The sequence below is a fragment of the Quercus robur genome, chromosome 9 (genome assembly GCF_932294415.1).
Source record: "Quercus robur chromosome 9, dhQueRobu3.1, whole genome shotgun sequence".
Taxonomy (NCBI): Eukaryota; Viridiplantae; Streptophyta; class Magnoliopsida; order Fagales; family Fagaceae; genus Quercus; species Quercus robur.
In genome coordinates this window covers 35,277,686-35,349,774 of record NC_065542.1, presented here as the reverse complement: position 1 = coordinate 35,349,774, position 72,089 = coordinate 35,277,686, and the positions used below count along the sequence as shown (strand labels likewise).

The 72,089-nt window shown below is 36.9% G+C and overlaps 3 protein-coding genes across 4 annotated transcripts; 2 read left to right on the top strand and 1 right to left on the bottom strand.

Moving 5' to 3' along the window:
* The first annotated feature begins 37,260 nt into the window (after positions 1-37,260).
* Positions 37,261-40,531, top strand: LOC126698240 (WAT1-related protein At4g08300). The gene is made up of 7 exons (XM_050395343.1): positions 37,261-37,554; positions 37,665-37,727; positions 38,487-38,603; positions 39,088-39,325; positions 39,645-39,803; positions 39,968-40,119; positions 40,203-40,531. The coding sequence occupies exons 1-7, from the start codon at positions 37,364-37,366 to the stop codon at positions 40,408-40,410; spliced, it is 1,128 nt and encodes a 375-aa protein (XP_050251300.1). The 5' UTR covers positions 37,261-37,363; the 3' UTR covers positions 40,411-40,531.
* A 4,171-nt stretch (positions 40,532-44,702) lies between these two features.
* On the top strand, positions 44,703-50,217 carry LOC126698241 (gamma-glutamylcyclotransferase 2-3). The gene is made up of 8 exons (XM_050395344.1): positions 44,703-45,071; positions 45,158-45,234; positions 46,619-46,672; positions 48,499-48,555; positions 48,638-48,678; positions 48,774-48,845; positions 49,565-49,644; positions 49,741-50,217. The coding sequence occupies exons 1-8, from the start codon at positions 44,969-44,971 to the stop codon at positions 49,818-49,820; spliced, it is 564 nt and encodes a 187-aa protein (XP_050251301.1). The 5' UTR covers positions 44,703-44,968; the 3' UTR covers positions 49,821-50,217.
* A 1,789-nt stretch (positions 50,218-52,006) lies between these two features.
* On the bottom strand, positions 52,007-61,268 carry LOC126698239 (uncharacterized). 2 transcript variants are annotated; one of them, XM_050395342.1, is made up of 10 exons: positions 61,047-61,268; positions 60,787-60,845; positions 58,796-58,901; positions 56,636-56,919; positions 56,331-56,436; positions 55,865-56,242; positions 55,701-55,777; positions 55,499-55,623; positions 53,133-53,594; positions 52,007-52,332 (listed from the first exon to the last, which is right to left on the bottom strand). In XM_050395342.1, the coding sequence occupies exons 4-10, from the start codon at positions 56,869-56,871 to the stop codon at positions 52,313-52,315; spliced, it is 1,404 nt and encodes a 467-aa protein (XP_050251299.1). In that variant the 5' UTR covers positions 56,872-56,919; positions 58,796-58,901; positions 60,787-60,845; positions 61,047-61,268; the 3' UTR covers positions 52,007-52,312. The 2 variants fall into 2 exon arrangements, with proteins under 2 accessions (XP_050251299.1, XP_050251297.1); XM_050395340.1 differs by lacking the exon at positions 60,787-60,845.
* Positions 61,269-72,089: the final 10,821 nt, after the last annotated feature.

Below are 72,089 nucleotides of genomic sequence, written 5' to 3'. Positions count from 1 at the left end.
AATTATATACCCTTGTTTTTAGTATGATGTTTTTGTGCGGTTCTTTGTGTCTTGTATTACTTGTATAATATTTTGTTTGAATTTGCCATGTTGGTTGTTAAAAGCTTTCCCTAACTGTCATAATGTATGCCATCAAAACAACAAATATGCATGTACCCATCTCAAAATATAGTGGTAGTAACCATGGATCACCAATCTTCATTAGATTTGGGTACCCAGTGGTGAACTCACCAACTCATAGCCTAAAGTCACTAGATCATTTCTTGTTGACTAAAAATGATAGACCCTGCTGTTTGGACCAACGTAATGTTCATCACATTACAAGTTGGGAGGTGTAATGTCCTAACTATGGGAAATAATAAAACAACAAACCTACCCTACAGTGTAATGACTTAGAACATATCATTAGGCCAGTCCATGTTAAAATTGCATTGCATTCTGTGTGTGTTTTTTTGGTTGATAGATTGATATAGATGGAGACCTAGCTTTGTTTGACCCAACCAAGCCTTTTCTAGGGGAGAATTTGGTCAAGATCAGAGGGAATACTCCAAAGAGAATCCAAGAATGACAGCCAAGCTAGTAGTTCTAGTTCCAAGCCTATCACAATACTGAAACTTGTGAGTTAGGCACTCCATAGTTACAACATCTCAACCCTGTGTTCGATTTGCAAGACAACCCAAGTCACAAGAAATCTGAAGACTCTGTCACCTTGGCAAAAGGGGAAGAGCACCCAAACACTGAAGAGCCAATGAACACTTAGGAAACATTATGGTGGCAAGCCAAATTCAGTTGAGGGAAGACATGAACCTTATCGTGAAGCAGTTTCAGAACCTGAAGGGGTAGCCAAGAGGAAAACAAGACCAATCAAAATTCCCCTATCTCGGAGAGTGAGAAGAAGATTAATGAGAAGATAAGTAAGATGGAGGAGATGATCAAAAGGGCTCGCAAGATGGAAGATCTCATGGATTACCAGTCACTCTCGCTTTTCTCAGATGTGAGATTACCCCCAAAGTGCAAGATGCCAATCTTGGACAAGTTTGACAGCACAGGTTGCCCTAAATCCCACCTAAAGATGTACACGAGGGCTAGCAGCCCCTAGGAGCTACTAAAGAAATGTTGACACAAATGTTCCAAAACACCTTGATTGGAGCCGCTCTCAAATGGTTCCTCAATGTTGAAGACAATAGACCTAGAAACTGGGAAGACATTTGTAAGGAGTTTCACAACTAGTACAAGTACAATATAGAGGTCAACGTGACAAGGAGAGATTTGGAGACCACTAAACAAGAGTTGAAAGAGTCCTTCTCTACCTTCATTGCCAAGTGGAGGTCTAAAGCTACATAGATGATGAATGGGCCAAATGAAGAAGAGCAATTAACCATGGTTGTAAAAAAATTATTACCTATATACCATAAATATTTTTTTGCTCGGTACTTTCTGAATTTTAAAGTTTTAATTGCTACTGGTACTCAAATTGAGGATGCAATAAATAATGGAACCATAAAAAATGAGGATGCACCTAAGTTTAAAAAGAATTTTGGGTCTAGTTCCAAAACTGCAAAAGTTTCTAATATATATAAAAATGATCTGTACCAACTTATTACCCAAGTGCAAATATCACAAGGGCCGCCTCCAAGGCCTAGGAGGGAATTTCATGAGCTATATATGCCAATGAGTCAAGTGTTTGAAAAACTAAAAGCAAAAGGGTTACTAAAACCCTTAGACCCAAAGCCAATCCTAAACCTATTACCTGCAAGGTTTTATATGAATAAAAGATGTGCCTACCATCAAGGCGCAAGCCATGACACTCACAGGTGTTATAACCTTCGTCATGCAATCCAAGATTTAATAGACACTAAGGTGATTGCACCTACAAGGTCTAGTATCACCAGTAACCCTTTGCCCAACCATAATCTTGGGAAAGGACCAAGGGTTAATTGTTTGATGTTTGAAGAAGAAGGAGAAAAGGACTCGTCTGAGTCGATCTATGACCTACCCGAATGCTTTATGATGACTTGGGAAAAGCTAATGGGTATGACGTTCACTGCAAGGTATGATATATGGAGTGAGGATACTACAGAAATTCCAAATTACCCAACATCCACATATGGGGGGAGACACTTCAAACCCTAATCAAATGATCCAACGTCCACATATGGGGGAGACACTTCAAACCCCAATCAAATGACCCAACATCTACATATGGGGGCAGACACTTCAAACCCCAATCAAATGACCTGCACCCACATATGGGGAGAGACACTTCCAACCCCAAGACACTGAATCAAATGACCCATAAAAAATTGCTCACATCACAAGAGGGGTAGACACTTCAAACTCCCACATCTAGAGGCAGACAACCCAATCGAGGCCTTAAACAAGTCAACCCGACAAACACCCAATGAAGAGGATAAGGTCCTCAAGCAGTTGTAGAAGATGCAAGCCAATATATCTTTATAGGGTGTACTCATAGCCTCATACAAGCACCGCTAGAATTTCGTAGACCTTCTCAATCAAATTCAAGTCCCTACAACCACTACTTCTCAAGATTTGAATGCTATGATTGGATCTATAAGTAGGGAACTTACTATTTCCTACTCCAACAAAGACTTGACAAAGAAGGGGAAGCATCACAATGACCCATTGCACATCACTGTAGATGCCAAAGGTAAGAGGGTACCAATGGTCCTAATTGATGACGAAAGTGACTTGAATGTGTGTCCTCTAAAGACCACAAGTTGCCTATGCTTGAGCATTGAAGATTTTGTGCCAACTGATCAGCATGTGAGAGCATATGACAACAGTAGAAGGAAGCTTTTAGGAACTGTGACACTAGAGCTCACTATAGGGCCAATGATTAAGAAAGTAGAATTCCAAGTGCTAAACATAGCTTCGTGCGTCAATATGCTCCTTAGGCGACCATGGATCCATGATACAGAAGCCATACCTTCATCCCTATAGCAAAAGATTCGGTTTCCACATAAAAGAGCCATAGTTACCATATATGGCGATACTTTGACCATACCAAAGCCCATTTTTGATATCGACTCTAAGAAGGAGCCATTAACCCTGGATGGCTTGGAGATTAAGAAGCCTGGTTTTGAAAGAAAAGAAGAAAAGGTTGAAAAGATCCCTATGGACTTTGATCCCTATAGCAATAACAACGTGGTGGCTATGATGAGAAAGATGAGTTATTTTCCAAGGATGAACCTAAAGAAGATGGTGTAAGTGGCAGTTGCTTAAGTTCTAAAAATTCCTACTGCCACACCACCTTTTAGACTAGGTTATAAACCTACAGATGATGACTTGTTAGAAACGGAAGTGAAGAGGATGGCCCATGCAAAGACCAAAGCAAAGGGACTTCCTTATCCCTCGGAACCCCTAAAGCCTTACACTCCCACATTGAACGGAAAGTTTGTCTAAACTGGAGATAGTCAACGCTATCGGGGATTCCCTGAACCAAGATACAATCCTGAGTTAAAAAAAAATGGTGCCTAGATTTGAGCTATTCTTTGATTGTGACAACAAGCTCCCAGAATTGAAGAAGCAAGACACAAATTGGGTCCCAACTTATAGGGCTGATTACATGAATCCTGATGCAATGACTACGCTTTTGGGAGATGCTATCTGCAATATAGAAGAAGAAGAATACTGGGAGGCTTGTCAACATGCATTGAAAAGCCCATATGAAACAAGAACAAATAATGAAAACGAAGAAGGGGGGGAAGCCCCTAGTGATGATGATGAAGGTAGTGACAGCGAGAGTGATAATAGTGGCAATAGCAGCAGTAGTGACAGCGGAGATAGTGGGGACAATAACAGTAATGATAGTGAAAGTAAAAAGAACCGTAGCGAAGATTAGGATAGCCAAGATAGTGGCGATGATATGGGAGACCCCCTAGTGATAGAGAGGATGAAGATGTGGGATCTTTCTATGAAGACCAGTTTAATGATGATGTGGACTACTACGATGGGGATGTAGAGGATGATGCAGAAGCTGAGGGTGGAAACATAGAGGATGATGCAGAAGCCAAGGATGAAGATATAGAGGATGATGTAGAAGCCGAAGATGAAGATGCAAAGGAGGATGCAGAATCTGAAGGTATAAATTATGATGAATACCCCTATGGGCAACCCTCAGATTGGAGTTGCACTACTGATGCCAGTTCAAAATCAGGCTCTCGATATGACAAGCATGGTAGAGAGATTCCTAAGTTAGGGTCATTCCACAATTCATAACTTGGCTCACTGACCCCATACACTAAGGAAGAAGATGACATAAATGTTAGATTGGTGACACTGGATAGAAAGCTAATGATCCACAGTTTTAGAAACTTAACTCTAGAGGACCTTGAAGACAAAGATGAGAGAATGGAAGGGAATAAATTAGAATACTTCCCTAATACATTCGCCCAAGTAACAAAGGGAAGCATGACCTATTTGGGGAGTGGATAGACAGCATAGAACACCTAGATGCCTTTGTATCTGACAAGCCCATAGATATGGAAGTTGATGGTGAAAGCACTGATTATATGGATGAAGACCCTAAAGTACTAATGCTGAAGGAAGAAAGGACTCTCTGGGAGCCAATTCCCATTGTTAAGCCATAACCGAGTTGAAGAACTGGGCATGGGAAGGAGCTGCCCACCCCATGGAAGACTCTCTGGAGAAGATCAAGACCGTCGAACCACTTATTCTTGCCAAAAACATTATCCCTATTGAGTCTGTTTCTGCTAGTATTGTCATTCCTATTGAGTTTGTTTGTGACCTTGTTTCTATTCTTATAGAGTCCATTTTTGTTGAGTCTGTTAAGAACTCTACTTCTTATAATATGATTTTTGATTCTGCTTATTTGTGTGCTTTGAATGTTTTTATTTTGGAAATTGGTAAAGAAACTTTTAATAATGAGGAATTAAAACAAGGGCATGTAAAACCTATAACAGAAGAAACCCAACCTGTTAACCTGGGAACTGATGATGAACCTAAGATGGTACAAATGGGTAACACCTTAACCTCCTATAAGAGAGATGCATTAATCGCACTACTAAAAGAATTTAAAGAAGTATTCGCATGGTCATACGAAGACATGCCTAGAATCAATACAGATATAGTGCAACATTGCATTCCAACAGATCTAGCTATGAAGCGAGTCAAGCAAAAGCTGAGAAGAATAAAGCCAGAGTGGACTCTCAAGATCAAGGAAGAAGTTGAGAAACAATACAATGCGAAATTTTTAAGGGTGGTCAAACTACCCAGAATGGTTAGCTAGTGTGGTTCTAGTGCCAAAGAAGGAAGAGGATGTGAGAATGTGTGTATATTTCAGAGATCTTAATAAGGCTAGCCCAAAAGGTGATTTTCCCTTGCCTCATATTGATATCCTGGTTGATAATACAGCAGGACATGCCTTGCTATCATTCATGGATGGATTTTCAGGATACAATCAGATAAAGATGGCTTCAGAAGATATAGAAAAGACCTTCTTCATTACTCCATAAGAGGCATATTGCTACAAGGTCATGCCATTTGGCCTTAAGAATGCTAGTGCCACTTACCAACATGCAGCCACTACTTTGTTGCATGATTTGATACAAAAAGAAGTAGAAGTTTATGTGGATGACATGATAGTGAAGTCCAAAGAACATGAAGGGCACATACCGGCTTTACGAAAGTTCTTTGAAAGAATCCAATTCTATAAGTTGCAGTTGAATCCGAAAAAGTGTACTTTCGGCATGACATCTAGAAAAATATTGGGATTTATGGTGAGTCAGAGAGGAATTGAAGTAGATCCTAACAAGATCAAGGCAATTATGGAGATGAAGCCTCCAAAGACTGAGAAGGAGATCCGAGAGTTTTTAGGACGGATACAATACAAAAGCAAATTCATAGCCCAGCTCACCATGACATGTGAGCCACTTTTCCAACTGCTTAAGAAAGAAGTTCCCATGGTGTGGAATGAATAATGCCAAGAAGCTTTTGAGAAGATTAAGAGTTATTTGATGAAGCCACAGATACTGGTTCCATCGGTACCTAAAAAGCCATTATTGTTATATCTCACAACCATGGATACAGCAATGGGAGCTTTGCTTGCTCAGTACCTAAAAGAGTCTAGAAAAGAGAATGCAATTTATTACATTAGTATGAAAATGTTGGCTTATGAAGAGAAGTATTTGCCACTTGAGAAAACATGTGTAGCGCTTGTATGGGTAACTTGAAAACTCAAACATTACATGCTTACTTTCAAGGTCTTGTTGATTACAAAGATGGACCCTTTGAAATATCTGATGGAGAAGCCAGTGCAAGATGGGAAGACAGCTAAGTGGGTTCTGCTTTTGTCAAAAATTTGATATTAAATATGTGACTCAAAAGTTTGTAAAGGGAAGAGCAATTGCTGATCACTTAGCCCATTGTTCACTTGAAGAAGCCAAAGAAATCCAAGGAGATTTTCCAAATGAGGATATCATGAGAATAGAGTTAGAATCATGGAAGATGTATTTTGATGGAGCAACTAATCAAAATGGAAGTGGCATTGAAGTTCTTCTAATTTCTCCAAAAGGGATACACATCTCATTCTCCGGTAGGCTTAACTTTCCTACCACTAATAATGCCACTGAATATGAAGCTTGCATTATAGGGTTACAAGCGGCCCTAGGTCTTGGAATGAAAGAGTTGGAAGTATACGGTGATTCAACCTTGATAATTTCTCAGATTCAGAATAGATGGAAGATTAAGGAAGAAAAGCTAATGCCTTATCATGAATGTCTTCAAAAGTTGGCATCAAAATTCGGTAAGATTCAATACCAGTATGTGCCAAGAATGTAGAATTAGATTGCAGATGTTTTAGCAACAATGGCATCCATGATGGGTGGACCCAAGGAAGACGAAGTTCGACCGATAGTGGTGGAACAAAAAGAAAAGCTGGCTTATTGTATGACAATAAAAGGAGATGAAGGAATGAATGGGGAAGGTGAATGGTATTCAAACATCTTACAGTACCTCAAGGATGGGACAAACCCGAATTTTGCAAACAAGAATGACCAATTGACCATCAGAAGGTTGTCCACTAATTACATTATTTGTGGTGAAAGGCTATACAGAAGATCATATAATGGAATTCATCTCCTTTGTGTGATTGCCAAGAAGGCACAACAAATAATTAAGGAGGTCCATGAGTCAAGTTATGGGCCACATATGAATGCACACATGCTATCACGAAAGATAATTAAACAGGGTTATTACTGGACTACTATGGAAGCAAACAGCGCAGTTCAAGTTTGAAAATGCCATCAATGTCAAGTCCATGGAGATTTGAAGCACATGCCGCCTATGGTATTACATACCATGACTTCACCCTATCCATTTTTTACATAGGGGATAGATATTATTGGGAAGATTCACCCAACAACATCCAATGGCCATGAATTTATACTTGTTGTTATTGATTACTTCACTAAATGGGTGAAAGATGCCTCATATAAGGTTTTGAACTTGAAGAAAGTTGCTTAGATTATTCAGACTAATATCATTTGTAGATATGGGGTATCACATGAAATTATTTCAGACAATGGGCTGCATTTCAATGGAGAAACGGAGAAACTACTTCAACAATTCAATATTCAGCACCATAAATCCTCACCCTATCGTCCTCAGACCAATGAAGCAATTGAGGATGCAAACAAGAACATAGGGCAAATTTTGAAGAAGAGCATGAAGAACTACAAGGATTGGCATCTACAGTTACCCTATGCACTCTAGGGGTATAGGACATCAATTCAGTCATCCACAGGAGCCACTCTTTATTCATTGGTGTATGGGATGGAGTAGTCCTTCCCATTGAAATGGGTGTTCATTCATTGAGAACAGTATTGGAGAATGAAATCCTTGAAGTGGATTGGTTGCAAAGTAGATATGACCAGTTATGCATGATGGATGAGACTCAAGGCCTTGTATCACATTCAATGTTACCAAAGAAGACTTAGAAAAGCTTTTGACAAGAAAGTAAAAGCTAGAGATTTGAAGTTAGGAGATTTAGTGCTAAAGGAGATTCGAGCCTCGATTCAGGAAACAAATGGGAAATCCAAGAAAAATTAGGCAGGTCCATATATTATCAAACATATATACTCTAGGGGAGCGGTAAGGTTGATGGACTTAGATGCAAACCCTTTCATTGAGCCGACCAATATGGATCAATTAAAGAAATACCACGTCTGAGGTGGTAGTCTGAAAACACCAAGTCTGAAGTGATTGTAAATTATGTTATTTTCTTTCCTAAGTTCAGCAAAAAAAAAAAAAAAAGGTACGTTGAAAACCAGAAAGGGTGATCTACGCGAAAGGAGAGTTAAAAAAAAAAAAAAAAAAAAGGTGAGAAAGCCTGCTAGGTTGAAAATCCGAAAGGGCGGCCTAGGAAAAATTTAAGGCACATAAAATGAACTACGTGATGACCTGATCCTTCTACCAAGGAGGTACGTAGGAAACCATATATTGGTCCAGTCACAACTTACCCAAACCCACCATTTACCCATCAAGTACAAAAGAGGAGAAAATTTTTGGCAAAAATTTAACCATTTCATTAAACCATGTCATTACATAAACGTTAAAACCAAAACCTAAAAAAAAAAAAAAAAAAAAAAAACAAAACAAAACAAAACAAACCCTTAAACAAATCAAACCTTAAACAGAACCCTAAACCTGAAAGTCCTAAATAATTCCTAAACCTAAGAGTTCCACACCAACTTTTAAAATAAACATGTTCAAAGCCAAAAAATAAGAGAATCATTTTTTCTTCAGCCTTTTCTCCTTTGGTTGTCCATTGGTTCCATCTATGGTAGGCACTTTGTCATCTTTGTCTCTCCTCTTGAACTCATAGTTGCTATCCCCGTTCTTGTCTTGGTTATACTTAAGAAATTGTTTCCTCATGGAAGCCATGTCAACCTCCTTATCCGCAATTTTGTTCACCAACCAGTTAGAATATTCCACGGTCATCCTGTGAAAGTGAACCTTAACAAAAGATCGATCCACTCAATCAGCCATGTCCAAACCCAACAACATATTCCTTACAAAAGTAGGAGTTGTGTACACAGGAGTGAAAGGTGTTCTCCCTCTACCACTAGGAATTCCCTGCTCATACTTGAATTGTCTCAAGAGTCTATCAACCATATAGAAAGTTGCCCTCCTTAATCCAACCAAGAAGATGTGGACAGATCTAGGAGACTGCAACAAAGGAGGTGGGCACTTCCACCAATAACAGTCCCATCAAATTGAGGTACTGGATTTCTTGTTCAGAAATTTCACCCAGTTACTTTATGTCTGACACTCGATCTTGAGAATAGCCTTACTAAGGAAATTACTAGGACCATAATTAGCAACAGTGGGTGTAGCAATCATGTCCAGTCTTTCCATCAACCATATCTACAAAGTCAAGGGACTCCTAAGAAATTGTTGCAACTCTCCACCAAGAAATACAGAGTCCAGCCCTAAAAGAGTTTCTACAAAGATCAGAGAAGCAAAATTATCACCATCCTTAACTTGACTCACAATACCTATAGCTCGAGCATCCACAAAGCTAGGCCTTCCAGAGCAAAGCAAGAATTCTCCCATGAAGCAAAGAGCTAAGCCAAAAATTTTCTGCATGTTGTTAGATGCACCATGAGTACGCTTATTAATAAGCCTTGTAACAACTGCATGAAGATTCACCATCTGGCCTCCAATCATGCTATTGGTAATTGAGGTAGGAAGCCCTAGAGCATTAGATAAGATCTTCCTATGTTTGGGATCACAAGAAACTACTACAAATTTTTTGCCAAGTTCATAACCCAAAATAACTGAAAATTCTTCAATTGTGGGACAAAGTTCAGCAGTTTTAAACTGGAATAGATGGTCTTTAGTATCCTAGAACTTCACGGCGACACAGTGAAAATCCCACTTGATCTTGACATTCCTTAGAGCCTTGATCCCCTCTAGCTTGTAGGCTGTGAAATTAGTCTTGGTGACAAAATCAAAGCTACGAACCCATCTGTTGATATCATGTATGATTGAAAGAAGAAAATTTTGATTGCTGGTCATGAATAATTCTTGTATGTGGTTGCTATTTCTTGATAGCTTTGATGCAAAGATTTGTTTGCAGGTTTAATTCTAAAATTGGCTCTCCCAATCCCTAACTAGGTTTAAATAAGTTTAAAGAGTTTGCAGCTGACTAGGAAAGTGTTTCATAGTCCCTAACGAAGAAAATATTTTTCAAAAAACACAGAAAACACGTCAAAAAAACGTGAGGAGTTGGGGCAAAGTTAGGTATGCCTGTCGGCAATTGGCACCCAGCCCAGACATGACTAAATTGACTTGTTTTGTGTTTTTGGGCAATTCGTGGATCTGTTTTGGCTCTATTTTTCAATCCAAAAAAATGGTTGTGCTGTAAAGTCTCCAAAAAATTCGCATGGATTGCCAAACTAGGGCATTTGGCCATGCCTTGTCCTTTTTTTCAAAAATTATCACCTCCATCATTTGTTTTGAAAAGAGAAGAAAAGATTAACCAAATCAGGAATTTTCAAAATCATGCATCTATTTTCTAAACTAAGGGCATTCGGCTATGCCTTATTCCCTTTTTCTGAAACAAATCAAGTCAATCATCCCTTTTCAAAAAAAAAAAAAAAAAAAAAAAGAGAAAGAGAGAAACCTTTGTTTTCAAAATAAAAAATCATCATGCACAAGTTTTCAGACTAGGGGCATTTGGTTGTGCCTCATTCAGGTGAGTACAAATCACATCAGAATTGGTCAGATAAATTCAAATTGTGTACTACAAAGCTTCATTAGGTGAATTCTAAACTTGTCTCATCTAAGTTTCAGCAAGGCTAAAAGCAATCCAAGGACAAAGAGCTAAAAGTGGAAGTTAGTACAAATTGTCTTACTAAGGAATATTTTTGTCTTTGCAAGAATATAAGATACAAGTTAAGCATCATTCAGACTTCAAGTCCGCCTGCGAGAAGATCTCCTAGATCCACCCCTAGAGGAGCCACCCTCTATGTCTCCTTCTCAACTTGCATAAAACCGAGATTCTTGTTGCCGGTTCTGAAATTCAAGATTTCTGATTCTCTCCTCCAAAGATCTTGTTTGGCCTAAGAAATTACCATTCGGTTGTTCTAAAAAATCGCTAGAGATAGGTGTTAAATTTACTACCATGGAGTTCAAGAAAAAATCATTAAGGGAACATCAAACCCAATTCACTTCATTGAGCACATACTAAGAAGATTGTGTGCGTGCCACCAGCTACAAATCTCCAAATCCCCATGCTTTCTTCCACAAGATCAACACCAACCGAAAGGACAAATTCGCAAGTTTCAAAGATAACTCAATGAACAAAAATGAGAATAGAGGACTAAAGGATTTAGGATATACCAGGTCATTCCAAGGGACATTTAGGGTATACTCTGGCCGATCTAGATTCATAGAGCTAAAAGATCCATTAGGGTTTATCACTTCATATTGCCATGCCAGGATATAAGGATATGTCTGCATAAAGGAACTAGAAGAACCACCAGCATTGCTAGGAGGAGGACTCTCCTCTTCAGAGGATGAAGCCTAAAAGTGCAACATATAGATATTTCACAGAAGGCAAAATAAAGAAGATAAAAGATGATGATGCAAGCCATGATGCAATTTGATCTGGGAAAGAAAGAAAGTTACTGATGTTCCAAAGATGTTAGCTAAGTAACCCTGCAATTGAGCCTGGACAAATTCAAGATAGTCTCCTGGTGTCCCCAAAACAACGTGGCCAACTCGAGCCAATACCCGGTCACCAAGTAGCTAAAAGTTCTACCAACCGGATGGAAGGACAAAGAGGGGAAGGAATCGTCTCAGGAGGGTACACATGTTGAACTTGAGCCAATACCCGGTCACCAAGATACCAATATCTCCCATGGCCACACTTAAACAACACTTAACTACCATTCAACTCTTGAGCCCACGCACACTCTACATGCTCTTCATATCCAAACAACACAGCATAAGAACATAAAATCCCCAAACAAACAACAACAAAAAAACTCACATCATTGGCACCTAAGTTATCGATCACCATACACCAAGCTTGCAAAGAACACTTAGGAGGTGCTGACAGACAATACTTAGGTAGCCAACGAAGAAATCTTGGAAACATATCATCCACATCTTCTAAAAGTTGTGGGCCAACCCCAAAATATCTATACATCCAGACCTAAAAAAAAAAAAAAAAAAAATCAACACACATCAGTAACAGCAAAACTATACAAATAACCCTACAAAATGCATTTGACCAAGAATTTAAACCTCACCTGCCAAACAAATGGTGCACCTCCTAAGTTTGAAAGACTGCGCCAAGAAAGCTGAGTCATGATGTGCAAAAGGGTCGCATAAACCATGCCAACCCAATCATAATTTTTTATCTGGCTAATATCCCTCAAACTCCACAAGTAACGTAAACTCACAGTGCTCCCCAAGTCCGAACATAAGAAAGATCCAATAAAGAGAAACATGAACATATGAGTGCCAATTGCTATAGTCTCACATTTATCAATATTGGAGTACAGCCGCATCAAGGGTATATTCTTACTCCTGACTTTTGGAGGCATCACACCTAGGAGACCTCTAATTTCCACTGATGAGATGGAATCATTAATTGCGATTCTCTCACCACCCATTTTTAAGCCAGTAATGGCTGAGAATCATAGGGTGTCAGCATCACCTCACCAATCCTGGAAAATGAAAAGTGCAAGTGGTATCCCAAAATCGCTCTGATAATGCGAGAAGCAATTAAAGGTCCTTATACTCATTGGTATCGTGATCCAACAAAGCTCGAAAAAAGGTTTGAAAGCCGGCTTCATTAATGACATACTTAATGTCTAGGGACAATGCCTCCCTGTAGAAATCAAATCCCCTTACAACTTGAGTCCCCGTTCCCTAATGATGCCCAAATTCCAAGGCTCAAGGTTGTTTTAGGGCCCAATCAGATGTTAAATTAACTTTAGAGGTGTTAAAATGAAAAATATAACTTTTAATGAGCAAAAATCTATTTTTGAAAAATAAAAGCCAAAGAAAACCCACGGTTTGCGTATGCAGGCACAAACCTACGTACGTAGGCCACACGCTGTGTACACAGGCACAAGTCTGCATACGCAGTTAGGGTTTCAGAGACATAAAAAATGCAAGTTTTCTGCATTAAAGACTAAGGTTTGGAATGAATCCCACATCGTCTGGGAGCCATTCCAAACCCCTATTTTTCAACTATATAAAGCCTTATATGGTATCTTTTGAAAAGACAAAAAACCCTAAGGGAAAACCTAAGATTCACCAGAAATAGTGAATCAAAGAGGGAGTTTTTCAAAAAAACTTCCTTAAGTCAATTTTATTTGATTGGGGCCTTTTCTGGCCTTGATCCTTTGATTTTAAGATTACTAATCACGTTTTTATTGATTTGTGATAGATTTGGCTGAGGGGAACAGACAAAATTAAAGCTTGGGAACTCCTTTTTGAGGTATCAAGTTTTAACCTTTCTTTTTCTTTTTATCCTTTCTATTACTGTTTTAATCTTATTTCTTTGCCTTGCTTATGCTTATATGTGTTCATGTAGTTTAGTTTTATGCTTTATTTATGTTTGTGAACATGTTTGGTTGTTAGAATTAGGGTTTTAGTTCATGCTCTCTTTTCTGCTTAGTTTGTTTTTGGGATAGGGTTTTGAACAACCCTGCCTGCATGTGCCATGAGCATGTGTACTCAGATCAAATCCTACGTACGTGGGATTTGGCCTGCGTACATAAGCCTCTGTCTGCGTACGCAGGCCGTTACCCAGAAACCCTAATTCTTCTGTTTCTTTCTTGACTTCATATAACATCTTTTTGTTTTGGGTTTCTTTTCACATGTTTTATACTTTATAAGTTTCGGTTTGTTTTTTTCACATGCTTGTTTGTCTTCAACATGTTTTGATTAGGGTTTATCTTTTTGTTTCTTAGTTTTAATGCCATGCCATTCATTCACATGTCCATGCATTGATGCCATAGGTGCTGAGTTGTTGCAAGGTAAGTAAGGTAAGTCATGCATTCATATAAACATGCATTTGGTTGATTTAATCATCTCTTGATATGTGTATATAAAGTTGATCCATGATATGATTTGGTTACTGCCATGTTGATATTTATGCTTTGCTACCATGATTAGTTGTTGCCTCATTTGAGATATATGACATGATAGGATTCCACATGCTAAGGTTTATATATGTGTGGGTTTGGCTCTCTTTTGTTTAAGGGTAGATTGGTATGTGTTTTCGGATGAATAATGCCATGTTGTATGCTTAGGTTGATGGGAATATGAATGTACACAGCGGAAAATTAACGGATGTACTTCATTCGCAATTGATATCATTACTAAGTTAGTTTCAGAATTTAGAAATAAGATAGTGTACCTTGGTACGGTGAGTTTTCAAAACCAAAGATGAAAAGTACTTGGAAACACTTTCAATCTTCACTCCAATTCCACTTGTGCCCAAGAAGTGTGGTCTCTCAATCAGTTATATGCGTATGTTCTAAAGAGAATGAAAAAGTGTCTAACACTCACATACACACCATTTCATGTTCATAAAAAATTTTGTATGTTTCTCTTCACATAACTAATTATCTAATTGGGCTAGCCTTTTAGGCCTTTCCAATTGGGTTATAGTGTATAGCTTGAAGTGGGACCAAAAGGGAACAAATAAGACTCTAGCTCCAATGGGCCTTGGGCTTTTCTGTCAACTCTTGACAAGTCCAAAGGTACCATTAATTATATTCAATACTACTATATAAATATAATTGCACTCTAAACCTTACTAATAAATTATACCCCAAGACTTTATTGTACATGCAACCACTTCATAAAATATTCGTAATAATACAAAGTCATGAAAGTAGACTGCCACTTTGTAAATTACTACATCTTAATCCTTGAGTACCCAGTTTAATCCATTAAGTTGTTCATCATATATTCATGAAATCTAATTTCATAAATATATACTTTAGTAACTATTTACTAAAATAGTTAGGCCTAACATTCTGAATAACAAACCCATTAAACTTATCTCAAGGGAATCTTTTGTATCTCCGTTAAGAAACTATGAATTCCATCTTGAGAATATATGTTCTATCAACACTAAATGTGGCTGCCCAACATACTGAGGTTTTGACTGTGATCTTAGATCTCACTCCTGATATATCAAAGCAACCTATACTTCATAATCAGGTCCATTATTCTCTCAGGATTAAGAGTTCATGTAAATATAAGTCATGAAATTTATTATTCAATTGACAGTCGTTAGGAGAATAATAAATCTCACAACGGTCCAGTTCAATATGTCTTAACTCTTAAAACATATCAACACATCAACTAGAAGCCTCCACTTCCATGATTAAGACAAATCATCTTAGTTGACATGTTATAGCCTTCACAGATGAAATGCCCAATTTCATCACTGACTACAAAATAAAATTCTGAGTTTACAAATAACCTGTGATTTATATCTTCTATGACTTTTCACATAAATCACATACTATGCATCTCATGGACCATATGATAATGTCCGAATATTCATGTTACCATTATTTCAGATAATAATAAAGCAACTTTATTAATCACAACATTAAGTCATACATCATGTCATACATAATATCATACATAGCATCATACAATAGGATTTAAAAGCACTAATCCTAACATAGGTGTATGCTAGTGTGTGTGTGAGAGTTAGAATACAAGTATTCAACATGCCTAGGTTAAAATATAAGACACAATGATGGGAGGAGCGATCTTGAGTGCCTAACACCTTCCCAAGAATGTACCTAAACTCCAAACCCATACTCTGGTAGAAAGATCAATGGTCCATCCTCGAAGGATGCTATATTCATGGTTCCTAGATCATATAACTAGGTGATGACTCTGACAGTTAAGCTTGTGTCCACACTCCCACCTGCACTTCAACAACTGGAGACTACCTCGACTCTTGAGATTCTACAAAACAAAGTTTAGCCAATCATTATGATATTCACAAAACACCCTGTTCCAAAATCCCAACCAATAAAATAATGCCCCTCAAAAATTAGTCGAACCCCAAATGCGATTCCATGACATCCTAACAATATCCCAATCAACCCAAAAAATCCCTCATCTCCATAAATTCATTCAACAATGACTCAAACATATGTCCAACACCCAAAAAAAAAAAAAATCATAATAAAAATAAAAATAAAAATAAAAATCATAACTCATGAAAATAATACCCACAAAAATACCCATGAAAATAATGTCTACACATCCCAACAAAATTTCCACACTCATCAAAAATGGGTTTACTCAATCATGCCTACACATCAAATTCTCATAATTTCATACCCACACAAAAAACAAAAAAATTCAAGTCAAAATTCATCCAACAATACCAAAAGCTATATACAATGCAAAACTTCATAAACCATCAACATTGTCCAAACTTCACAATACCAAACAACTCAACAATTCAAAAATGCCCCAAAAAAAGAAAATCAACATGATCACACAATGATTCTCCACCAAATCATACAATGTCCAAAATTCCCACAAGAGCAAACAACAACAACATGACAATGCCCCACCATAAAATTCTCAACAAAACATGAAATCAACAAATTTACCAACAAAAAAGCAAAAAATAAAAATAAAATGAGCTCACCTTGAAATCTTTCTTGGATGTGTGTGGAGCATGGTTGCTTGGGTCTTGAAGGAGCCCATTCTTCATCATTCCTTTCTAGGGATGGATGATATTTCTTCCCATTGAAAGTAAGAAAGTAAGTTGGTCCATGAGGAGAAGCCATGGAGATGCAAAGATGAAGGTTTGAAAATGGGCTTAAAAAAAAAAAAAAAAAAAAAAATTGGGTTTTGCAAGGATGATAAAAAACTCAAGAATCTGAAGAGATATTTTGAGGGATGGTAGAAATCAAGTTTAGAAGACTAGAAAAGTGATTTTCCAAGCAAGAAATGGTGTGGAAATGAAGAAAATGCAAAAGGAAGTGACAATGGAGGAAGAAGAGAGAGTGAAGAAGAAGCAAAAAAAAAAAAAAAAAAAGATAATGAAGACAACCAAAAGAGGGCCAAAATTTCGGCCACCTCGTCTTTTAAGTGTCACATGAGTTGCTGAGTCAACTCATGTTTGACCGAGTTAACTCGATCACTATAGCACCAAACCAATTCCACAAACAAGAATATTTGAAATATATCTCACTTACAAACTCTCTAATCTATGTAAATGAAAACATATTCAGCGCGCAACTGATTGTACAAATCTTTTCTTCTTACTAGCCACCAGTTTTGCGAGTTAAGCTGCCAATTACAAGACCAAGTATCCCCGACCTCTCCAAAGCCTTTTGAATATTTAGGTTTTGCTCTAAGGGTTTCTAGCACCAAACAACACTCAAAGTATCTATGTGTGTAAGGTTTGAATCTCTTCTCTAAGGATTTGGCAATTTGAGAGGGTGAAATTAGAGAGAACAAATGGGTTTTTGCTCTAGGGTAAAGGGTAAGGTAAAGGGTAGCTCTCTAGCCCTACAATCTAAGAATTGGGTATTGAATCTTCTAGGATTAGAGGCTTATATGAGAGAGCTAAGTGGATGGGTGCAATAGAGAATGGATGTAACAAATTTCTCTCAAGTTCGCAATCTTTCTCAATTGAGAGAGGGGAGATACTGATAGTTAACTAACTTTCAAAAAGTGTACTTCACTAGACATACAAATCTCACTCGACCAAAATTCTCAATGTAGCAACTCTAACTTTAGCACTTTGACCTCTCAAGCACATACAATGTAACTCACAAATGTTCAAATTACAATGAAGATGAAATACATGGAAATTTGACACAAAATATGCCAATATGCTTCGTTTGTTTCAATAGAAAACTTTACATAGAGATAATTATTCGCATTTTCTTGTGTTTGGTAGTATTATAAAAAAATATCAAATGAAAATCATCTCTTAACTTTCCTTATTTAGCTTCACATTAGATAAAATTGTTTTCCTCAAAAATTATCTAGAAAACAACTCTATCTCACGTAAAAATAAATAAGGAAAACAATTCTATCTCACATGAAGTTAGATAAGATAAGAAATAATTTTCCAACTCATTTTAATTAGATCGTTACCAAACATAGGAAAATGAGATATTATTTTCTAAAAAATGTTTTTGAAAAATGATTTACTTTCCAAAAAATGTCAACAACAAAATAAATAAAGGGTAAGATCCTAACAGTTGAAATCACTTTTTATCTCATCTAAAAGCAGCAAGTTGACAAAGCGCATACTTCATGTGTCCCCAAAATAAGATGTAGTAGTCACCACCATATATGCATGCACGAAAACTCACTAAAAGTCTCAATAAAGAACAACTAAAACTTGGGCGATGGTATCTCTACGGCTCTACCCTTGTGGTGACTTAATGTTTGGGATAAATGAATTTGACACAGTTTTTTGGTTAAATTAACACATTTTTTGCACAAATTACCATATATCACTTATGATTTGGCCCTTTCATAATTTAGTCCATAAAATTTCAATTGTGATACTTAACTCCCTAAAATTTGAACTAAAAAGAAGCCATTAAGGACCATCCGATTTTTTTTTTTTTTTAAATTGTGTATTTTGTGAACAAATTTACCCATCAAATATCTCTTATTCCGATACTAACTGCACAAATTAACATGCACATTAAACGCCAAAAAATCTGAAACAACTCTCTCACTCTAAACCACAACCATTTTGTTTAATTTTTAAGTTTTCAGGACAAAAGCCAATTCTAATCAAAAGTAGCTGTCTGAATTGAAAAATGGCTGTGTTGGTGGGAGTCAAGCCTGCCAAGTCCATGGTTTCTGCTGCCTGGGCTCAAAGTGCTCAACTGGCGTTCTAGAAGCGTATCTGACCATCACAACTAGCTAGGGCGCCGGCCTAGCGTCTAAAGAAGAATTTCTTTACTTCACATCGATCCTAGCTAAACAATTCCGCATGCTAGTTAGTTTACATAAGATTTGGAATCAAATTCCTTATATCAGGAAAAAAGAAAGATGCTAGGAATGAGAAAAAGTTATATACACTCCGTTTGTTTCATATAAAATATTTTCAAATGTAAAATATTTTACATTAAAAATATTTTCATTTTATAATGTTTGGTAGTATACTGGAAATTACTCAAGTTCCAATGTTTCTACATTATAAAATGAAAAAATAAAAATAAAACTTTGATAAGAAACAACTCGATCAAACTCAAAATTCTCACCGTCTAAAACTAAAAATCTCAAATTTTAATATTAAAAAAAATAAACAATAAACAATGAATCAATCATGAATCAAACCCAAACTCAAAGTAGCTCCGAAAAAAACCAGATTTGTCCAATTAATGATTTGCAAGAGAAAAAAACCCAAATATGCCAATAAACCCAATTCTGCCAAAAAAACCCATATTACGAAAGAACCTTCAAATTGCTTCTCAAATAGTTTTTTTTTTTTTTTGGTGGCATACAATTAATTGAGTTGTTGAAGTATTAAATGTCGAAGGGTCTCTATGCTGGTAAAGCCTTAGAAGATCACGAAATGATGCCAAAGAAAAATAAGATAAGTTCTTATCCGTAGGATAGAGACTTTGGTATGAGTTTCTACCATCTTCTTCTATCCGGGAGAGACTACCCCACTGAGTGTTGCTGAAAAAGGTGGAGCCAATAATGGGTGTGACCATGGGAGAGAGGAATTAAAGGGGGCTAGGTTGTGGAGAGAAAATTGAGAGGGAGAGAGCGTGAGAGGGGTATCAGGACTGAGAGGGAGCAGTAAATGTAAAATATTTACCAAAATTTCAAGTGTAAAACATTTTACACAAATTTGCCTAGATTGATTTGGTTGACTGGAAATATTTTATTTTTGACTAAATATTTTACTACAAAACAAACATTGTAAAATGTGAAAATATTTTACGTTGAAACAAATGGAGCGTTAATGTATGAAGTCAACCTCAAATATACCAAAAAGTGAAAAAAAAAAAAAAAAAACAAAACAAAACAAACTTCTAACATCTTTGTTTCAATTGTATAATTCAACTAGTGAAAGAATGCCTAATTATTTCATCTCAATTTTAAATAATTAGTTTTGTAATTACCATTCGCGGCTTTAAAAAATTGTTTTTAGGGTGGTTACAAAGAAAAACTTAAATAATACAAAATCTAATAAAGAGATAACTTAAATATATCAACATCCCTAAAAAATATTAAAACAAACACACAAATATATGAAGTATTACAATTTCTTTTCACTAACAAAAAAAAAAAAAAAAAGATTGATAAGATTTGACTGAGAATGCTGGGATGAAAGTAATAAAGATGATAAGAAGAGATGATATTTGACTGAGAGAGAGAGATGATATTTGCTAAAATTGAAGCTGAGTTGCTAAGAAGAGAAAACTTGTTGGAACTATAAAGCTAAAGAGAGCATAATTGCTAGTATCCCTGAAGATAAACCCACGATTATAGTATTTCTCTTGGCAACATTTTTTAAGGAAAAATGAAATTAGAGATTACTTTTATGTAATAGGTTAAACGAGTTATAAATTTACATGATTATAAAAAATGATTTTGTTTTCAAAAAGGTTTTTTTGATGAATAATTTTTTCATTGTTGTTTGGTCTAGTCCTATTTTTGTTTGAGTTATTTTGTTGTTATTTGGCTAATTTTTATTGTTGCTATTTAAGCTTTTTTTGTTTTTTTATTTTATTTTTAATTTTTGTTTAAGGGTTTAAAAATTATGTTTGAGGAGCAAAAATTATTTTTGAAATAATATTATGTCTGCAACATTTTCACAACAAGTTGTCATTGATAGGTAAAAAAGTGAAGCTAATATTGAGCCCAAATTAGAATTAGTAATAAGTTACCACATAGGATTTGTTGTTAAAATATCGTGAATGTAACATTATTCTTTTTTTCTTTTTTTTTAAATCCAAATTCCTGTGGATCTCACGTCATAGTGTTCAACATTTTATTAAGGTGGTCAAAATAGATTAGTTTAATATATATGCATATTTTTGCAAGTTAGTGTGGTCTTTTGACCACCCATAACTAAAATGTGGAGCCGCCACCGGTAATTACATACAAATAAAAATATGTTTCACACTTAAGTATGTTAGCAAGCTTGCTAACGTACATATTCTCATTATTCTCTCTCTCTCTCTCTCTCTCTCTCATACATATATATAAATATGTATATATATATATATTCACAGTTGATGACACAAGAATGTTCACATTCTAAAGTATAAAAGTGAATGTAAAAAAACATTTAACAAAATGTTAAATAGTAAACGTGTGAGAATTAAAACCCTGCCTACAATGTAGGTGGCCTGGTTTTCGTGTTCGTAACTGCATTTAAGCCTATTTGCAGGATCATTCTTGCTGCTCTTGGTCTTGGGTCTATCATAATCTAGCCGAGAGACTCCACACTGGAAAGTCATATTAGTCTCTTCTTTTCATCATGTTCTTTCTTTTTTATTTTTTTTCCCAGACCCAATATTATATTGGTTTATCATTTTTGCAGCTTAACAAAAGGATAAAATAATAACAATAATAATAATAATTAAATGTCCTTTTCTGAATTTAAAAAAAAAATAAAATAAAAAGAATTTCTAGTATAAACTCATTGATCTCACATCACGTGATAGTAATGGTTAATACCATATGTATCATCATTGTAGGCGCAACACATTCATTGAATCTCTCTCTCTCTCTCTCTCTCTCTCTCTCTCTCTCTCTCTCTCTCTCTCTCTCTCTCTCTCTCTCTCTCTCTCTCTCAAATAAAATTATTTTAACGTAATGCGAAACCATTAAATTAAGGAGGTAATCAAGTTGATTGAGTCCACAACATTTTCACAACAAATTCTAAGTAGCAAGCTGTTATTGGTTCTTATTTGAGCATACTATTAACATTATTTTTAATTCACTAGTAACATTTTGCCATTTAAGATTTGTTGTAAAAATGTTATAGACGTAAAATTTCTCATCTCCATATTGTAGACAAATAGAACTCAAGATGACAAGTCATCTCCCATAAATACTATTCAATATCATAACATTTATTAATCAATTGATTTATATAAGTTTTAACATATTACTTACAAGCTTATGTGATAATAATGTGAAGGACTTGCTTTCAAAAAAAAATGTGAAGGACTTTAACAATCTAATTAATTAATACTTAAATTACTTTAATATAAAAATTTGTAATATCCCTAAACTATTTTTCGCAATATTCTGATTCCTTTTGTAACATCTCGAAACATTTTATAAAACTAAAGTAAGTAAAAGTCATAATTAGTAAATGCTTCTAATTTTATAAACCTTTGATCTAGTAAAGAGGCATATTATACAATAAATATTAATATTTGAATTACATGTCAAGATAGCATAATCATTGTAAATAAGGAAGATTACTAAATTATAAAATTGATTTAGTATTCTTAGAGACCTACCACTTCATGCGTTCTAGAATAAGATTAAGATAACCTAATTAACTCGGATTGTAGAAGCATATACCGGAGATAATTCTATGCAAGTATGTTTTTTATATATGATTCTATGGAAATATTCTTAATGGTTGATATTAAAAAAGAAACTAGACTAATAGCTTTGTAATTAACTCAATGCGGTATTGCCAAGTTTCCCATGTGAGGAGAATCAAGGTTCAACTCTCCCATCATCTCCCACTTGTTGTAATAAATAAATAAAGTTAGGCAAAGCTATTGAGTTTTATCATCTAACTGAAAGCATAAGTTGTACATTAAAAACCTTTTGGTGAATTAATCCTTAGGCAAGTTATTGAGGTTTTTTTTAATATAATTTTTATTATGATCGATAATTATCTAACTTGGAGGCATTATTATTGCAGTCTGCCTTTATTTTGTTGTGTGGGGTAAAAGCAAAAAGCAAGGATTGTTCTGGTCCATCAACCACTACAAAGGATATTGTGGCTAAGAATTACCTGTTACTGCTAGTGATAGTACTAATTAAATTGGTCATTGCCGGCAAAAATAGTGATTAATTAGCAAGCCACGATTGGAAGTGGCATCATGGTATATATGGAAGTGATAGTACTAATGCGCAAATCATCGTGCACCACATCATGGTATATATGGAAAGTGCTGTCGCTAAATCAAAATAAAAGGTGTAACTAGTGGGGATCTATTTTGTATAGACATCTCTAATCTCTATTAAGTTTGATACCCAAGTTGCCATATTGTATTGTCTATAAAAAGTTAAAATGGTCTTGAAATACGTACTTGGGACAAATTTCATGACCTCATTTGAACTGCCAAGCTTAATATTGCTATCCAACATACAATTTTTGCCGTTTATGTGCTAGCTCTATACATACACCTATATATATATAAATATATATATATATATGTGTGTGCTAGCTCTATACATGCATACATATATATATATATATATATATCAGCAACTTATGTTCATACTCAATAGTAGAAACTAGAAAGAAAGACCTTGTACAACATCCTTGTGAAGAAATTTGTGGATCTTTAACTTTTAAGATGCATCTCCCAGAAAATATGTCTGCTTAAAATAAAGCTATCTATGCAAAAACGATAGGGCATTATAATATGTTCTATCATAATTGTCATGTGTGTCACATTTTTGGTGTACTTTTGTTACATTTCCCTCTGAATATTGCATGTGACCCTTTCTTTATCTCTCAGTGGGATGGTGCCAATGTCACTCTCAGAAAGGAAGTTTTATTCTGCCTTGAAACTCACTCCCTAATTCATCATTTTGGGCATATATTGCTGATTCCATAAAAGTTTTAGTTCTATACAGTTAAAGTTTTGGTTCTATATGATATATCACTATCACTTATTCAGGCGCTTGTTATGAACCGCAAACTTTTTTTGGCTGGGAAAGTATATGATGAACATAAATTGATGATGCCAAAAATCGTTAGTAAGTCGCACAGTCCTCACGTGCTCTAAACAAAACCTACGTAACAAAGAAGAAGAAGAAGAAGACCTCACAGAGAGTACCAGTGTAGTATCGGCTAAATACCCTCTAAAGGTTAAGTTAGAGAACTTTCACAACTCTAGAGTATCAGAGCTGGGATAAATTATGCATACCTTGGTTTCTAAAGGTTTTGGGTTTTTATAGTAGCATAGAACCGACCTTTGTTGCTTGGCGAAGAAGATGTTTCCTTGTGGGAAAGATCCTCATAAATACACGTATTTTGCAGGATCCTTTCCATATAGAGACTTTGTTGATTAGGGTTAATCGTAGGGTGCAAGATATTTCTTTTTAAGGTATCTTGGAGACCGCTTAGACCACGTAGGTACCACATGGCTTCGCTACCCATTTCCCTTGTGTCTGTTTAATTGGGATCCGTCCACTATGAAGGGTCCGTCCGGCTTCCTACTTCTCCGTCCAGGACATGATCTATTCTACCTGTTGCTCGTCAAAATGTCCAACCATTCCTTTCATTGAAACGGTCGCTTATGATTGGCTCTGATGAACAGATCCGTCTACCTTAAATTCTATCCTCTTCAGTTACCCCCTCACTCTATGGGTCCGTCGACAGGCTAGCCTAGGGTCATTAACGCAAGAAGGGCATGTGGCACATTTTTATTGGTTGATTACTCAGACCAAAGCGTCTCTTCGTCTTCCATGCCATTTCCTCTATATATAGGCTACTTCTCCCTTTCATTTTTACCTTTCGTAACAAATTTCTAGTGTCAGACCTACTATCTTCTGCTAGGAATCGTCACATTGTCAACTTAGTGTGACCGTCTGCTACGCCGTTTCTGTTGCCTCTTTGCCTCATCCAATCTGTAAGTATCCTTCGCCTTATACCGAGTTTTCTTTTGTCATTTACTTTAAATATTATACCCATCGCATATGTAAACCTGTAGAGTCTTAGGAGTTTATCCGTCACATGTAGGTGTGATAGATGTCTAGTGAAGCGTCGAATGAGTAATCATGTGTCTGCAAAGGAGCGGGCTACAATGAGATATATTCGTCAGGTCAAGACGACCCCAGCACATCTTACGATGAAAAGGTCTCGTCTGCTAACTCACCTTCCGTGGAGGAGGATGAGGACTCGAATGTGGACGGATCAGAGAGTGGTTCAATCGGGGATTCAAACATGGAAGAGAATGTTGAGAGTGCTGAACCCCTCATTCAATCCTTCATTGGTCCTGACAGTCTTAGGGAGTTTCTCCTTCCCCTGATGTGGACGGTAAATGAATTTAACTCTACCATTAAGAGACCACACTTCAAGACCTTTAGGGAAAGATATCAGATTCCCGCCGGCATCCCTATCTGTCTGCCTTTCAAATTCGAAAAGTGCTACTACCGGGATGCCGAAGGCGTCGGGGTGTATGAGCAGATGTTTAAGATGGAACTTAGACTGCCTTTAAGTACTCTTCACTGTCATCTACTTCAATACCTGGGGCTAGCCATCACCCAGATCTCCCCGAATGCCTGGAGAGTTTTCCTTGATGCGGAGGTGTTGTATGGGGTCTTGACCAATAGGGAACGTAAGCTATCGGTGGAGGAATTCTTTCACTACTACCATCCTTCTGAAATAGTCCAGTCTAAGGGTATATAAAGCTTCCTACCGAGGAAGCCATCTCTTAGGCTTGTGTGCGAAACTCTTGATTCAAACAGGAATTGGAAGAGCCAATACTTCTTCATCCAAGAGGACAACTGGATGTGTCACCCTGATGATCAAGAGAATATGCCTGTTGATAAAACTTAGGGTATAATGCCCCCGTGTAGTAGGTGTTCGTCTATTTTAAGCTGCATTTTCTATTTCTTATCTTATATGTTGGCCTAACCGTCGTCCCTTATTACAGCCTAGGACCATCCAGAGGTTACCATTGAGCAGTGGAGTTTCTTGGAGAAGATCTTCAGGATTAAGTTAGCAAAGAAGACCTGGCAAAAGCTTATCACCTTGGAAACCATTCATTGGTACTGTGAAAGTCCTGAGCCAACAGCTACCGCCCATCGCTACGATAGTCAATCAAGAAAACGTAAGTTTGTCGCTTATACTTTTCTTTTTCCAGTTTTTAGTAATTCGTCTAACTCCTTTCCATCCTTCTTGACACAGAAATGGAAGATGGTAAAAAGAGAGCCTACATCCGTCGGCAGGCCATCGCGCAGAAAAAGCAAGAGGAAGGCATGGCCCCGAAGGGAACGGATCTGGTCAACCCGCTTGTTAAAAGGAAACTGTCAGGTAAGATTGACCGTCCCCCCAAGAAGTCCAAGGTGGCGACAGGGTCAACCGTCGAGGAAACTCCTGACGTAATCAAGCTGCCTCATCCGAGAAAGGGGAAAGGTCTGATGACGGTTCAGGGTCCCGTCACTGAAAAGCGCGCCCCGTCCTCTTCCATGAAGACTCACGGTATGCACTTAAGCAACTCTCGTCCATTATTAAGGACGATGATTACGAGGACTTGGGTAATCACGCAACTGAGGCCATGGGGGAGACGGGCCTTTTTAGTTTGGCACAAGTATGCATATCCATTGGCCCTCTCCCTTCTGTCTAATTGTTACCCTTTTTTCTAACCTTTGTTTTTGGTCTTTTCAGGGGGTGCTCATGATGAAGGGTCTGATGGACCATTGCCTGTACCAAGAGACGGTGGTAGGTCATCTGAGGGAGAAGGTGGAGACCACAAAGACAGAGCTGCATGAGCTTCACGCCTAAAAGGAGGTCCAACTCTAGAAGTTTGACATGACGAGGAAGTCTCTGGAGGAGTCGTAAAAGCAAGCCAAGGCGTTAGGAGACATACTCAAGGACAAGGAGGATGATATCTCCAAAGTTTATGAAGCAGCTCCGTCGGGCCAAAGAGGATGCGATAAAGGAATATCATGACTCCGACGCCCTTCTATTCGAGCTAGGTGGTTCTTTTGCCGATGGCTTTGATGACTGCCTCCGTCAAGTCAAAGCCTCCTTCCCGGATCTAGACCTGTCCAAAATTTCTATCAACGCCCAAGCCTAGACTCCAGCCTGTCCTGCCGACCCCGAAGGCACCAACGAGTTATTTGCGGACAACACCACTCCCAACTCTCAAGGTGACGGAGAGACTGCTCCTCATAATGATCAAGTCAAAACCTTCGAGGATGAAACCCATCCACTTGGGGGGAACCAAACAGTTGAAGAGATGGACGGAGAGACCCAAGTTGACCAGCAATAGATTTATCTTTTTTGTTATCTTTTTTTCTTTTTCAAATGTAAAGATCTTTTGGGAGGACAATGTTTTTGTTGTTTTCACTATTGCCTATTGTTTTTTTGGGCTTTGCATGTAGACTTTTACCCTTTATGGGCCCTTTTTTATATAATGTTTTTATACCCGTCGCTTATATTTTGCTTGTATGTCTGAAAATATTTTTTGCTATGGTTGGTCTTGAGATATATGTTTGCCCGTCCACCTTAGGATTGCTATGGTTTATGTCAGGATGCACCTGTCCCCTTGACTATTGGATTCTCTAAATCAACCTATCCATTCAGATGTTCTTGTCCACTTTGGACTTAGTATTTTGATGGTATCCTTTCTTAACTGGTTTGTCCTCTCTAAGAACTCAGTAATGAACTCGTCCTCTCAAGGATTTGGTATTTTCAAGGCATCCCTTCGGATGAACCTGTTTACTTGTGGATTTAATAATGGATTCGTCCACTTAAGGACTTGGTAATTTCAAACCTCCCTTTGGGATGAACCCATCCACTAAAGGACTTTTAATTTCAAATCACCCATTTAGATGAACCCGTCCACTTATGGACTTTATAGTTTCGAATCTCCCCTTGGGATGAACTCGTCCACTTATGGACTTCATAATTTCAAATCATCCATTCGGATGAACCCGTCCACTTATGGACTTTATAATTTCGAATCTCCCCTTAGGATGAACTCGTCCACTTATAGACTTCATAATTTCAAATCACCCATTCGGATGAACCCGTCCACTTATGGACTTTATAGTTTCGAATCTCCCCTTGGGATGAATTCGTCCACTTATGGACTTCATAATTTCAAATCACCCCTTGGTATGAACCCATCCACTTATGGACTTTATAGTTTCGAATCTCCCCTTGGGATGAACTCATCCACTTATGGACTTAATAATTTCAAATCACCCCTTGGGATGAACTCGTCTACTTATGGACTTTATAGTTTCAAATCACCTATTGGGATGAACTCGTCCACTTATGGACTTAATAATAAATGTAGTTTGTAGAGATGTAGACAACACACACATTACATATATGAATAACTCCTCTTATTGTGATAAATACGCGCATAAAAAATTGTTCTTAGAAAATGGAAAGCTTCCCTTTAGGCCTAAAAGGTACTGTAAATAGTAAAAACTAGCTAGAAAGAAGTAAACTGGAGATGAAGAGTGGTGCTCTTTGTGTCGTCGTCTATTGGAAGTATCTCTTCAGGTGCTCTGTGTTCCATAGGTGGTGCAACTTTTGCTCGTCTAGCATCTCCAGGTGGTAGGTGTCTTTCCTATGCCATGAAGCAATTCTGTAGGGTCTTTCCTAATTAAGTCCTAGCTTTCTCTGGGAGGGATCTCTCGTGGCAACTATTACTTTTCTCAAGACAAGATCTCCTACTTGGAAGTCTCTATGTCTGACTCTGGAGTTGTAGTGCTTGGCCATGAGGTCCTGGTACCATGCTAACCTTTGTTCAACCATTGCTCTAATCTCATCTACCAAGTCAAACTGCAAGTGCATAGCTTCGTCGTTCCTACTCTCATCGCGGTTCTCCACTCTGTAGCTTATGAGTCCGACCTCAACTGGGATAACGGCCTCGCTCCCGTATGCTAGCCGAAACGGTGTCTCTCCTGTAGGCATTCTTGCCGTCGTCCTGTATGCCCATAAAATGCTTGGTAACTCTTCTAGTCGTATACCCTTTACCCCCTCAAGCCGAGTCTTGGTGATTTTGAGCAAGGATCGGTTCGTGACCTCAACTTGTTTGTTGACCTGAGGGTGGGTGGGTGAGGAGTAGTGATTCTCGATCCCCAACTACGAGCAAAAATCCCTGAACAAGTCATTGTCAAATTGCTTCCCATTGTTTGAGATCAGTACTTTAGGTATACCATACCTGCAGATAATGTTCCTCCATACAAAGCTTCGCATGTTCTTCTCCGTGATGGTGGCCAAGGCTTCGGCTTCCACCCATTTGGTGAAGTAATCCATGCCGACTACTAGGAACTTCAACTGTCTAATTGCTGTTGGGAACGGGCCCATGATATCCAACCCCTATTGAGCGACAGGCCATAAGGCCATCATTGGAGTGAGCTCCTCTGTTCGTTGTCTGATGAGGTTGCCAAACCTCTGACATTTGTCGCAAGTTTTGACATATGCATGGGTATCCTTCTGCATGGTAGGCCAATAATATCCTGCCCAAATCAACTTATACACTAAAGACCGTGATCTAGAATGGTTTCCGCAGATTCCTTCGTGGATTTCTCTCATGACATAGTTTACCTCCTTAGAGCTAAGACACCTTAGGTACGGGCAAGAGAAACCTCTTTTGTACAAGACGTCCTTAATTAGCACAAACCGTGCTGCCTAAACCTTTAACTTCCTTGCAGCCTCCTTACCGTCTGGTAGCTTGCTGTCTTTCAGGTAGGAGATTATCAATGTAGTCCAGTTGCTCTCAGAACCTATCTCCTACACACTGACATTGTCTATTAACAGTGAGATTTGAACAAAAGACAGTACCTGATTGGGGATGAGCATATGCTCTACTAATTCAGCTTGGCAAGACGGTCAGCTTACTCGTTCTCTTCCCTTGGGATTTGAACAAACTTTTCTTGAAGGTCGTTCATCCATTTCTTCACTTGCTCCAGATACTTCTTCATTCGTTCACCCTTGCATTCGTAGTCTCCGTTCACTTAACTTGCGACTACCTGAGAGTTGTAATATACAACCACATTTATGGCTCCTACTACTTTGGCGAGATCCAGCCATGCTACTAAAGCTTCATACTTGGCTTCATTATTGGTTGTAGGGAATTTAAGACGGACCATGCATTCTATCTCATCTCCTTCTAGAGAATGGAGTACTACACCAACTCCACCAGCCTATCTATTGGACAATCCGTCCATGTGGATACTCCATTGAGGACACTCTCTTACCCCCTGGCCTTCCATATTGGTGAATTCTGCGATGAAGTCAGCAACTACCTCTCCCTTCATGGCCATGCGTGGGCAATATTGTATGTCGAATTTGCTCAACTCAATTGCCTATAGCACCATCTATCCGGCAACTTCAAGGCTGCTTATTACTCTCTATAGAGGCTTATCTGTCAAAACGATCACTGTGTGAGCCTGAAAGTATGGTTTGAGTTTACGAGCCGCAGTCACTAAGGCAAAGGCTAGCTTTTCCATTGGGGGGTACCTCTCCTCTGCGTCTCGAAGTGCTCGACTCGTGTAGTATACAAGTTTCTGTACCCTGTCCTCCTCTCTAACTAAGGCTGCGCTGATAGGGGCTAGGGAGACGGCCAGATAGAGAAACAATTCTTCTCCTGGTTTGGAAGGACTCAGCAATGGCGGGGAAGAGAGATATGCTTTCAAGTCTTCGAATACCCACTGACATTCAGCCGTCCACTCAAAGGACTTCTTCAATGTGTGGAAAAAAGGTAGGCATTTGTCCATTGCTCTTGAGACGAACCTATTCAGTGCAATTACCTTACTGTTGAGACTCTGTACTTTCTTGATGTTTTTTGGCGACGCCATCTCCATTATGGCCCGTACCTTATCTGGGTTGACCTCAATACCTCTCTAAGACACCATGAACCCTAGAAACTTTCTCGCCGTCACTCCAAATGCGCATTTGTTTGGATTCAGTTTCATGTTATAAGAACGAAGGGTATTAAAGGTCTCCTTGAGGTCATCAAAATGGTCGTCTTCCAGTATGCTTTTTACCAACAACGTAGACTTGAACATTCCTCCCAATCTGATGTGCGAACATCTTGTTCATTAGCCTTTGATACGTAGCTCTCACATTCTTGAGTCCGAATGGCATCACTTTATAGTAGAAAAGACCTTGGCTAGTGACGAATGAAGTCTTCTCTTGATCAGCCTCGTCCAACTTGATCTGGTTGTAACCAAAAAATGCATCCATAGAGCTCAGCAACTAGTGTCTCACTGTCGAATCTACCAAGATGTTGATCCGCAAAAATTGGTAGCTGTCCTTGGGGCATGCCTTATTTAAGTCCGTGAAATCCACGCACACTCTCCATTTCCTGTTGACCTTTTTAACCATCACTATGTTGGCCAGCCAGTCGAGATAATACACTTCTCATATGAACTCTGCTTCCTGTAATTTGCGAACCTCTTCTTCTATGGCTTTGTCTTGCTCCTACGCGAACACCCATTTCTTCTAATGGATAGAAGCAAAAAAGGGTGATACATTCAACCTGTGGACTATTACCGAAGGATCAATTCCGGGCATGTCTTCGTGGCTCCAGGCAAAGACATCATAGTTCTCCCTTAGAAATGTTGTGAGCGCCTGACGAACTGGTGGGCTAGCGAGAATGCCAATCCTAGTCATTCGCTCAGGCCTAGAGTCATCAAGGAGTTCCTCTTCCAACCCCTCTACAGGCTCTACCACCATCCGCTATTCTTCTATACTCATGGTTTGTAAATGATCGTCCATCTCCAGCATGGCAATGTAGCACTCGCGTACTGCTACTTGGTCTCCTAGTACCTCTCCCACTCCATACTTGGTGGGGAACTTGATCATCAAGTGGAAGGTTGAAGTTACGGCCTTCCATGAGTTAAGGGTAGGACGGCCTAGGTTGGCATTGTAGGCGGACGAACAGTCAATAATCAGGAATGTGACATCCTTGGTAATCTGTTGAAGGTAATCACCAACCATTACAGGCAATGTGACTGCACCGAAGAGGTATACTCTTATTCCTTCGAACCCAACGAGCGGCGCATTAGTTGGCACAAGCTGCTCTCTCTCAATCCTCATCTGCTAGAACGCCGGGTAGTAGAGAATGTCAGCAAAGCTTCCATTGTCAACTAAGACCTGGTGAGTATTGTAGTCCCCTACCTGTATGCTAACAACGAGTGCATCATCATGTGGGTGGTGGAGACGCCAAGCATCTTCCTCTGTGAACCCAATTACTAGATGTCGATCCGTGCCATCTTCGAGACAAAACCCGTCAGCTGGACATTTTGAACCATCCAGAGGTAGGTCTTGCGTGCCTTTCTAGATGAACCAGAAGCTATGGTGCCCCCTACAATCATTCTTATGTCCCCTATGGGCAACCTAGGGCACTCGTTATCTCTCCTAGTAGCCTGCTCCTATAGTAGGTCTGCCCTTTCTTTACTGAAGAATTGTTGTAATTTCCCTTATCAGATAAGGGCTTCAATCTGCTGCTTCAAGTCGTAGCATTCAAACGTGTTGTGACCGTGGTCCCAATGAAAACGGCAATATTTGTCTCTAGACCTCTTACTAGGATCTCCTTTCAATTTACCGAGCCTTGTCAAGGCCATATTGTCCTTAATCTACATTAAGACCTAATCAATCGAGGCAGTCAACGAGGGGTTTGGAGCGTCTATCCTCCCGTCAATCTCCAGTTTTGGTCGTCTTCCGTCCCCTATCTTGTCGTGAATCTTCTTGTCTTTCCCTTTTCTTGGGCTTCTCCTCTCGGGCTAGCAGTGCGTCTTCCGCGTTCATGTACTTAGTAGCTCGGTAAAGCACATCTGACATGGTTTTTGGGTCATTTTTGTATAAGGAGGTTTTTGGGTCATTTTTGTATAAGGAAAATAGAAACTTCCCCTTCCGTAACCCATTGGTGAATGCAGCCATGAGTATCTTGTCGTCAGCTTCATCAATCAAGAGGGCCTCCTTGTTAAAGTGGGTTATGTAAGATCTTAGTGTCTCATACTTTCGTTACTTGATGCTCATCAAGCATGCGGTGGACTTCTTATACCTGTGCCCCCCAATAAAGTGCGAGGCAAACTATGTGCTCAGTTCCTTGAAGGTACTAATGCAGTTGGGCGCTAGCTTGCTGAACCATACCCATGCGAGACCCTTCAACGTTGTTGGAAAATCTCGGCACATGATCTCGTCTGCCACGCCTTATAAGTGCATAAGGGTTTTGAACGACTCCAGGTGGTTTAAAGGGTCCTTAGATCTGTCGTAGGCTTCTAACTACAGCATACAGAACTTCGGCAGAAGTAGGAACAAGGTTACTGGTGCAGTGAAGGGTGAATCCATTCGATAGACCAACTCATCGAGGTCGTTTGACACCTATCCCCTAAGGACGTTCATCATGAAGTCCATTCACTCCTTCATCATCTGCATCTCTGCAACCATGGATGGCAGTGTAGTATCTGCAACGGATGGATGGCTGGTGTCTTATCGCTCTTGTCTGCTTGGGGTGTTGCTTCCTCCGGGCCCATCTTGGTCCCTCCTTTTAACACCGGTACCCTCTTGTTTGTCCCCATGATTGTTAGGTCCCGCGTTCCTTTGGCACAATTGCTGCTCTAGATCGTGGTTTTGCTTGGTGAGGTGTTCTATGGCCGCGGCAAGGGTCTACACTAGTCTTTCAAGGGCTGTAGTACATGGTTCGTCTTCTTGGTTGTTGGTGGTTACCATTGAGCGAGTGAGTATCATACAACTCTTTGTTCAGGAAGTAGTAGTACAACTTCTATCACAATGAAGGTTTTGCTACACTTACTCGTTCCCACAGACAGCGCCAACTGATGATGCCAAAAATCGTCAGTAAGTCGCACAGTCCTCATGTACTCTAGACAAAACCTGCGCAATAAAGAAGAAGAAGAAGACCTCACAGAGAGTATCGATGTCATACCAGCCAAATACCCTCTGAATATTAAGTTAGAGAACTTTCATAACTCTAGAGTGCCAGAGCTGGGGTAAATTATGTGTACCTTGGTTTCTGAGAGTTTTGGGTTTTTATAGTAGTGTAGAACCGACCTTTGTTTCTTGGCGAAGAAGATGTTTCCTTGTGGGGAAGATCCTCATAAATACACGTATTTTGCAAGATCCTTTCCATATAGAGATTTTGTTGATTAGGGTTAATTGTAGGGCGTGAGATATTTCTATTTAAGGTTTCTTGGAGACCGTTAGGCCACGTAGGTACCACATGGCTTCAATACGCGTCTCCCTTGTGTCTGTTTAATTGGGATCCGTCCACTATGAAGGGTCCATCCATCTTCCTACTTCTCCATCTGGAACACGATCTATTCTACCCGTTGCTCGTCAGAATGTCCAACCGTTCCTTTCCTTAGTACCGTCGCTTATGACTGGCTCTGAATAACGGATCCGTCTACCTTAAATTCTATCCTCTTCATAAATAAATAGAGAAACTTGGCTGATAATCAACTATACAGAGCTAGTTTGAAGTACAGTAGGACAAGCATAATTTGCTAAAAGAACCTTATCCATAAAGCATTATTCTCCAGATAAATTACAAGTATATATACAAAATGAATGGCATTATTCTCCAAGGAAAAAAAAAAGCATAAAATAACCTTCAAAGAGCATGTAAGAACTGTCAAAACAAATCTAATTTGACTGCAAATCACCCCTTGGTTTCTAGTTGAGAAATAAATCTTCTAACCGCAGTAAATGGTACTGAAACTGAAAAATTTTTGTGTCTGGATCTACAAGTGGAAATATGCTAGTTTCCTTTTTTGGATCATCACCATGATCATTCTGAGAGAGAAAAAGTCAACCCTGAGTTGACTGATATGCTAGCATTTCCAGACTGTCTTCTTGTTATTCGGAAGAATATGAATAAAGATTTGCAAGAACAAGTTATAGCTAGACAAAACTTAATGCATGCATGACAGGACTACTATTTAGAATTATAATGGTGTGACGCAAGTGATGAGAAGCTTCTTTTTGGAGACGTCAGTGTACAAAATTCTTTCAGCCTTTTAGAAATTGATCAAGGTTCATGTCACCCAGCAACCTGGCTAAAGCTAGTGCACATTGCACATAAGGTTACAAATGTGGGGTGGGGTTTGTCTGGTTGGGGATTTAAGTTGGATCAGGCCAGGTCTCTTTATTATTAGGGAGGAAGAAATAAATAGTAGAAAGTAGTGCTTTTGGACGGATGCTATGTTTTCGTTCAAAACTTATTTTCTTATTTACTAAAAGTGTGTTAAAATATAATAGTATTTATTGAAAAAAAAAATTGAAGCTTTAAAAGTTGTGTATATCAGCTAAAAAAGTTAAAAGGAAAAAGCTCTGTCTAAAAATTTTGTTTATGAAATACATGTATCGACAATGAGTAATCCAATATCTCTACTTGGGCACAACTTTATAATTGATATATATCTTATCTAGGGAAAATACTGAATAATATATTTTCTTAACTATCTTTCTAAGAATTGTAAAAGAACGGCATTGCATTGTTAATTGAGCATGGCACTAGTAGTTAGAAATATACTATACTGTAAATTGAACTCATGACCAATTATCAGTTTTGAATTGATGAATTCACATATATAAATATATAATGTACATTAAAAAGTATACGAGGTTAATGGAAAACCCACTCTAAGAAAAAAATATACAAAATTTTTTAGTTAATTTCTCTCTCTCTCTCTCTCTCATATGATAAAGGATTTTATATGCATGTATGAAATATTACAACTCGAATTACATGAGGCTCAAAGTATATATGCCTAGTCATGTTCTATGACGTGTTGGCTTGTAGGTTTAGATAAGTGTGTGTTGATTTTCGTATTTTACTTTGAGAGTTGAGTGATAATTCTTAACCACATATCTCCATTATATACAGTAAACTTTATGGCTCGCCATCTATTAGCCTCTATTTGAGATATCTCTCTCCAGTGCATCCCATTGTGTAAGGTGCGATTCCACCAACCTTATTTCTCGTTGGAGTCCAAATACGAAAGCACGAACTTTAATACCGGAACTTTGTCTGCCCATGTGTTTTTATGCTCATTTATTACAAATATATTATTGATCAAAATCACCTATCATTCGTTGTACGATGTATATATATATATATAGTTGGTAGATTTCAATTCAATTTTCCAATATTTAATTGTTATATATTGTTCATCTAGAATAATAATTACTTTAATTGTGTTATATCTATAGGGCATGGCATATCTTACAATATTGGAAGCACTCAAGGCTATATGATTCTCCGCTTCTCATATGAACATAGGCAGCAAAAATAACTAAGTTGGAGAAATTTTCGTTAGATTAATCGATTAGACATCGTAACACTTGGACCGTTTTTGATAGAATGAAGCATATTGCACGTGAAAACCAAACTTTTTAAGAACATAAAAACGTGGAGATATAATTTTTTTTTTTTTTTTAAATTAATCATCATCATAGTAACGTGGTACTAATTAACTAAACCAGTAGTTCATGGTAGTGGGATAAATTTAGCTTTTTATGGTAGCTAATTGAAAGTCAAAAAAAAACGAAAGGATGACAAACTAGACAGTTAATCTGATCATGCTTGCAATGGGTTGGACACAATTAAAGTTGGAGTTGAACATAATAAGTTCCTGTGCACACTGATTATCGATTAAAAGAAACAGAATTTTTTCTTCTAAACCCCACTATATATAAATATATTTTGGCGGCATTGGAAAAAAAAAAAAAAAAAAAAAAAAAAAAAAAAAAAACAAGTACTAGCCACGTCATGTGCACTAACTTTACTTGATTGAGGTCAAATTGCTGTTAATTAGAGAGTAAATCAAATCTCCCCCAATGGATAGTGAGTTCACTCAAAACCATCTTTTGGAAATGGTGTCCACTCTTCGTTGCACCTACCGTCAAAAAACACCACATAACCCCACATACATCACGATGGAGCACTAAACCTAATTTCTATTTGGTGGTCAATGAATCGAACCCCCACTTCACATAAATAAATTAAACAAATGAAAGGAAAAAAGCATTATTATCATAATAAAGTTCCACACAAACCTCTCTCTCTCTTTTTCTTTTTCTTTTTTGAGAGGGGGGGGGGGGGATGAGGATTATATTTGCTTGGAATATGGTGTTTTTACACCCACAAAGAAATTTTTTTTTTTTAAATAAAAATAAAACGAATAAATATATTTTAGTTAATGGATAAGGGAATCCAGGAGAGAGAAATGCCTTAGACATGTATAGGAGAGTTGTGCTAATGGGTTCTCTTTATTTTTGCTTTTTCATGCCTATAAGAAGGCCTTTTCTCATTTTAGTACTGGCAGGCAAACATAGAGAAGTAATTAAGCGTGTGTGAGAGAGAGCATCTAACACACGCATTCACAAACACAGAGAGAAAGAGAGACAGAGATGGGATTCATGGTGACGCTAAAGAAGGTGAAACCTTACTTGGCTATGATCTCCTTGCAGTTTGGTTATGCAGGAATGTACATCATCTCCTTGGTCTCTTTGAAGCGAGGTATGAGTCACTACGTACTTTCAGTGTACCGTCATGTGGTTGCCACGGTTTTGATTGCGCCCTTTGCGATTGTTCTTGAACGGTGTGTGTTGCTCTCTCTTTCACTCACACTTGTGCATGTGTTGCTATACTAAGTGAATCGTGAATCTTTTTGAGCTTCGCATGATATTGTTTTTCATTCTCTCTTTGCAGGAAAATAAGACCAAAGATGACTCTGCCGATTTTCCTAAGAATTCTCGCGCTTGGTTTCCTGGAGTAATTTTCTAAATACCTAGCTTACGTACATGCATAAATGCTTCTACATGCATGCATGAAAACACACCTATAATTATTGACCTCCATAAGTAATTACCATTCAAATTAATAAAAGAAGAAAGTCTCATGTCTACTAAATAATTACTTATGTATATGTATATATAAATACACGCATTAGTCTTTTGAGGTAGTATTTAGATGTGTCTCTAGGTATATAAACATACTTCTTTGCTAAGAGATCGTACATATATGCTTAGGCATGCATGAAAAGCTACTCTTGATAGCTGGGGAAGCCAAGTGGGATGAACAAACTCTTTTCAGGGCTCTAATGTGAGAGAAACTTAACATGGGCATCTGGAAACAGATCTTTATCCTATTCGATTAGAAGGAAGCAAATCTCCAAAGTTTTTTTCTTTTTTTCTTTTGTCCCTTTGGTCCCATGCATATTCTTTAATTTGGAATTGGATTCTTTCATTTCATGGACATGAAAAATTATGAAATCACTTAAATGGAAATCTGCATGAAATGATCTACCATGCAAAGCCGTCATATATAATGTGCAAGTGTCTATTCCACCTACACAAAAAGACTGATCTATACAAAATCAAGTTCTCAACACTAAATTGCTATAGTTACATTTCCATGCATGGGTTTGATAACATAACTCATTCTATCTTAATTTTGAAGCTGGAAGCTAAGAGCTTTTTTGTTTTTTAGTTGTAAAATAAGGGTCTAATATAGCTAGTGTGGATTTGTCAGGCCGGTACTTGATCAGAACTGCTATAACTTGGGGATGAAGTACACCTCAGCTACGTTTGCATCTGCCACTGTCAATATGCTCCCCGCCATAACCTTCATAATGGCACTCATATTCAGGTACGAGTCATCATTCACTTATGCAAAATGAAAAGTTATATGTATACGTAGGAGCCAGCAATTAGGTGACAAAGTAGGGCCACTAAATAAATATCATTTCTAGTGGCCCAGAAGGGTGACTTAATGATGGTTTTATTAACTTTGAAGTATATATTAACGACAAAACAAATAATTTTTTGCCTAGAATTTTTTTTTTTTTTTTTTTAAGGTGTATCAGCCATCAGGGTGTTCCACTTTTCCTGGAATATTCTTGTTAAATTTTGACGTGACAAATATGATTGCAAATTGCCAAATTTATAAGGGGAATTTTTTATTGTTAAGGGGAAAATAAAAAATAAAATATAAAAAGAACTTTCATATATGCACGTATCTAGAATCATATATCATCATAAAGTAAAAGTGCTATAATCTTGGAAAAACATATTGCGTCAGTTTCCACTTATTAGTGCAATTACGTGATCAATCATTATCTAATCAATATCAGGTTAGAGACCGTAAATTTCAAGAAGTTACATAGTGCAGCCAAGGTAGTGGGCACTGCAGTCACAGTCATGGGAGCTATGGTTATGACTTTGTACAAAGGTCCCATCATCGACTTCCTTAAGAAAGGAGCACATAACCAACAGCAAGCCAACAATGACTCCGCTGACCAGCATTGGGTCACTGGCACATTGTTGCTTCTAGCAAGTATCTGTGGTTGGGCCAGTTTCTTTATATTGCAAGTGAGCAACACACACCTTACTTACTACTCTCTTTTGTTCCGTTCCTCTTAATTATGGTATTGTTTAATGTTTCCTTTAAATTTCACCCAAGTAATTTCTCCTTTTAAAATAAGAATTTTGTCAAGAAAGAGGAAGGATTCAAACCAATACCTTAGACGAGTACCAAAAAAGGATGTAATTACCACTAAACAATTGTTGCAACCCTATTAAAATCTACCCTAATTTTGTAGCTTAAAGGGACTTTGTAAATAGTGAATAGAGATAAAGGAAACTGTGTTGAAATTATGTGACTAACTGTGGATGGTATTTGTGGTTTCAGTCATTTACTTTGAAGAAATACCCAGCTGAGCTCTCTCTCACAGCTTGGATATGCTTAGCGGGCATGGTAGAAGGTTCAATCGTGACACTTGTGATGGAACGTGACATGAGTGTGTGGGCTATTGGCTGGGACTCAAGGCTCCTTGCTGCTGCATACTCTGTAAGTATAGATTCATGGAATGCCATATATACATATTCTTCTTTATTTTGTGGCTATATATATATATATATATATATATGTGTGTGTGTATAACTCACGACAAAAGTGAGCAGCATGGGTAACGCATAGTCTTTAATTTTGACACCGTTAAAAACTGTTATTAGGGGATCGTTTGCTCTGGAATCGCATATTATGTACAAGGAATCGTTAGCAGGGAACGCGGTCCAGTGTTCGTCACGTCTTTCAGCCCACTGTGCATGATCATCACAGCCGCTCTGGGTGCCATTGTTCTAAATGAGATAACCCACCTTGGGAGGTACATATACAAACCATGTGTGAGTTTTTTGAGCAATGTCTTTTGTGCTGATAATCTAAATGGTTTGTTCTACTATATTTCAGTATAATTGGAGCAATCCTCATAGTCTTCGGCCTTTACACGGTTGTGTGGGGCAAAAGCAAAGATCTTCTTCCAAACGCAAAAGCCATACAAGACGATGACAAAAGTGGAACCCATGAATTGCCAATCACAGACAGCATTAGATCAATTAGCAACAACGATGTAGATGCTGGGGTGACTAAGATTCCAGTTATAGTCCCCCATCACTAGGTTCTTGAAAGATTATATACAAATCTTTCTTTCTCCCTAGTGGAATGCTTTGAATATGTATCTTTAACCTTTTTGAGATTTACATGAGCTAAATAAGTGACGAATTATATATGTTTGTCTATATGTTCTTGTGCCTTATATATAGTATAGTATATATACTACTATAGTTTGGTTCTACTCGTACAAATTATTCTTAAGAAAAGATACTAAACCCTTGAATTGACAAGAACAGTGGACACATTTAGCGTGTGTCTCAAATATTCTATAGAACGAAAATCCGCAATAGTGTAATATAAGGATAAATTAACTAAAAGGGGTATCAAATTCTGTGTAACTTGAAGGAGCTGGCCCATTTTTATGATACAATTCCTTAACATCATTCCATCTTCTCGGATGCTTTGAAGTTTTTTGGTATTATTTTCATACGTCAATCGCAACCAAATTGTTAAAAAAATGGGATATCACTAGCTAGCCTGTAAGGTTAACAACACTTACAAGAATCCTTTGAGTATGCGCTTGTTGTGGCGCGGGGCAGGCTTGCATTTTAACTTCTAAGAACCTTGATGTTTCTTTTCTTTTCTTTTTTTTACTTCAATCTTATGCATCTCAACCAAGTGCTTGATGAGGCTTGGAAAATGGGTTTAAGGTATAGGAGGAAATTGAATTAGGGCATTGATGCATGCTTATTATCAAGATATCTCTTTTCTCTTTTTTTTTTTTTTTCTTTTTTTCATTTTTCTTTTTTTTGTTCTAAATTTGAGATTCCCCCTATCAAATATATAAATAAAATAAAATAAAAACCTCTTTTATAAATATAGATTTTTAGATATTCACAATTCTTTGTAACCCGAAAGCATTCATATTGTATCCCGTCATACATCTATATTAGATAATTATATCGATTGTAATAATATCCTACTCCTACAAGATCCATTAATTATTCTCTAGAAGTTGAGGGAAGGATTCATTTGTGTTGCATCAAAGAGTAAAAGTAATTTCTCATTTACATTTTTTGGGTAAATAAGTGGGGAGGGGGGTCTGAACCATTTCTCTTTATTGGGAAAATTGGGCAATCTACCTTGCTCTATTGCCATACATCCCTAAACCCAAAGCATCCACATAGTATCCCATCTCACATGTATTGGATAATTATTATGCATGTGGATCAATGTTAAGTTATTTGTCTGGGATGAGAAGGAAATTTTAAATTCTAAGAAGAAAATATATCTGGAATTTGAGGGTCAAATTTTCATGTGCAAATTTCACCTCTATCAACATTATTTTCAAAATCCTCTTATAGGCCTAATAAATTTTGTAAAGTCCTTGTTTTTGTTGGCTTAATTTCATGTCAAATTTATTTGTAATTCTACTATCTTTTTATGTATTGCATGAAAGCATTTTCCAACTGATGGTCCCAAGTATTTTCCATCAAGTCTAAATGCTCAAGATTACCTAAATAACAAGCACAATATAGAAAAATCTCCGAATGTTTCAGGTGGGAGGGTTCACATGAGTGACACTACCCCTCTCTTCCCTTTTCTTCTCTTTATGTAGCCTATTATTGTTGTTTGACTAAAAAAGTAGTCTAAGTTTTAGCATAAGCAAAATCAGAGAAAGTATATTAATTGTTCAAATTTGTGTTACGTAGCATTCAAAATGGATGTGCGGTATATTTAGCTTTATCTAGAATTTGACCTTTCACGAGTTTCATGCTCTATATCAAATTGAAAAAATGATCGTATATCATTCTCATAACTGGAGAATTTTCATACTATGTGTCACTTCACTCTAGCATGTTATTTAATTGGTGAAAGCTACTGATACAAGAGTAAAACAATACTCCCAAGATTGCAATGACACATACACCACCATGAAAAAAGATAGTTACTTGTTATTGTCATACCATCACCAACAAGGACCACCAACCGCAACGTCCACAGCACTACCATACCCAACACCAGAAGCTCATCTTCCAAAACTGCGATGATCGCCATCACTGCCAAGCTCTCCCAACTACAACCCCTTTCTCTTCAACACCTTCACCTAGAGGCGGACCTAGGATTTCAAGTTAAGGAGGACCTAGGATTTCAAGTTAAGGAGGACCGAAGCATAAGAAAAAAAAAATCTAAATAAGTATCCATATAGTGCCAACAAAATATCAACTATGATAAATACACAAAATTATTGTTTCTTAATATATTAAGATGTCATCATCTACCAACAAAGACAAAATAATACAAAATAATATTGTTTTTTAAGAACATCAATTGTTGCAAAAAAAATTATTTTCACAAACCAAAACTTACTTTTGCTACTTTAATATAACATTTGAAATGTCTCGTACAGTCATGTTTTTGTTATTTGGTGTTCTAGTTACTAAATATTTATCATTTAGAACACCTGATGCTAGTACTCTAATATTGAATTAACTAGGATTTTTTTTTTTTAAAGTTTTTTTTAATTAAGTTTTTCAATTTGATAGTTACTAGTTAGGCTAAACTAATTAAAAGGGAGAGGCACTAAGTTTTTGGAAGAGGGAAATGCAACTCTAGAAATAAATAATATATATAAAACTAATAAAAAAATTTCTCTTTTTTTCTTTGGACCAGGGGGCCCAAAAAAATTTTTCCTTTGGGCCAGGAGAGCCCGGGCTCCCTTGGGCCCCCCTTGGATCTGTCCCTGCCTCCACCCCTTTAGATCCAAAGGGAGGAGGATTTGGTTGTTTTGCTTTGGGTGCCTCTTTTTCTCCCTTCTTCAACCCTATAAGCCTACATCTTCTTTTTTTTGTTTTTGGACTAAAGTTGAAGATAGTTTAGTTTGTTACCATAATTAAAGTTAGTTTAAGTTATAGGTTTTTTAAGAAGTTAACACATTTTAGACCTTCGAGTTATTTGAGTCGAATTTAGCCTTTAAATGAAAACTCCTTATTTATGCACATCTTTTTCTTCCTATGTCCACAACTTTTTTATCATAGCTTTAACGTAGCAAAATATGAATGGATAATCATCATTTATACATGAACCCATCATTTTTTTTCACTAATCACACTGTCACATTACAGTTGTGGCAAGAAATTGTAAAAAACTTTGTGATTCTAAACTTTTTCTTTTTCCCACGGAATTTGAGTATTAACTATTAAGGTGACTAGAGATACTAAAAACATCTAATTTTATCATGCCTTTGGGTGAAAATTTTATTGGCAGAGTTTAGGTATATCATAGAATTTAAAATTCTTTCATGAAAAGTAACTTATTTGGATTTATTATGACAAGAAATTTTAAATTTCATGTGCAAATTCCGCCTCTGTCAACATTATTTTTAAAATCCTCTTAAAGGCCTAATAAATTTGAAAGAATGCCCCTTAACCACCTTTGGCACTCTCTCCCTAGCCTTTGCCCACCTCCCTCTACATCGTCACTTTCCTCCCACACTGAAATGTTAAGTCTACACTGACAAGATCAAGCGCCTACCCAAGTTCTTGTATCACTCCAAAGAATGACAACCCAAGAAATTAGGGAGTTACATTCTGGCTAAATAAACAAAGAGGGACATGGGAAATCTAGTACCTTCTCCACTTCGTCAAAATTAAGCACTAATCTGGGCTCTGGCCTCATCAAGATGGAAAATATGGCCCAATTTCCATGCCTTTGCAAAAACAAAAAAAATTTTGAAATTTGTTCTTAAATTTTTATTTTAGGGTAAAATACAATTTTTGATTTCTAAACTTAAAAAGTACCTTTTTCATCCTTAAACTTTATAAAGAGTTTTTTTTTAATAGTTTGGACTTTAGAGACAAAATTTTGGATGAAAAAGAATCTTTTTCCAACAGTTTAGGAATAAAATAAAATAAAAACAAATTTTTTGTAAAGTTTAAGGATAGTTTTAAATGTATCCACACAAAAAAAAAAAAAGGATAGTTTCTATAATTTAAGGACAAAAAATAAACTTTTCAATAGTTTAAAGATAAAAAAAATAAACTTTTTAAAATTTAGAAATAAAAATAAACTTTTGGTAAAACTTAAGAACTAAAATAAGATTTTTATTTTTATTTTCTTAATGGAGATGCACAGTGTTACATGTATTTAGACAGTGAAAGACCACCAGGGAATAGGGATTCACAAATGATGAGCTTCACAAGGTGTTTATCAAAAAAAAAGTATGGGGTGGGTCCTTATCTTTTACCTTATACATCATATCCAAACAATGATATTAACCATACCATTCTTTTATGGTGTCATGCTTAGTTCCTATTGGAAGCCCAACAAAGCCCACAGGCCTAACTGTATTTCTTAAAAACATCTTCTCTTGTCCTCTGTTGTCTGCATTGGTAGCAAACACAAACTCCTCTTCTGACTTCTCTTCTCTTGTCCTCTGTAAAAAAAAGTCTGTACCTTTGCGCTACCAAACTCAAAACGAACTATCATCTCTCTCTCTCTCTCTCTCCTTTCATTGTCCATTATTTTTGGGAGAGAGAGAAAGGAAGCAGAGAGACGAAGAGTTTGTATTATAACTTTGAAGGACTTTTGGAAAGCAAAGGAATTAAGTGAGACTTTGAGAGATGTGGGTGTTTGGTTATGGTTCTCTTATATGGAAAGCTGGCTTTAACTACGACCAGCGCCTCGTTGGTTTCATCAAAGACTACCGCCGTGTCTTTTATCAAGGTCTCTTCTTTCACTTTCTCTCTCCCATGTATATGTAAATTCTTCCTTTTTGTTAATATTTGGTTTTGTGGGTTATTATTTTTTAGGTAGTACTGACCACAGAGGGACACTCGATTATCCAGGAAGAACTGTGACATTGGAGCCTGCTGAAGGGGAAGTTTGTGTAAGTCCACATTTTTCAATTATCATTTCCAAGTGGGTCTATTACTTGAACAATTTTAGTCATTTTTCAATTATGCAGTTATTATTTATTTCAACCTTTAAAGTGAAAGCTATATATTTTTGGGGTATCCAGTATCCTGCAATTGCATTGTAGAATATGTATGTATGAGTAATGGAAAAAGGAACCCATTATTTATTGTCTTTAATTGATGGATTGTAATTCATATTTCAATGATTTATTTGGGCAATGCAGACAGTTAGTCGAACAAATGAATGATATAAGATGGTGGAAATTAGAGTTGTATCATGGTCAAGTTCTTTGCCCCAAATTTTGTGAATAACCTTATAAGTATCGTGTAATTGGATTTAGATGTAAGTTGTGTTAAGAAGGGAGGTTGTGTCTCCTGTCCTGGATTGTCTAGGTAAACTGTTGCATGAGTGGGGATTTTGGGAGCTGCGACATGGACGAAGCAAAACTTGTTAAATTGCTGTAGGTGCTTTGGGTGTAGGGAGGTGAGAGTTAGTAACATCACATTTGGTCTAGCTCAAGTGACTCCTCCTCCCCTTGAAAGAGCGAGGTGGAAGGTGAGGTCGTGGATTTGGGAACTGTGACATGGACGAAGCAAAACTTTTTAAATTGTTGTAGGTGCTTTGGGTGTAGGGAGGTGAGAATTAGTAACATCACGTTTGGTCTAGCTCAAGTGACTCCTCTCCTTGAAAGAGCAAGGTGGAAGGTGAGGTCGTGGATTCAAGACCACCCACTAGGTGTGTGCGTAACTCTAATATAAATAAAAAAATGGTTTTGGTCTTCTTTTTTTATTTATTTTTTGTTTCCAGTCAGTTGTTTATCAAAGAAAGATTTTTTACATCTTAATAAGTTTATATATTACTGTTTAATTTGTATGCAAACTTTTTTTCATGTTAAAAAAGAATAGGTTATCTCAGTTGAATGAGTGAAAACAATTTAACAACATTCACAAAGATCATAATTCTACATTTTTGCTTCTGAAAGGTAGGCACCCAACTAGGAATAAGCTGTCTGTTGTCAGAGAAACAAAACAACTTCCAGCTGTTCATCAATGGTAAAGAGAATATAGAAGTTGCCCTATTGTTCAACTTAGTGAGTTACTTATATCCTAGTGAAAATAAAATTATTATTTTGGCAGATGGGGGAGACAAAAAATAGGGAACTACTTAATATTTTTATTATTTGGAGTTTCTTTGATAAAGGAGCAACCAATGTCCACTTAAAATTTATTCTTACATGCAATATCATAGGTTTTTTCTTGATTTCAATAAAATGTAAGTTCTTTATAATGAATTTCAAGCTATCAAACAAGACAAATATGTGAAGTAGATAAATTCATGATTTTGCGAGGTCATAGTGGGGAGCTGCCTACAAGGTCTCTAAGAAGGAAGATCAAGAAGTTGCACTAACGGTATGTTTCTTGAAGTAAACTATTCGAAGTTTCATATTGTTCGTGCTACTAATAAATCTTTAAAAAATTTCTTCATTCTATTTGTTTGTTCTATTAGTGACCATTACCTGGCTTTCTCTTTCAAATGCTTAATTAAATATAATACACAGTTGCTGCTTCATATCCAGATTACTCTTCTGATTCTTAATGTTATTTTCTAGCATTTCTTATTTTCATTGTAATTGTGCAATTTGGTTAATTGGTTAAAAATATTTTTGGGAGATTTAGTAAAGGCTTACTCTTCCATCTTCATTACTATTATTGATTTGGTAGATTACTTGCTTCATATGGGAAATCCAACACCCCCCCCCCCCCCCCCACCCCTCTTGCTCTCCTCTTCGTCTTTCTCAGCTACAACCATGTGGCACTCCGCATTGTGATAGCACCCAGGTCCTTACTCTCAGGAGCCATGGAGAATATCCACGTTCCACTCCATGCACTGCATACTATGTTGATGGAAAGTTTAGAAGAAAAGAAGGTCAATATGAATATACGATTAACTGAAGTTAGACTGGTCATAAGAGTTTTTGAGCTGTAACTATGACTAAGTTTGTATATATTTCTCCATGCCTGTTTATATGAGCAAAAAAAAATGATCTGTAAGCCATTGGCATGGAGTTGTATTAGCTCCTTGAAATGAGAGTTCTGAGTTTCTTTAGTTGACTGAGAACCTGCTTATTACTTTGAGCACTTGATCTGGAAATCAGGTCATTTTCACACACATACAGTTATTCGTTTCCGCTCCTAATTAGAGGGTTGGGCATAGTATGCTATTATGATAGTAGCCCCATATGGAACATTCTACTCCATTTACCTTTTTCCTCTAGCACATGGGCCCCAAGGGGCTGTTGTGGAAATCTGTAGCTGACTCCTTAAGTTTGCCATCTATCTCCACCCCTCCCCTCTTGCAGAGTGAACTCATCTCTCTCTAACACATTAATATTATGAGGTAATGCCCTTGCAGAGTCAAGGGTTGCATGCAATCCAACCTACCATTCAGTTCTGCTTGCACTCAATCATATCCATCACAGGATAGTTGTACAAGTCCATTTAGGTCAGCTCCTATATTTATATACAGTTGGAGATACTGAGCAATTTGACCATTCCCATAAAAGCTATTATTTAATACTGTTATTGCCTTTTCAAGCATTATCTGCTGAATGATATAGGCACATCATCTTCGATGCAAAAATGCATACATAAGTTATAAATTACGAACATTCTCATACTATCTCAATATTTACAACTTCATACATCTATTAGGCACCATCCCTTTTATTTTCATATAACTATTTCCTGGTTTATTGTCATCAACCCCCTTGGTATTTTACCTCTTTAGACCACCTTTGTAACATGCTGTATTAGCTCTCCTCACTGTAATTAGTAATTACAAGCCCCTCACTATACCGGTCCATGTTTTACACATTTAGGGTAAGGCTTCTTGCAAAAATCCTACTTATTTCTGACAGCATGCTGGTATTGTGTTGCACCATATTTGATTGCTGTCAATAAGGCATTTGAATGAATCACAATTTTTTGTGATTGACACATGCTCTGTGAAAAAATTATATTTATTTTGTAGCTCACAAAACACTTCATCACCCAAGAGAATTGAAGATGTTTCAACTACTTATCAATAGGACCTTCTGATTTGTCATGTTGCTAATCAATTGGTAGGCTTGGGAAGATATGCTTACAAGTTTTGCAAACTCAGTTTTCAGTCCAAATTTCGTCTGCAGCCCACAATTAATACTTTTTAATGGAATTCTTTTGATGTTATGACACAGTATCTTGAAGTGAGGGAGAAACAGTATGACCAGAAGGCTTATCTTGATTTCTTCACTGTAAGTTCTAAATTCTAGTATCTGGTGTCAGAATTGTAATGAACTTATTCATTATATTAATTAATCTATTGAAACGTTCTAGGAACCTACTGCTACGAGTCCAGCTGTTTCTGGAATAATGGTGTAAGTGTTGAAAACCACCAAGAACTTCATACATCTTTATACTTGTTGGATTGCAATAAGCCAACCAGTTCAAAATTGAAACTTCCATTTTCTAGGTACATTGCATCTCCAGACAAGAAGCTTAACAGGAATTACTTGGGACCTGCTTCTCTTGAAGATATTGCCAAGTATGCATGTTTTGTCTATACAATTTAGTTCTGCATTTTCTGTAAAAGAAAACTTTGCACCAACATCTTGAATCCAAGTACTGTGGCCTATCTAAATTTTATGTATGAAGCACCCTATTTTCTTTGTCTAACTGACAATTTAGAAAATTAAGCAGTGATTTATTTTTCATCCTTTAATTTCATTATTTCATACTGCATTGTTAGAAGTCCGGATGATCTGTGTATTGTTGAAGATGACTTTATTGATTGCCGTAATCATATTTGTGATGCTTTCTCATTAACCATACAAGAGGACTTTTTGGCCATATTGATATTGATTGCCCTACTCATGTTTGTGATGCTTTTTCATTGACAGTACGTCCATTGTCCCCCTTCCTATTTTTCTGAGGTCCCTTCACTAAGGGAGCGTTTGGTTCGTTGTGATGTGCCCTTGATGTGATGCACATTACAATGACGTGACATTAAGGTTTTTTGTTTATTTTATTTTTTCTAACATTACCATAATTTAAAATTACAAAATATATCACATCGTCTTAATCTCATTATCTTCCTAAACAATGTAATGTTGTATTCTTGTATTGAGATTGCATTAATGTAAGATTACGATAACGTAATATTACGGCGTAATGTAACATCAAAGCGAACTAAATATCTCCTAAAGATGTTCTGCATGCCCAGTTATTCTACTAGTCCAATGATTCCTAATTCTCATTTTGCAGACAAATCGTTCATGCTGAAGGCCCGTCGGGACCCAACAGAGAATACCTTTTTCAACTTGAAAAGGCTCTTCTGCAAATTGGTAAGGTTCTTTTAATACGCTTTAAAAATTTTGATTGTATTAGTTTTTCTCTCTTGAACTAGGAACAGTTTCTCTTTCTCAAAATTTTTGCCACAGGATGTAAAGACGAACATGTAATGGATCTTGCAAATGAAGTGAGGGGTATCCTTTCCCAGGGGGAACTAACTGCTTCATGATGTCATGATAATTGGCAAAAAGGTTTTATGAATTGGAGCAATCTTCAGGATTATCTGCTGAAGATACTAAACATTTTTTTTTTTTTGATGAGTTGAGAATCACTTCTTACATTTAGTTTAAAGGCAACTGTATTGTGAAACCATCATTCTCATTGTAAACCCTTGTTAATATTGGGTTTCTATGCCAATTTCAAGAGTTATGCCAAGTGTTAACCTCTTGAGACTCCACTGTAGCATGAGCATGAACTTCCACCAAAACCAAGGTTCCTCATGTAATGGTCATGCATACCCTGGCGCTTCTACATTCCCTTGTAGCCAATTGTTGTAAGATTCGATCTTATACTTGACTGTAATGTTTCACAGAATATGTTTGTATTGAAGTCCAATCTTTGCTGAATTTGCATTGCTAAATTCAGTATTGCTGATGATTTCACATGCTGAGAATATGCATCTTACTCAGCTTCTTCTCTAAAATTCAAGCATGCCTAGAGCACCATAGGTTTGGATTTACTTTATCCAACCATATGTTATTTGCAGGAAATTGGAGCCAATGGTTCAAAAAGTTGGATTCGATTAAGTTCGTATTTTTAAACCAATTCATATATTTAAATGAAGCAGCAAGCTTTTTCAATTTGACCAGAAAATCCCCGATTGTAACACTACAAAATCACTAAAGCAAAAGTAAATTATGCTGTTTTTTTTTTTTTTAATAAATTGGCATTAATAAAGTTTTATTATTATTATTAATTCCTCAATACCATAAGTAAATCATGCTGATCTGAATTTGGGGATCTGATCATGCAATTCTTTTTAAGCTGATACAGCTTGTCCCTTGGCATCACCGATCAGTAGTTCAGTGCACAACATGCCCAAATAACAAGATCAGCTGTTAAACAAATATACTACTTGGAGGTCAGACCTCTTCTGCACAAGTAACCAGATGTTGCCGATCTAGGGTAATTCTCCTTAAAATAATTAGGTTAATATACTTCTGATTCCAGAAATAAGAAATTATTTCTATTTTAGACCGTCTAATTTAACAAGTTCGGTTTTAGTCCTTGAAATATTTAAAAAGTAGTAACAACTTACTTATTCAGTTATTTCAACATGCCGTTGTCGGGAACCAACCAACCAAAATCACCTATCACTGACCACAGGCCAAGCCAAAACCCAAATCACACATTGCCAGGTATGCATAGCCAAGAGACGACCAATAGCCAGCCACACCCAAATCATCCATCACTATCAACCATCAAAGAGCCAACCCAAATCACTAGTCAACAAGACCACAACACAGCCAGGCCATAACAATATCCACAACCCATCAACTACCTGACTGGCAGCCAAGACCTACTTAAATCTTACGCATAAAGCAACTTCAACAGAAACTTCATAATACAAATCAAACAGAAAAACAGACTTCAAATCCAACAGTTCAAAAGTTTCTAGATAGTCACTTTTTTTTTATGAGTTTCTAGATAGTCACTTAAAACATGAATATACATCACACAAATCTAACAAGTTCATGACCAAAAAAAAAAATAAGGAAGATTGGCAGAGCTCAACTGAGGGAGGAGAGATAAAATGATTGAGAAAGGGGATTGGTTGAGAGGAAAATCAAAAGAAAACCACAAATCTATGCGCACATTTTTTTTCACATGCTTAGCACCTTAAAAGAAAAGGAGCACATTAGATAAAATATGTCACCTTAGCGTGTCAATCTTCACATAAGCAGAAAATTAGACACAAGTAAAAATACAAAAACAAAACTACAGTTTCCTCTATAAATATTTGAAGAATTAAAACTAAATATTTTAAATTTGAGGGGCCAAACCCAAACTTGCCTCAACCAAAAATATAAGTCACTCACCAAATTATTATAGGTGGAACTCACAAAAGGCCGTCAATGTTGAACTACTTTTTCCTAGCCACATCCAACTCATTCAGGAACCTTTTAAGTCTTGACCTAAAGGATAGGTTCTTCCTCCTCCAAATGCCTTATATAAAATCCAGTCCTTAAACCGGTTTTGCAGAAATTAAATTAACATAGAACCAACAGCACAAATCTCACGTCGGGTTGTCCAAATCCTACAATTGACTCAAAATGGCATAGCGTTCACCCAATCAGTATCAACAAATGATATGGAGTGAGTTTTCTGGGCGATAAGGAGAAAAAAAAAAAAGGCTCACCACATGCTTTTGCCACATATTATTCTAAATATAACATACATCAACATACAAAACTTAGGATAGATAACTACTAAGATAACTACACTACTTTCTCAGGCCAAGGATACCCCCTTATGAGTCACTGACACAGCTGTAATAGAATCCTACTTGGCAAAGCTGAATGCAAATTCTCCATTAAAGACTAACATTGCCACACCCAAATGAAATTATAGGGAAAAAAAAGAAGAGTAAATTACACTGTTGATAATCTAATTGTTCAGCCGTCGGCTGTCAGGAATCTTGCAAGTTCGCTCATTAAAAACTTAATCACTGTCATCATCATCTGCACATAAGGGTATAGATTAAGTTAGTGAATTGGAATAGCAGCTTAAAACAGTGCAACTTAACAACTACAGAAACTATTAAACATGTGACATAGCATTGAGTACTTCCACACATGCTTAGATGTTGTAGTAAACGAAGTTTTTCAAATGCAGCAATATGATGTCATCTCACATTCAGAACCAAAAATAAATAAATCTCATACTGCATTCAGTAGCTTTTCTCAGGGTAAGAACAAGAAGAGAACAAAGAAAGCATCCTGTATTTCACTGATTACCAAATCCACACCATACATATCAAATCTCCTTTTTTCTTCTTCATCTTTTTTTTTTTTTCTTGCTTAATTTTCCTCTACAGCACCTCAACCCATTAGCTGACTTAGGGCACAGATTTTTAATCATTTATCAATGGTAGCGTACTAGGGTGGCACCCCTTTATTGTGCATTTTAATGAATTACTAAATAAAATAAAATAAAAACCAATGGTAAAGGTCATGTAAAAATTTGCCAACACAACTTTTCTTTGAGGACCAAAAACAACAAATTCAGTATAGTAATATATAATACTTATAAAAAAACATTTGTTATATAATCAAATGGGTTTGTCACAGATACAATTAGTTCTTATCAGATGCTGCAAGTTATACCGCTTTGTATGCAACCATAAATAACAAACTGACTAGAATTTTAGCAGAAGCAATGTCAATCACAGAACCCACATTACCATAACCCTTCGGGCCATTTATATTTCGTTGCATCTGATGTAACCAAACATCAAGAAAAAGGGAGCTTAATAACTTACCTTCATTAAACTCTTCACTCTCACTGTCATCGTCGTCGTCGTCATCATCTTCTTCTTCTTCTTCTTCTTCCTCTTCTTCTTCCTGCTCTTCTTCTTCCTTGTTGTCTTCTACCTTCTCTTTGTCAGCATCTTCTACTACCTTCTCTTTGTCAGCATCTTCTACTTTCTTTTCTTTGTCAGCGTCTTCTACTACCTTCTCTTTGTCAGCATCTTCTACATTCTCTTTGTCAGTATCTTCTACCTTCTCTTCGTCAGCATCTTTCACGTCATCACCATCACTTTCAACTAGTATTTTGGGCTTTCGAGGAGCTATCTTTGGAGAAGCTATCTTTGGAGGAGCTATCCTTGGAGGAGGTATAAAACTAGTTGTGGATCTTCTACGTGAACTTTGTACAATATTACTCATGTCAATGCCCTCAAGTTCTTTTGCTCTTTCCTTGCTCTTTCTCACTTCTTTGATTTCTGAGCATAAGAAGCCATATCATCAATCCTTGTATCCAACCGGATGCAGTATGGCATATTTTGGTGCGTGATTCCTTACACTCCCATGCAACACTGGAAAAAGTTTAGCTCCAAACGTTGGAGCTATCTTCCTCCAACCATTATGTGGAGATTGAAAAGACCATCCATGCATAGTTTGCCACAACTTCTTTAATGAGTCATGTGACTTATTTAAATAATACACAGATAGTATTATAAATCACCACATAGTGTGTTGAATGAGATAGCTCCAAACTGGTTTGAAGCTAAACTTTGTCCTACGACACCTTTAGACCTTACCTAAAAGGGTGGACTCAACCAAATTCAAGGAAGAATTATCCCCACAATAGAATACTTTCCAATGGTATTTGAAGTAGAAATTATTTGGAATTACTTTTTCTGTAATAATCACAGCAAACAAAATTACTTTTCGTGCCATCATTTGGAATCTTAGATTTTAGTCAACTGTGAAGGTGTTGCTTTTTTAAAATCAATATTCTTGGATTGTTTGTTAGTGTATTGTTCTGTTGTTGGATTGAATGATGTAAGTACATGTATAAATTGATTGGGTGAGTTTTTAATAACTAATGTCCAGTTTGTGGTATTAAATCCCATGTTGAAATAATAGAGGTTCACCATATTTTCTTAATTTATAAAATTAGGTGCAGTGCGGTCTATCAGGTATTTTCTGGACCAGTAGTAGTTAAAAATCTATGATAAATGACATAGAGTGACTCTAGAAGCATCAGATGGCTTAAATGAAAGCTAGTTAATGTGGCTTTAGTTTAATCAAGTTCACAACAAAGGGATCACCACACATTGCATAATTTATTATTGTTTGGTACATTAAATCCATCAGGGATATAGTCTGGCACCTAGCAGAAATTTAGAAAAATCTATAAAAACAAGATTCATAGCCGACCCCAAAATTTGGGATTAAGGCTAAACGGATTGGACTATAGCTCTACAATTGTTTGATTTTTTTTCCTTGTTAGAATTTCTCAAGAACTGTAATTTGAGAGACTGTTTATATCGTTTCTTTTGTATACACCCTTTATACTTGGAAGTTTTTGTTAATAAAGTTTTGTTACTTATCAAAAAAAATATATATTGGGATTTAGGCTTGTTATTATTGTTGTTGTTGTTGTTGTTGTTGTATGAAAATGAGCTGGTATTGAATATTTAACGAGAACCAGGACGCATGCATTCTGAGTGTGCTTGTAAAATTTCAAGTAATTTAAGGACCTCTAAAGGGTTCAAAAAGTTTTTGTAGTGGTGCTGAACTACAGAGAATAATGTATTAATCACCTTGAAAAGTCTGAACTTCTTTTTTTTTTTTTTTTTTTTTTTTTTTTTTTGAGACTAGGTTTAATGGATTTAGCCATCAATAGGGGTGGCTCCTGTTGATGGAAAGATGAAACAAAGTAGCTTTATATGGTTTGGTCATGTGCAAAGGAGAGAGATAAATATACCAGTGAGGAGTGATTTGATTCAGGTCAAGGGAACAAAAGAGGAAGAGGAGACCTAAAATCAAATTGGTAGAAGTACTAAAAACTGACATGTTAAGTAAAGAGATGATAAAGGGTATGCTTTTGAAATCATAAAATGGCAATGTGACCGACTTCAATTTAGTTTGTTGAATATCCATAGACGACTCGGTTTATGGATTAAGAAGAAATAGAATGGTAAATGTGGCCTACTTCAATTTAGTTTGTTGACCATCCATAGACAAATCTATAACCTTCAAGAACATCTTCTTCCTTCTTTCACTAGGTTTCTAAAACATCTTTCAGAAGTATACCACATCAACTCAATAAGCATATAAGTTATTCACAGTTGAAGATCAAGGGATCACCACCAAACATGAGCTAAATTACAATTCATACCTTTTTCTGAAGGATTTGCAGATAATCCTTCTCTAGATAGTATTTGCTCTAACTCCTTTATCAGTTGGGCCTCACGTTCATTCTCAGGCACCTGCTTTACTTTCTTGTAAATTGATGGTGGAACGCTGCAAAAGAGATGATGTTAAAACACCAACCTTGACAAAGATCCAGTCTCATAACAAGTGAGTCAAATAAGAGAAACCTCATTCCACAAGATTTGATAACTGATTTCAAATGCTCCACACGTTTCCCATATGCGGGGGTTGAAACTTCTTTCTTCTGCATTTCCCAAAAAAAAAAAAAAAAGTTACTCAACAATGGATGTATTATTTGATCATTAGAAGCAGAAAAATACAAAAAGATAACCTTCACAGGTTTCTCAACAGATGGTTCAGAGTGGCCATCTTCAGAGGCATCTCCACCATCTTCTGCATCACTGTTTTCCTCTGATATTGTTTTCACACCCTTCCTCTGCTTCTTGCTAGATATGTTGCTCTCCTTTGCAGGTCTTTTCCGTTTTTTAGCATCAGAGTTTTCCGTCTTTCCTTTTGGAACATTTTTCTTTCTAGGTTTCACTTCTTCCTCTTCCTCTTCCTCTTCTTCCTCATCACCCTCACTATCTGAGGAATCAGAATTCTCTTTGCTGCTGACCCTTTTGGATGCTTTACTATAGGAATTTTTCTTAACATTTTTCGTGGCATTAGTTGCTGGTTTTTTTCCAGAAACTTCATGAGATTCTAATGCCTGATAAAAAACAAAGACAGTGAGAACAAGGTTAGACTGTATGAGGTACTTCCAAGAAATTAACAACGCTATAACAAATTTTACTCACCTCATCTAATTGCTGACTTATAAACTCCTTATAGGTGTCAAGCCTATATTTCACAAGTTTAAGATCTTCCTCCAAAAGTCGACGAAGTCCAGCCATTGTAATTTTCCTGAAAATGAAAGTGAAGAGTGATGAGTACTTCTACTCACCTGAAACTTACGAAAATAAAAGGAAAAAAAATAATTAATAAATAAATAAATGAACACAAAGCCATATCATAAGGGGAAAAGAAAATCAACTTAGGATGTGACAAATATCAAAGTACATTAATGTGATAGACCAAAAATTTGCAGAATGAGGAAACATACTCAGAATTAGCTTTGACATAAGCAGCTCTTTTTCTAATAGCTTTCTTTATCATAATCTTGCTTAGAACTTCTTTATTTTTGCTGTCATTAGTTTTCTCACTTTCAGATTTGGCTGTTTTATGTTCTGTCAGAAGGCCCATAACTGGCGAGTCTCCCATTTTCTCCTCATCTTCAGAGTCCTTCACATCTTTCTTTAGTAACACCGGTGCTCCTCTAGTAACACCTTTTTCCCCCATCTCCCCAGAAGTCTTTGAGTCATTATCATCATCAGCACCATCTAAGCACTAGCATTTAGAAAAGAAAACATTTATCAAATCATAGACAAGATAACTTGTTTAGACATTAACAACAATCAGAATTCATACAAATCTGTCTGAAAGCATCTAAAATTTGATGCATTGAAACTATCACATAGTGAAGGAAAATATGCAATTATCACACAAGATTATCCAAGAAGCAATCTAAAAGTAAAACCCAACAGGCCCACTGGTCCATCAGAATCTGACTATAGCTGACTAGCCTTTACTTATGTTGCATATTGCTTTTTTTGTTATGTTCCATTTTATGGAAAAAAGCTGATTTCTTAATTATTTACATGGTTGTGGAACCAGCAATTGACTTCCAATGTTCTTGAAGGGGAAGGATTAGAGATGTATGCATAATCAAGGGCTAATTGTACAGCTGCTAAAGGTCAAGTATAAATAGACTTTTAAGAGTCTTGTATGATATCTTATACAAAATTATCTCAGAAATCCATTAGGAATCCTAAGTGGTCTCTTGAACCCGCACACTCAAACATTAAACTCCCAACTCCAATATTTTTGCTATGTTTGATAATTCTGTTGCTTTATTGTAAAATCTTCCCACTTAATCCTATTACTGTTTCTATCAGCTGTAAAGATAGGGCCTTTCTGCTACATCAGATTTATCCTTTATACCAGTAGATCAAGCTGACACTACAAAGCAGTAGGAAGTGCAGTATTCAATTTATATAAACACTGAGTTTGTTACTGAGAAACAAGATGAAGACCTCCTTGAGGGTGCTAAATCAAGCAACGCCTCAACCCTCAAGTTCAGAAGAAGAAAAAAACTCAAAACCAAAGGCAATTATAATGGTAATCATAGAAAGTTCTTTGCAATGTATGCTTTTATAAGAAGATAAAATGCTGTAAGTGTTCACCATAAACCTTAAATTTAACCTTCTTAGCCATACAAAAACATACCACAATAATAAATATTAATAAAGCTATTACAGAACCGTACATGATGATGATAATAAGATTGGGTTGTAGGGTAAATTTTTGCAGTCAAGATGCATTGAGTGAGTGTGCAACTTACAAATCAAATAATAACAATCCCCTATTTCTACTGATTGATTTACAGATATATTAACTCAATGGGAAGTCTCAACAACTTTATCTTACAAATATTTCTCAAATTACATAATAATTTTTATCAGTCATTTAGAGGTTTCAATAAATGTCTCAAAAATTACAATCAAGCTTTAAGAGGATTATCGTGCACAGATACCTCAAAGATTGATCTCCTAGCTATCCATAAGTGATACAAATAAGAAGGCTTGAGTGAAGGTCAAGGGCTGAGAGAGTTTGCTTCTTCTTCCATTCTGGAATTTATGGATCCTAGAAATTATGAAAGTCGCATTCATTTTTCAATTGAATGTCAAAACATATAAGTTCTTTTCTTGTTTAGTAGGGTGTGAAATTAAATGTCTAAATGGGAATCATATCAGGCAAAGAGAAAAAGGGACATCTTAAAGAGTATGTTCTCTTCATTTTTTGCCTCCACTATTCTGTTCTGCAAAAACTTACATCCATTCTGTTCTGCAAAAGGTGGAAATGTAAACAGAGTTTAGACTAACACAATTTTGGGAGTCTGCTTACCTTAAAAGTGAGAAAAACAATTTTTTTTCACAAGTGAGAGAAACAGTTTTTAAATCAATGTTCTTGAGGTGAACCTCATAGCACCTAATAGCTATGTTGATTTATAAAAATGGCATGAAATAAGATACTATGAAAAGTATTACCCTACATGAGAACATAATACAAATTCAAAAGAAAAACATGTTGATTATGGAATGTTCTATGCCAACTATAACATAGATTATAAGCGGATGAAGAGTTCCAAAATTTAAATAGATACCTTCACCAAACATTGCTTGATAAATCTCTTATGCACATCCAAATCATATGTCTCCAAGCCCAAGTCCTTCTCCAACAATCTTCGTACCCCCTCAAATGTCAAAGAACTGCATTTAAGAGAATAATCCAACTTTGAATGACCCCTAGCAGGATCAAGGCCCACTATTCTTACTAGTGTACTAATGAAACAAGTTAAAACAAATAAATTGGTTCCAATTGTGTGCAACAATTATTTTATATAAGTACCAATTTTTTTTTTTTTTTTGATAGGTAGATAGTGGGGGAGGAGGGAGGTAGGGTTTGAACAACAAAAATGGGACACCACAAAAGATGCCATTACAACTAGGCTATCACTTGAACCCCCAATTGTATGCAACAAATGAAAGAAGAATTAACAGGATGTGCAATATCAATCAGTAATTGCATTTATAATATCACCAATAACTCAATCAGTAATTCTTGATGTCCGACAAGGCATAATTTTCATATTTTATTACATAAAGGAGAAAGGTCAAATACACAGAGTGGGTATCAAAGCAACTCCTAAAAGATTACACTTTAAAATTTAGAAGATTTAAAATTTCAAAAAAAACAAAATGTGAAACTGACACAGTGACACTGCCTAAAGTAGTCATGCAATTACAATTGTCTCAGGAAAAAAAGAAAGACTTAATAACATGCTGAGCAAGTACAACACCATCAAACATCCTACTAGTTTTCTCTCTAGAATGTCCACTCCACACACACAAGAGAACAACATTCCAAATTTTTATAGTTCGCAACCACACTTCCGGTGCCAACATGCAAGCGACTAGATCACTTTATTAGGGATTCCCATAATTCAGCTGACGTGGTACTTCACACCAATAAAAGCAAGCCACCTAATACAAAATTTTACTTTTTCACATGACTTTTTGAGCTTATCTCATGTTTTTGTATTAGGTGGTTTGTTTTTATTGGTGAGGAGTACCATGTCAGCTATACTCAAGGAATACCTATAACTCCTAAATCACATTATTCTGCACCACTCAAGATATACCAACAGGGTAAACACAAATGGCCAAATCTCTCTTGCCACCAAATAAATGCACTGTTACTGTTCATGTTCCTCTCCCTACAGTTCCAGAACAGCAACAAAATTCTCTCTTTAATTCTTCACAATCCCAAAGCAAACTCTTTTCATTATACACTTGAAACTCTAAAACCCCCAAGTCTTCAGCCAGCAAATAGCCTATCAAACCAGCCTTAAAATACCAAACACTGTTGCTGCCAATAAATTCCTACAACCTATCATTATCTATTTCACCTATTTTTTTATATAATTCGATAGTTACAAAAGGGGAGGGGAGATTTGAACCCATGAATGTCTTCATTGAAACACTAGGAGGTGCCGGTTGAGCTACAAAGCTCTTGGCCATCACTAGGTTATGCAAACCCCATCTCCCTAAATCACCCCTTTTCACCTTTCAAACCCTATCTCCCTAAGCCTAATTTAATCTACGAATCCAAAATCATTTCCCTCACCATAACAAACTCCAAGACCATAACATTCCCATCCTAAAACCCACAGCAAACACAAATCAATAGATTTCCTTAAACAAGCACAAGAAATAGCGGTGCTACTGACTAAGCTGTCGCCTCCAAGTAACACACCAATGGAGATATACACTCCTATACAAAATTCAACTATTGTGATTTCTTGGTCAATCTCATGTGCACTTGGGTTGTGTCCCTTTTAAGGGCTTTATTAAGAAAATCCTACTCACCAAAAAATAAAAGGAAAAGAAATTGAACTATTACACAATTTTTTTTTTTAAGAGATAGTTTAAACCTACAACGTCCACTCCTTGATAATTGCTCTTTATCATCGGACCCCAAATCTCATATTCAACCACAAGAGATTTCAGCAGTTGAGTTAACCAGAACCCACACAACTATTACAAAATCTTGGGTAGCAACGAAAAAATGCTTATAGTTTTCATATCAACATACATATGAGTTAATTGTGCAGCACCCAGAATAAGCCTCCATGACCACCTGAACTACAAAGCCTATAACACACAAAACCTGAAATTAAATCAATGCATAAACTACCACAACTATTATTAAGCTTGTACAAATAATTATAACGAAAAACACTGTTTCTCGGTCACTAAAGAGAAGAAACTACACCGTTTTGCGCTTAAATTTCCGCGCTAACAAGAAATTAGGGCACAAAGAGAGAGAGAGAGAGAGAGAGAAGTAAGACAAACTCGGATTGTTGTTTGAAGTGAGAGACGCGTGATTGCATAGCGGTTGTAATCTGAGACTCGATATCGAGCGGCAGTTGGTCATGAGCGTCGCTATCTTCCGCCATTTCCGTCTCTTCACTGAGTTGACGAACCATGCAGCTTCTCTCTCCTCCTTTTTCTTTTTTTTTAATTTATTTTTCTCTTAAACCCTTCCCTTGGTTGGGAGTTTTGAGTTTGGGAGAGAAGGGATGTGTATTGTTTATTACGCTCGCTCATACAGCAAATTACCTGTGCTTTTCATCTTTCTGGGCCTGGCCCGCTTCATCTCTCTTTTTTAACAACTAAACTGGGCCGTGTTTTCCCTTCTTCTTTTTTTTTTTTTTTTTTTTTTTTTTTTTTTTTTTTTTTTTTTTTTTTTTTTTTTTTTTTTTTTTTTTTTTTTTTTTTTTTTTTTTTTTTTTTTTTTTTTTTTTTTTTTTTTTTTAAGAAATGCAGCATTTACAACATTTTTATACGCTCTTATGCCACAAATTATAAGTGTTAAGTTGTTATTGATTTTAATTTCAACCTATTACTTAAATTATTTTTTTGCTCATCACACTTATAATTTGTTTCGAAAATATTGTAGTCATAATATTTCATTATTTCTAAGCTAAAATGGAAATTGTACTCTTTAAGTTTGATTAAAATTTATTTTAGCCTTCTAACCCTACTCTTCCCCTCTAAAGTTTCAAATTTATTCAATTTAAATCTTTTTACATTGTCATTAAGTATGCAAATAACTAATAACTAGAAGAGATATCTAATCTAATACTCCTATATATTGGCTTTTTATTTTTTGAGTTTACACATTTTATTCATAATAGTTTTTATTTTATTTTTTATTTTAAGAATAAGTTGTATTAGTACTTGTCTATTAATGTGAGAGAGAAAGGTGGAGGTGGGGGGAACAAACAATTTAATGATTAAAAAAATGGTATGTTTGTGGGAAAAAAAAAATTAAAAGTTGTATTAGTAGTTGACAACTAACATGAGAGAGAAATGTAGAAGTGGGAGAAAAAAAAATTATTTAGCTAAAATTTAGGAGTTTTTAAATTACTAATTTTACATGTCTAACCCTATGATTTAAGTCTTAGAAACAGAAGAATTTTAAGGTATTTTGGGCATCTAAATTGAGGATCTCAAATAGAGAAAGTGCCTTAAATAATAGTATAAATAAATAAAAAATAGAAAATGCTCACATAAAAAAATTATAAAAATTTTTTATTAATTATAAATGTTTTTCATATGAAAATATTTTTTAAAATGAAAATTGGACAAAATAATTTAATTAATAAATTTAAAATTTAAATGATTCAATTAACGAAAATAAAATTAAAAAACTTAAATAAATTTCAATTAAACTTAAATTATGCAATTTGCATTTTAGTATCAACCACATTAATCCCATTTTAGTATAAATAAAAAAATTTTGATACAAGATAGAATTTCTACTCTAGCCTAATCTAAGTGTATATATGTGTGAAACTCTTCTAAAAACTTGAACCCTGACCCTTGCCTCCACACTCCACAAGCACTTATACTTATGGAGTGACCACCACACCAAGGGTACGCGATGGTTAGTATAAATAAAACTTAATACCTCTGAATTTATGATAAATTTTAAAGTTTATTAATGAGCCCGCTGAAGACAAACCGTTATGATTGAATCAAGTTATTTCAAATTTTTACTCGTGATCATATCCAATTTGGCTGTCCTTTCCATTTCAAATCAAACCAATTCCATTTCAAATCAAACCAAGGTTTAATTTTCAATGATTAAAGATATATGTCATGTCATTTTTAATTTATTTTATCAAATAACAAGCCTCTGAGCACACGCTCACACACGTGCTCATAGACTCTTCTATTATTTTGGAAAAAAGTTAATAATTTGCATCGATTATAATTTGGAATTACTACTGTGGGGCCCAACAGTCTATGGGCCCGGCTCGCTCGCTTATGGGGAGTCCACAGGTCACCAAACTAAAGAAGGCCAGGGCCCAAGCCCAAAAATAGTGAGCCCGGTGTGGTTCAAAGGTACGTCCGAGGACCGCTCAGTCCTCGGAAAGCCCAGAACCCCATTGACAAGAATGGGATACAGGCAGACTTGAAAGATCAGAAAATATCTCACGGAAATAGTCTTTAAATATCCTTCATTGACATGACATCGCCCCAGACAGAGCCGGATTTTTAGGCTTTATGGACCATCTCCCACAATTCAGGGATTAGACTGATGGGACAGATATCTGCCCTGGAAAGATCGACCCTACACGTGGACGAAGGACGACGAACGTAGGCTAGTATAAAAGAAAATGTTATGTGACCAAGAAGGGAGGCCCATGGAGCTCCTGAAAAAGAACTTGATGAAAGAGAATGTCTGAAGAATATACGCCGGACATCACCTAAAAAACCCGCCGACGGGCAATCGGGGACAACACCACCGCTCCTCGGACACTATCCGAGGAGCCAGATCCTCCTCAATACAAGATCGAAGGGCCTGAACATCCAGCCCAAAGCATCATCTCATGTTGGTTCGCCCAAAGTCCGGCCCGAAATGTCCCCCTGTGATCCAACGCTGGCCTTTCAAGCCCACTCTCTACAAATATTATTGTGAGGGACTTATCGCGTGTGAGCCCAACGTCGCTGTCGGGCCGTTAAAGATTTTGTGTCCCTACAATTGGCGCCGTCTGTGGGAAATCGCTTGTGCGTTGGCACGGGTGGTGCATGAGTTAGCTCTCCAATAACCGGAGATTTACGAGTTTTTCCCATCTCCGGCGACGTACAGTTACTGCTCCGCCATAAGCCTCTGCTGGGGGCTACGCCTTACACTGCCAACGGAGCAGACAGCTCTAGGGGCTTGCGGCCTCGAACCTGCTCCTCCCTCCCTGGCCTAGGGGCTGACCTTCGAAAGATAAATCAATATAGAGAAAAGACGACAAAGATGACATCTTAAAAGTAATGGACAGAACCAAGGCCTTGCATGGTCCTCGGACCCAAGCCTGTGGGGAAACCAAGTACAAAGAAGACATCTTAAAAGTAATGGACAGAACCAAGGCCTTGCATGGTCCTCGGACCCAAGCCTATGGGGAAACCAAGTACAAAGAAGACATCTTAAAAGTAATGGACAGAACCAAGGCCTTACATGGTCCTCGGACCCAAGCCTATGGGGAAACCAAGTACAAAGAAGACATCTTAAAAGTAATGGACAGAACCAAGGCCTTGCATGGTCCTCGGACCCAAGCCTATGGGGAAACCAAGTACAAAGAAGACATCTTAAAAGTAATGGACAGAACCAAGGCCTTGCATGGTCCTCGGACCCAAGCCTATGGGGAAATCAAGTACAAAGAAGACATCTTAAAAGTAATGGACAGAACCAAGGCCTTGCATGGTCCTCGGACCCAAGCCTATGGGGAAACCAAGTACAAAGAAGACATCTTAAAAGTAATGGACAGAACCAAGGCCTTGCATGGTCCTCGGACCCAAGCCTATGGGGAAACCAAGTACAAAGAAGACATCTTAAAAGTAATGGACAGAACCAAGGCCTTGCATGGTCCTCGGACCCAAGCCTATGGGGAAACCAAGTACAAAGATGACATCTTAAAAGTAATGGACAGAACCAAGGCCTTGCATGGTCCTCGGACCCAAGCCTATGGGGAAACCAAGTACAATGAAGACATCACTGGAACCCCCTATATCCCAGTCGATTGCTCAGATGGATTGCTTAGAAATCATCAGCCTTGGACGATATTCACGCACTTATCACAGAATATCCAACCGATATCTCGGTTAGTTTTCTTAAGTTTCATTTATTATGAATTACCGATGTAATGCCTGGTATTGTCGATAAATTGGAGTTAGTTGAATTATGCTTCAAGCCATTCGGCTCTAAATACTCTTGAAGAAACGCACACATAGGGCACACCCATTCAAGAAACAGTGTTGTCAAAGAAACAGTGCTCAAAACAAGTAAAGAAATTTCCATTCTTATTATGAAGAAGAGATAGTACAGCGTACAATGAAAAGCTGGAATCAGCCTACGTCGAAGCCTACTACATAAGCAAGAAAAAGAAAAATACAAGAAAGCTGGAGAAAGCCGAGGAGGTATGTCGGAGGAGAGGTTGGCTACAGCTCCGAGACCTTATTCTTCCCCCGCACCCTTGCCTGCCCATAACTCAGGCAGCCAAAGAGACCCAACTTGAACCTGACACCGTTGAAGAAAAGGTGTAGGGAGTTGGAGGTGGTGGGGCTTTCTCTAAATATACGCCTACCGCAAAGCAGAGGCGCTGATGGGGAAAAACCCTTCTTCTGCCTCACCAAAACTCTGGCAAGGACAGAACCTGCTTCGGATTTTGACTAAAAGAGGGGAAGATTCCTTTCCCTCTCGGTGGAGATGGAGTACTCCCCTGAACTTGTGCTTCCTGTGCCCACACCTTACTGTTATAAGCCTCATGAAGACACGGCGCTTCTGCGGCGGAGGAAGTTCTTTCTTCCCAACCCTCGTTTTCAACATGTTATGCCAAGAAAGGAGGACTCCGGATATGGAAGGCGTGATGTAAGAGAAAACCAAAAGGAGGGGTGTATATATATAAAGCAACCTTTTCTCCCTCCTATTTATTCGAAAAGACAAGATGATGGCAGTCAACTCATGCGGCGTCCCAAGGAGCACTACAGACAAAGTGGTCTTGGCTCAACTTCCAACGTCAACTGCAGCCAAGAGATTCAAAGAGCCTCGTAAAGGCGCGCCTCGATCCTTGGGGCGTCAGAGAAGTACTGCATGGCCAGAGGTTGCAGAAATATCTCTTAATCTGCGGGTCCATTGAATTCGCGGCCCAGGCCCGCTTTGCATGGAGGCCCAGGGACACCCTGTTCGGCACCTCGGGAAATGCCTAATAAAAGGGGAAACCAAGTACTAATGCAGACGATGGTCTTGGACAGAACCTAAGGCTTGCATGGTCCTCGGACTCAGGCTAAAAGGGGAAACCAAGTACTAATGCAGACGTTGGTCTCGGACAGAACCTAAGGCTTGCATGGTCCTCGGACTCAGGCTAAAAGGGGAAACCAAGTACTAATGCAGACGTTGGTCTTGGACAGAACCTAAGGCTTGCATGGTCCTTGGACTCAGGCTAAAAGGGGAAACCAAGTACTAATGCAGACGTTGGTCTTGGACAGAACCTAAGGCTTGCATGGTCCTCGGACTCAAGCCTAAAGGGAGAAAAGTCAAGTACATAAGATAAAACGCATAGGCCTTGCACAAAACCCAGGTTTTGCAAAGTCCTCGGACTCAGGCTTCTTGGGAAATCAACTGCCCTAATGAAGGAATTTCCCGGCTTAAATAATGGAATAGGTTAAGGCTCGTGCATCATGGAGATGGCAGAGCAACCTAGTGATCGTCAACCTAAGGAGGCCATTCATCCGATGGGTAACATGTCCTCGGATAAATACTTCTCACACCTCATCGAGCATTTAACACCCATCACTGCTAATTTTAAGATAAGTCTCATTCCTCACTGGTCGGATCGTTATGTTGAATAATAATTTTGTTAAAGTCATCGTGGCATCTTTTTATCAACGATTACTTTGGCCTTATTTATTATCGATTGAAGTGCTATACTATTATGCCGAGCAGCGCTTTCACATTTGTTAAAATATATAAACAAGATATACGAAATAGAGTAACAGTAACTTTTATTAATATGAAAAATTGTTACAACGTACAAGGAAGGGTTAAAACGAGCCTATACAAAAAATGAACTGTTAAAACAGTAACAACATCCGTAACACAAGTAAGCAAACCATCAGGTGTCTTCTGAATTCGCCTTCAAAGTCTTTCTGAACTCTATGCCTCAGTACTGCTCGTATCAGGGGAAGATCCTTATACAAAAATAATGAAGGAGAAGGAAGAAGAATTGGAAGACATGGAAGCACTTCAGCAAGCTCTTGTCACTGAAGAATGCAAGGGAAAAAGAAGATGGAGGACATGAGCGGGAAGGAGGAGAAGAAGAGGGAAGCAATGAAAAGAAAGTAAAAGAAGCAAAAGAGGGAGAAGGGGAGCCTTATTAGGTATGCTCATGAGAGAGCAGATGGAGATGACAAGGGATGTTTTCGACTCAGTCACACCAGGAATGGGGTGTGACAAGTCCCTGCTTCGGATTTTGGCTAGAAGAATGGGGAGGCAAATCTTAAGCCTCCGCCACCCTTGCCCCGACCGAGCCATCTCGAGTTTTGTTGGGACATGGCGTTTCTGGGAAAGGAAGGGTTTGTTCATGGTGGATTATTATGAGATAAGTATTATTGAATAGGGAGTAACCGGATGGAGGAAGTGGATTCTGGTAAGAACGTGAGGGATTCGAATATGAGAGGGTCACCCTCTGTCTTCTCTCTTTATATAGGGGACGAAGAAGAGGGTATGAAACACATTCAAATCCTCAAGGAAATCCAGAGTATGACGCGCCGTTTCGTTCTCCCACACCATCAGTAACCGTTGCATCTGGAAGGTCTCGTAAATGGTAAGAGATTAAAGGCACGTTGCAGATAACCACGCGGCATAACGGCCACGTACATAAATCCAGGAAAAACGGCTCGTAGACCGGCGCATCCCTCGTAGAGGTGAAGAGTCGTCAACGTGGATCAAGGGCCGAATTAAATGAGCCGCAGTCAAGGCTCGGTATTACCAAAACCCACCTTTCCAACCAAGACGTTGGACAGCAGGGTTTTGAGGGGCTATTGTGGGGCCCAACAGTCTATGGGCCCGGCTCGCTCGCTTATGGGGAGTCCACAGGTCACCAAACTAAAGGAGGCCAGGGCCCAAGCCCAAAAATAGTGAGCCCGGTGTGGTTCAAAGGTACGTCCGAGGACCGCTCAGTCCTCGGAAAGCCCAGAACCCCATTGACAAGAATGGGATACAGGCAGACTTGAAAGATCAGAAAATATCTCACGGAAATAGTCTTTAAATATCCTTCATTGACATGACATCGCCCCAGACAGAGCCGGATTTTTAGGCTTTATGGACCATCTCCCACAATTCAGGGATTAGACTGATGGGACAGATATCTGCCCTGGAAAGATCGACCCTACACGTGGACGAAGGACGACGAACGTAGGCTAGTATAAAAGAAAATGTTATGTGACCAAGAAGGGAGGCCCATGGAGCTCCTGAAAAGAACTTGATGAAAGAGAATGTCTGAAGAATATACGCCGGACATCACCTAAAAAACCCGCCGACGGGCAATCGGGGACAACACCACCGCTCCTCGGACACTATCCGAGGAGCCAGATCCTCCTCAATACAAGATCGAAGGGCCTGAACATCCAGCCCAAAGCATCATCTCATGTTGGTTCGCCCAAAGTCCGGCCCGAAATGTCCCCCTGTGATCCAACGCTGGCCTTTCAAGCCCACTCTCTACAAATATTATTGTGAGGGACTTATCGCGTGTGAGCCCAACGTCGCTGTCGGGCCGTTAAAGATTTTGTGTCCCTACAACTACATTTTCTAATTACAAAATACCCAGAGGTGTGATAAGTATTATGGGTTTGTGGGTGAAATAATTTTTTCATCACATCTCTAAGTATTTTGTAATTGAAAATTTTAATAATCTCAAATTATAATGGATGCAAATTATTAACTTTTTCCCAAAATAATAGACAAGCTCTGAGCTTAATAATAGTAGCTTAATATTCCAATTGCTTGGAATACATAGAAAAATGTACAAAATAAAATAGAAAACAATTCATCTTTATAATTTTTTTTTTAGTTTTTTTTAAAAGAAATTTGTCTTAATATAAGACTTTCTTAAGATTATTAATCCAAAAAAGAAACAAAGTGAAACTAAACTTAAAGCTGTTAATGTAATGGATTTATTCACTTTGTTTTTTAGGGGAAAAAAAATCTAACATTTCAAATTCCAATAAGGAAGTCATGAGAAATGAACTGCAAAACAATCATCATCACCACCCAAAACAATGGCATACTCATTGTCCTGATCACTCAAATGATCTATAGTGGCGTTTTTGAAGTGCCAATATAAACTGGTTTTTTTTTTTTTTGGTAGTGTGAATATGAGTACGAAAGAAAAAAAAAAAAAAAATATATATATATATATATAAAACTATTGGGTGCTACGTGTATGCCCAACAAAAACTCATGTATTAAACCATAAAATTAATATTTGAAACAAAAATATGATCTGTTGTAGTGGCCATTGAATGAGGTGAAGGATGAAAGATTTTAAAAAAATATTTTTTCAATGGGAATTTTAAATTTATTAGATAGGGGTAGAGGGAATTTTAAACTTGCATAGTTTACCTGATTTATTAAGCAATTGTTAGATAAAAAATATTTTTAAAAAAAAGTTTTTAACAAAAGCAATCATTAGGGAAGTATGAAGTTTTGAATTTGTGCAATTGGTTTTACATATACTATTAGTTATAGGCCCGTGCTTTGCACGGTTTTATGAAAAAGCTTATAAAATGTTTAAATAATTATATATTTTAATAGATTCAATAAAAATAAAAGAAAAAATTATCAAGTGTAAATAATTATCTCACTAAAATAAGGGGTAAGATTTCTTCCTAAAACTAAATTAAATTGATAATTCTGAATTGAATTTTAAATTGATAATTATTTTTTTTTTTTAAATGTACTAAATAATTGATAAATCTAAAATTAATATAATCTTGATAATATTATAAATTAAAATTAAAGTTGATAATTCAATAATACACGTGTAGAACATCTTGATAATTTGATGTAACATAAAAATCAAATAAGAAAATTGTTAAAATTAATCTATTAATTATAACCATATTTAATCATTAATTCTAAGACCCTAACCCTAAGCATATACATTAGATCAAAGCTAAGAAAATTAGTTTAAACAAAAGACAACCAATATACAAAACCTAATCAATTTAATAAAAACAAAATACAAAAACAAAGAAGGAGCCTTTAGAAACTTCACAATGTTTTCAAATGTTTTGAATTCATTAATTAAAATCACATGAAGACAAAAAAAAAAAACCAATAATAACACTAAAGAAAATAATAAAAAATGAAAATAATAATAATAAAAGAAGAAAGAATGCATATCTGCATTGTCATGGGATTTAGGCATTCACATATTGAAATAAACTTCACTCCAAAAAGGATATATAGGGTTATATATTGGTAGAGTTCCATTTGAAATATAATTCATTTAAATCTTATTGAAATTAAAGATATCTAATCAATGTGTTTGTTTTTATCCCATAAAAATTGGAATTAAAAAAAATGTCATATGAATAGAATAAAAAAAAAAAAAAAAAAAAAAAAAAAAAAAAAAAAGAGAACGTGATTGATAACTATAAGGAATTTATATATATAAATATAAATATATATATATATATATATATTAAATGTCATCAACGTAGAAATTATCAAATTAATGGAGATATATACTATTTTTTGGAATAGACAAAGATTATCAAATTATTTGAAATATATACTGTTTCTTGGGATAAATTTATATTAATCACCTCATGAAGAATTTGGATTGTGCTTATCCCTTAATAATCAAGTTTTGTAGCTTGATATTCTAATAAAATAATATTAATTTAATAATATTAAAATTTTGAAAATTTAGATGATAAATATTATCTAAATTAAATTTTTGTATGTTAAATATTATCCCCTAATTTAAGAAATATATCCTAACAAATAAAAAAATAATGTTAATCTAATTTTATTTAATGATAAGAATGAATTAGAGTCCTGGTAGTATACTATTCCTTTTTAATTCTTTAAAAATCTAAAAATTTAATAAAATTTCTGCAATTTGGTAAAGCCACATGACACAACCACTACGTCTAAGCCCAACTTTTATATGATATATAATATGATATGATTTTTTCTACAGTTTCTTTTTGGATAATTTTTTTTTTTTGTTGATAAAGAGAGTTTTTTTTTTTTTATTCTTAGAGTTTGAAAAACTGAGAGATTTATACAAAAACCAAATGCATTTGAATGATTTCCACAATTCTCTCTTGTTGGTAGTTGGAAGACTTGGTAGAGGGTGTAAGAACCAAATTTGAGTCTCTAGCCGAAAGGATAAATGAGTTTAGGTCCAAAAAGCCCAATATAATGAATTTGTAGTGAGTGGGTTGGAAAACTAAGGTTTAATAAATCAGACAACAAGTAAAGTAGATTTTGATGACAATAAAAAGAAGATAGACTGGTTTAATCTAAAGAAAATCGTCTTCGGCATAGTCCGAGGAGATCAATTCTTATATATTTTTCTCAAGTTTGATTACAAGTTTCAATTTTTGATTGTTACAATATTTCTCTCTTAATTTCTCAATCCCTTCTCCATGGAGGGTCTCTTACATTATATAGTTCTCTCTAGACGATCTTGGCCCTCCACTTGTTGATCATCCAAGTCATTACTTGAGCACTTGTCCCATCAAACACCCTCTCGGGCCCTCTGTGAGTTGGGGTAGCCAAAACAGCATTGTTCAGGGGTCTTCTCTACATTAATACAGCCAGAAAGTTAGCTGCAGAGCATTTAATGCAGTGGTAGCATCTTTCCCTTAAGATGTTTCATGGCCTCCCTCTGTCATATTCCTTAATACTTATCCTTATCATTAGAATCATCTGAAATGTTGCTCCTGGTGTCAGACCACACCTTTTGACCTCGGCTTTGCTCAGCTAAGGAAGTATTCCTCCTCGGGCAGCCTTCTTAGATGGTTATGATCAGACCTCTCCTCTTTACTCAACCACATGAATTCTTAGGAAGGTGTTTACATGTCCTTGGACTACTTAATGTCCTTGGATTGGGCCCCTGGCCCAATATATATACAGATATGCATTCTTGGGCCTATCACCCCTACAATAGCCCCTCAAAATTCTTCTTTTTTGGCTCCTCGAAAAGAAAGGAGGATATCAATGTCATTATAGTTACTTCATGCTCATCACACATCACCTTTAAATGCGCAGATGTCTTTTTAACTGCCCAAGACACGCTCCTAACGCTTTGGCATACGAGATGTACC

What these genes read in the sequence shown, in the direction of transcription:
- LOC126698240 (XM_050395343.1), top strand. Translation starts at nt 37,364, where the DNA reads ATGGGATTCATGGTGACGCTAAAGAAGGTGAAACCTTACTTGGCTATG. An exon ending in TTTGCGATTGTTCTTGAACG is followed by an intron (nt 37,555 to 37,664) that starts GTGTGTGTTGCT and finishes CTCTCTTTGCAG; the next exon opens with GAAAATAAGACCAAAGATGA. An exon ending in CTCGCGCTTGGTTTCCTGGA is followed by an intron (nt 37,728 to 38,486) that starts GTAATTTTCTAA and finishes TGGATTTGTCAG; the next exon opens with GCCGGTACTTGATCAGAACT.
- LOC126698241 (XM_050395344.1), top strand. Translation starts at nt 44,969, where the DNA reads ATGTGGGTGTTTGGTTATGGTTCTCTTATATGGAAAGCTGGCTTTAAC. An exon ending in ATCAAGAAGTTGCACTAACG is followed by an intron (nt 46,673 to 48,498) that starts GTATGTTTCTTG and finishes GTTATGACACAG; the next exon opens with TATCTTGAAGTGAGGGAGAA. An exon ending in AAAGGCTCTTCTGCAAATTG is followed by an intron (nt 49,645 to 49,740) that starts GTAAGGTTCTTT and finishes TTTTTGCCACAG; the next exon opens with GATGTAAAGACGAACATGTA.
- LOC126698239 (XM_050395340.1), bottom strand. Translation starts at nt 61,180, where the DNA reads ATGGTTCGTCAACTCAGTGAAGAGACGGAAATGGCGGAAGATAGCGAC. An exon ending in TATGTCAAAGCTAATTCTGA is followed by an intron (nt 56,437 to 56,635) that starts GTATGTTTCCTC and finishes TTTCATTTTCAG; the next exon opens with GAAAATTACAATGGCTGGAC. An exon ending in GAGTGAAGAGTTTAATGAAG is followed by an intron (nt 52,333 to 53,132) that starts GTAAGTTATTAA and finishes CCTTATGTGCAG; the next exon opens with ATGATGATGACAGTGATTAA.